At 26.0% G+C, this 72,089-nt stretch overlaps 1 protein-coding gene across 1 annotated transcript; it reads left to right on the top strand.

Annotated features, from left to right (window-relative positions):
• The first annotated feature begins 6,812 nt into the window (after nt 1–6,812).
• Nucleotides 6,813–12,098, top strand: LOC128993173 (uncharacterized). The gene has a single exon (XM_054416935.1). The coding sequence runs from the start codon at nt 6,813–6,815 to the stop codon at nt 12,096–12,098; it is 5,286 nt and encodes a 1,761-aa protein (XP_054272910.1).
• The last annotated feature ends 59,991 nt before the right edge of the window (nt 12,099–72,089 follow it).

Raw genomic sequence — 72,089 nt, forward strand, 5'->3', positions numbered from 1 at the left:
ATCAAAGTATATCAAAGTGTATCAAAGTATATCTAAGTGTATCAAAGTAAATCTAAGTGTATCAAAGTAAATCTAAGTGTATCAAAGTATATCAATGTATATCTAAGTGTATCAAAGTATATCAAAGTATATCTAAGTGTATCAAAGTATATCAAAGTATATCTAAGTGTATCAAAGTGTATCAAAGTATATCTAAGGGTATAAAAGTATATCGAAGTGTATCAAAGTATATCAAAGTATATCAAAGTATATCTAAGTGTATCAAAGTGTATCAAAGTATATCTAAGTGTATCAACGTATATCTAAGGGTGTCAAAGTATATCTAAGTGTATCAAAGTATATCTAAGGTGGCAAAGTATATCTAAGTGTATCAAAGTATATCTAAGGGTGTCAAAGTATATCAAAGTATATCTAAGTGTATCAAAGTATATCTAAGTGTATCAAAGTTTATCTTAGTGTATCAAAGTGTATCAAAGTATATCAAAGTATATCTAAGTGTATCAAAGTATATATAAGTGTATCAACGAATATCAAAGTGTATCAAAGTGTATCAAAGTATATCAAAGTGTATCAAAGTATATCTAAGTGTATCAAAGTAAATCTAAGTGTATCAAAGTGTATCAATGTATATCTAAGTGTATCAAAGTATATCAAAGTATATCAATGTGTATCAAAGTATATCAAAGTGTATCAAAGTGTATCAAAGTATATCTAAGTGTATTAAAGTATATCTAAGTGCATCAAAGTATGTCAAAGTATATATAAGTGTATCAAAGTATATCTAAGTGTATCAAAGTGTTTAAAAGTATATCTAAGTGTATAAAAGTATATCTAAGTGTATCAAAGTTTATCTAAGTGTATCAAAGTGTATCAAAGTATATCAAAGTATATCTAAGTGTATCAAAGTATATCTAAATGTATCAAAATGTATCAAAGTATATGTAAGTGTATCAAAGTATATCTAAATGTATCAAAGATTATCTAAGTGTATCAAAGTGTATCAATTTATATCAAAGTATATCTAAGTGTATCAAAGTGTATCTAAGTGTATCTAAGTGTATCAAATTATATCTAAGTGTATCAAAGTTTATCTAAGTGTATCAAAGTATATCAAAGTATATCTAAGTGTATCAAAGTATATCTAAGTGTATCAAAGTATATCTAAGTGTTCAAAGTATATATAAGTGTAACAAAATGTATCAAAGTATATTTAAGAGTATCAAAGTATATCTAAATATATCTAAGTGTATCAACTAATATCTAAGTGTATCAAAGTGTATTAAAGTATATCAAAGTGTATCAAAGTATATCTAAGTGTATCAAAGTATATCTAAGTGTACCAAAGTATATATAAGTGTATCAAAATGTATCAAAGTATATTTAAGAGTATCAAAGTATATCTAAATATATCTAAGTGTATCAAAGTATATATAAGTGTTTAAACATGTATCAAAGTATATTTAAGAGTATCAAAGTATATCAAAGTATATCTAAGTGTATTAAAGTGTATCTAAGTGTATCTAAGTGTATCAAATTATATCTAAGTGTATCAAAGTTTATCTAAGTGTATCAAAGTGTATCAAAGTATATCAAAGTATATCTAAGTGTATCAAAGTATATCTAAGTGTATCAAAGTATATATAAGTGTATCAAAATGTATCAAAGTATATTTAAGAGTATCAAAGTATATCTAAATATATCTAAGTGTATCAAAGTGTATCAATGTATATCTAAGTGTATCTAAGTATGTCAAAGTATATATCAGTGTATCAAAGAATATCAAAGTGTATCAAAGTATATCAAAGTGTATCAAAGTATATCTAAGTGTATCAAAGTAAATCTAAGTGTATCAAAGTAAATCTAAGTGTATCAAAGTATATCAATGTATATCTAAGTGTATCAAAGTATATCAAAGTATATCAATGTGTATCAAAGTATATCTAAGTGTATCAAAGTGTATCAAAGTATATCAAAGTGTATCAAAGTATATCTAAGTGTATCAAAGTAAATCTAAGTTTATTAAAGTAAATCTAAGTGTATCAAAGTGTATCAAAGTATATCTAAGTGTATCAAAGTGTTTAAAAGTATATCTAAGTGTATCAAAGTATATCAAAGTATATCTAAGTGTATCAAAATGTATCAAAGTATATCTAAGTGTATCAAAGTATATCTAAGTGTATCAAAGTATATCAAAGTATATCTAAGTGTATCAAAGTGTATCAAAGTATATCTAAGTGTATTAAAGTATATCTAAGTGTTCAAAGTATATATCAGTGTAACAAAATGTATCAAAGTATATTTAAGAGTATCAAAGTATATCTAAATATATCTAAGTGTATCAACTAATATCTAAGTGTATCAAAGTGTATTAAAGTATATCAAAGTGTATCAAAGTATATCTAAGTGTATCAAAGTATATCAAAGTGTATCAAAGTATATCTAAGTGTATCAAAGTAAATCTAAGTTTATCAAAGTAAATCTAAGTGTATCAAAGTATATCAATGTATATCTAAGTGTATCAAAGTATATCAAAGTATATCTAAGTGTATCAAAGTGTATCAAAGTATATCTAAGTGTATCAAAGTGTTTAAAAGTATATCTAAGTGTATAAAAGTATATCTAAGTGTATCAAAGTATATCAAAGTATATCTAAGTGTATCAAAGTGTATCAAAGTATATCTAAGTGTATCAAAGTATATCTAAGGGTGTCAAAGTATATCTAAGTGTATCAAATTATATCTAAATGTATCAAAATGTATCAAAGTATATCTAAGTGTATCAAAGTATATCTAAGTGTATCAAAGTATATCAAAGTATATCTAAGTGTATCAAAGTGTATCAAAGTATATCTAAGTGTATCAAAGTATATCTAAGTGTTCAAAGTATATATCAGTGTAACAAAATGTATCAAAGTATATTTAAGAGTATCAAAGTATATCTAAGTATATCTAAGTGTATCAAAGTATATCTAAGTGTATAAACGAATATCAAAGTGTATCAAAGTATATCAAAGTGTATCAAAGTATATCTAAGTGTATCAAAGTAAATCTAAGTGTATCAAAGTGTATCAATGTATATCTAAGTGTATCAAAGTATATCAAAGTATATCAATGTGTATCAAAGTATATCAAAGTATATCTAAGTGTATCAAAGTGTATCAAAGTATATCTAAGTGTATTAAAGTATATCTAAGTGCATCAAAGTATGTCAAAGTATATATAAGTGTATCAAAGTATATCTAAGTGTATCAAAGTGTTTAAAAGTATATCTAAGTGTATAAAAGTATATCTAAGTGTATCAAAGTATATCAAAGTATATCTAAGTGTATCAAAGTGTATCAAAGTATATCTAAGTGTATCAAAGTATATCTAAGGGTGTCAAAGTATATCTAAGTGTATCAAATTATATCTAAATGTATCAAAATGTATCAAAGTATATCTAAGTGTATCAAAGTATATCTAAGTGTATCAAAGTATATCTAAGTGTATCAACGAATATCAAAGTGTATCAAAGTGTATCAAAGTATATCAAAGTGTATCAAAGTATATCTAAGTGTATCAAAGTAAATCTAAGTGTATCAAAGTGTATCAATGTATATCTAAGTGTATCAAAGTATATCAAAGTATATCAATGTGTATCAAAGTATATCAAAGTATATCTAAGTGTATCAAAGTGTATCAAAGTATATCTAAGTGTATTAAAGTATATCTAAGTGCATCAAAGTATGTCAAAGTATATATAAGTGTATCAAAGTATATCTAAGTGTATCAAAGTATATCAATGTATATCTAAGTGTATCAAAGTATATCAAAGTATATCAATGTGTATCAAAGTATATCTAAGTGTATCAAAGTGTATCAAAGTATATCAAAGTATATCAAAGTGTATCAAAGTATATCTAAGTGTATCAAAGTAAATCTAAGTTTATTAAAGTAAATCTAAGTGTATCAAAGTGTATCAAAGTATATCTAAGTGTATCAAAGTGTTTAAAAGTATATCTAAGTGTATCAAAGTATATCAAAGTATATCTAAGTGTATCAAAATGTATCAAAGTATATCTAAGTGTATCAAAGTATATCTAAGTGTATCAAAGTATATCAAAGTATATCTAAGTGTATCAAAGTGTATCAAAGTATATCTAAGTGTATTAAAGTATATCTAAGTGTTCAAAATATATATCAGTGTAACAAAATGTATCAAAGTATATTTAAGAGTATCAAAGTATATCTAAATATATCTAAGTGTATCAACTAATATCTAAGTGTATCAAAGTGTATTAAAGTATATCAAAGTGTATCAAAGTATATCTAAGTGTATCAAAGTATATCAAAGTGTATCAAAGTATATCTAAGTGTATCAAAGTAAATCTAAGTTTATCAAAGTAAATCTAAGTGTATCAAAGTATATCAATGTATATCTAAGTGTATCAAAGTATATCAAAGTATATCTAAGTGTATCAAAGTGTATCAAAGTATATCTAAGTGTATCAAAGTGTTTAAAAGTATATCTAAGTGTATAAAAGTATATCTAAGTGTATCAAAGTATATCAAAGTATATCTAAGTGTATCAAAGTGTATCAAAGTATATCTAAGTGTATCAAAGTATATCTAAGGGTGTCAAAGTATATCTAAGTGTATCAAATTATATCTAAATGTATCAAAATGTATCAAAGTATATCTAAGTGTATCAAAGTATATCTAAGTGTATAAAAGTATATCAAAGTATATCTAAGTGTATCAAAGTGTATCAAAGTATATCTAAGTGTATCAAAGTATATCTAAGTGTTCAAAGTATATATCAGTGTAACAAAATGTATCAAAGTATATTTAAGAGTATCAAAGTATATCTAAGTATATCTAAGTGTATCAAAATATATCTAAGTGTATCAACGAATATCAAAGTGTATCAAAGTATATCAAAGTGTATCAAAGTATATCTAAGTGTATCAAAGTAAATCTAAGTGTATCAAAGTGTATCAATGTATATCTAAGTGTATCAAAGTATATCAAAGTATATCAATGTGTATCAAAGTATATCAAAGTATATCTAAGTGTATCAAAGTGTATCAAAGTATATCTAAGTGTATTAAAGTATATCTAAGTGCATCAAAGTATGTCAAAGTATATATAAGTGTATCAAAGTATATCTAAGTGTATCAAAGTGTTTAAAAGTATATCTAAGTGTATAAAAGTATATCTAAGTGTATCAAAGTATATCAAAGTATATCTAAGTGTATCAAAGTGTATCAAAGTATATCTAAGTGTATCAAAGTATATCTAAGGGTGTCAAAGTATATCTAAGTGTATCAAATTATATCTAAATGTATCTGATTAAGCATCTTTTTATTTAATTAAAAATAAGTAGATTTTATTTTATTGTATTTACAAAATATTCATTTTATCTTAATAACTCAATTTGTTGTTTCATAAATATTTAAAACTTTGTATTCCATTTGTTAGAATAATTCTCATGAAATGGTTTCATTCATTCATTGTAGTTAGTTAAGTAAATCACTCATAGATAGGGTAAGCTGCCAGGTTGGGTACAATGGTCATGCTGGACGGTCTCAACGGTTGCTTCAGTGGTCAGAGAGTGGATAGAGACAGAGACAGAATGTGACATGTGTTTTTGTGCTTGGACTGATGAGAAGATTTTTCACCATGTAGTCGTGAGTCAGACATTTATAGACATTAATTGCAAGGGTCGTCAGTATCCCTTTCTCATTATTAATTAATTTTCCAAGGGTCAGCAGTATCCCTTTAATTTTAACAAACTTTTATATTCAGTGTGCTGTACACAATTGTGCAATCCTGAACAAGCTCCAATACAGTACAGTAGTCACTGATTGAGGCTAATAGAGCCACTGCAGCTCAATTCTTCAATCATCTTTGGTCTAGTGGTCAGAGCATTGGACTTACAATCTCACAGTCCCGGGTTCCATCCTACCTGGCAGCAATATCTTTTTGCTCATTTAAAAATTGTTTAAATATTAATTGTAACATTTTATTTTCATTTAAGGGTTATTTCATTTTATTTGTAAGCATAATAGTTATTTTCTTTAATACATTTCATTTTGTCATAAATTGTGTTTTGTTATTTTTCACAGCAATCAAGTCTCAGGAATTAGCATAAAATTTCATAAGAGGTTAGAGTTAGGATTTTATTGTTTTAAAAGGCCTTAAATTTCCTCTTTGGCTTCAACATAGTGGTCCTTCGAGCCGGATTTTGATTAGTTGTGGAATATTATAATAACAACTTATTTGAAGTGAATAGGCCTAACTATTTAATTGTGTTTTAAATAAATATTATTTGTTCAGTTATTAATCAATTGAATTGTGTTAAGTTGTTTATGCTTGATTAGTGTTTATTACTGTATTCATTACTCATTATTTTATTGTACATTTTGCATTTCAAACTCAAATTGATAACAGCAATCAACAGAATAGTTGTTCAAATATTACATAGTATATAATTTATTGTTGAAATTTCACAGACGTTTCAGAACAATTGTTTGTCGTATAGAATAAGTTTTTTAACTATTTTCCTTGTCATGGTCCACTGTTTATTTGTCATTAGTATTTTCATAAGATGTATTTTGTTCATTTAATGTTTCATTGCAGGTCAGCACTTACAATCTGTTTTCAATCGTTTATAACTAATTGAATGGTTTCATACTAATGCACTTTTCAGTAGGTAGGTCTACTATTGTACAAGCTGTTTAATCATACTACAGCCGAACTAAATTCATATTTTTTTTTTTTCATTCATTTTCTATTTTCCTTTGAACCCAAAACCTATCCCAGTCCAAAAACATGGATGCCGAAGAGTTCAAACGCAAGGCTACCACTTTGAAGAGGAAATTAGTAGATAGTTTCAAGGAAGTTCAAGTAATAAATGAAAAGGGCAGAGCAGCACTCAACAATAAGGACCAACATAATTCCTTCAAGGGCATGTTTAAGGTTCTTGAGAAATATTATTCAAGATTTGAAAATATTTGGGATGAGCTCACAGACCTGTATGAAACTGAGAAGTCTACTGGGAAACAAACCTTTCCTCAAGAAGATGACCTAACAATGCAAACTAAAGCTAAACGTTACTACTATGAAGCACACACTTCACATGAAACTATTCTCTCAGAGGTTAGCACTACTTCATCAAGGCAGAGTATGGGACTTAATGAATCTTTGTCACCAGAAGCCAGAAGCAATAAACATTTGCCTCGCATCAATCTTCCACACTTCAATGGCCAGATTACGAATTGGCCCAAGTTTCGAGATGCCTTCACTTCCATTATCCATAATGATGCCTTGTTATCAAAAATGGAGAAATTTCACTATCTCGTCTCTTCTTTAGGGGGAACTGCCTCTGCAGTGATAAGACATCTTCCTTTGGTTGACGATAACTATGATATTGCCTGGAAGGCTTTAAATGAAACTTTCAATAACAAGCGAATGCTTGCTTCAAATTACCTCAATCAATTGATGGCATTCAAACCACAACAGGGGAAGACAACTGTAGATTCACTTCAGTCATTCCTTTCTCAAATTTCAGATAATATTGCTGCATTTAAACTTTTGAAAATACCTGACGAAGGTGACTTCATTCTGTTTCATATAGCAGTTAGGCTGTTGGATCATACAACTCGAGAGCAATTTGAGTTGCAGCATAAAGGAAAAGATTTTCCTGTTTTCAATGATTTGACTAAATTTCTCCGTGAACGCTCTCTAGCTCTTCAGTTGGCTGGAGGAAACACACAACAATTGGAGATAAGGCCATCCACTTCTGGGAAGAATAGTGGGAGCTTCAAACCATCAAATAGTCGTAACTTGAAGACTTCACTCATATCCAGCTCTTTGCCTAAATCCTCGGCTAACTCCGACAGCAATGATGTATGCTTCATATGCCAAAGGGGGTCTCATGCTCTATTCAAATGCAATAAATTTGCTGATGCATCAGTTGATGATAGACATAAAATGTTGAAGTCTTGGCGTGGATGTAGAAACTGCCTGTCATACTATCACTCAACCAATAGATGCAATTCTAAATGGTCTTGCAAGGTCTGCAAGAAGAGGCATAATTCACTTTTGCATCTACCCGTTCCTGATAGCAATACATCCTCTTTGGAACATGAAGATACAACCGCAATCAAGGCTCATGTTGTGAATCCACCAGATTCTTCATTAACAGCAACCCTGCCTGAACAAAGTCAAGTCTTGTTGGGTACAGTTGTTGCTGAAATTCAGGATGTTCATGGCAACTTCACTCAAGTGAGACTCGTAGTGGACTCAGGTAGTCAGCACTCATTCATCACAAAGAAATGTGCAAATAAACTTGGCTTGATAATTAAATCATTCCCTCACAAAATCAGTGCTATTGGCCAGACAGTTTTTAATGGCACTAAGGGCAAAGTACGCTGTCACCTTAAACCACGCAACTTGCAGTCACCTATTGTTGAAACTGAAGCAATAGTCGTAAATAACATTACATCTCACTTACCTAATTTTGTCATGCCCTCCAATATTTGGAAAAATTACGCTACCTTTGACTTAGCTGACCCTAAGTTTTGGCAACCAGGTCCTGTGGATTTTCTGCTGGGATCAGATTTGTTCTCAGATATTTGGGATGGATCCACCGTGACAGTACAAGACAACCAGCCAAGGCTCTTTTCTTCTATATTTGGTTATATAGTCATAGGACGAGTTTCTGGAACTTGTTTATTATCTATTGATGGTAACAACTCCTTCTTCACTGTTAACAACGAAGCTAAAGACTTGAGACAACAGATCCAACGCTTTTGGGAACTTGAAGAGCCCCATACTGACATTTGTTTCACAAACCCTGAAGACGAAGCATGTGAAGCTCATTTCAAGAACACCCACTTCAGGATGGACGATGGTCAATATGTTGTACGCCTACCTTTCAAGACGCCTAGTCCACAATTAGGAAATTTTGAAGGAACATCACTGAAGAGATTCTACAATCTTGAAGGAAAACTTATTAAAGACAAGAATTTGATGTCAGAGTACTATGATTTCATGAAAGACTATCAAGATCTGGGTCACATGAATGTCACAACTTCCCCTTCAAAGTATGTCATTCCTCACCACTGTGTGGTAAAAGAGGATAGAGGCAAAACAAAATTACGTGTTGTCTTTGACGCTTCTGCTCAGTCATCGCCCTTTCCTTCTTTGAACAGCCAACTCATGGTGGGTGCAAAGCTGCAACAAGACATTAGGGACATTCTTCTGAGATTTCGTTTGCACCCAGTTGTCTTCGTGGCTGATATTGTCAAAATGTATCGGCAAATTTTGGTTGACCCGCAGGACAGGTCCTACCAACACATTTATTGGAGATTTAATCCAGCAGACCCAATAAAAAAGTATGAATTGTGCACTGTCACATATGGATTGACTTCTGCACCCTTTCTAGCACTTAGAGTTATGAAGCAACTCGCTTTAGACGAAGGCGAGAACCATCCAAGAGCTGCTCAAGCTATATCGCAGGATATGTATGTGGATGATATAGTGACTGGCACATCTTCACTGAATGAAGCTTTGAAGCTTCAACAAGAAACTATCCAATTATTAGAAAAAGGACACTTTTCACTAAGTAAATGGGCAAGTAACCAAGAAGAACTTTTAAAAGTGGCCAATTCAGGACAACAAGCAGACTCAGTCAACTTCTCTTCAAACGAAGACTCTAGTGTGAAGATATTAGGTCTTCATTGGGATCCAACAAATGATGTCTTCATTTTTAAGCTTCAGGACTTCTCTCCAGCATCTACCAAGCGATCTATCCTATCTACTGTTGCTAAAATATATGACCCTTTAGGATTCCTGGCACCAGTCACATTTTTAGCCAAAGGGATCATGCAGGAGTTATGGAAGCTTGGCTTGAATTGGGATGAAGAAATACCCTTTCATCTTAAATCAGTTTGGGAAGAGTTCATCAAACAGCTTAGGAATTTGTCAGACCTCACCATACCAAGACTAGTTGTACCCAACAAACCCCTTTCTTATCAACTAGTGGGATTTTCAGACGCATCAGCACAAGGATACTGTGCTACACTGTATCTCAGAGTCGTCAGTGAGGACCAAATATCCACACACCTTCTCGTCGCTAAAACTAAATTAGCACCAATCAAAACTGTCTCTATACCCCGTCTTGAATTGTGTGGGGCACATCTTTTAGCTAGACTTCATTCTTCAGTATCCAAGATGTTTTCTCTAAATACTGCAATCAAGTTTGAAGATCCAGTCTTCTTTACCGATGCATCAATTGTATTGAGTTGGCTCCATATGCCACTATACAAGCTCAAGGTTTTCATCTCAAATAGAGTGTCACAAATTACAGAGCTCACATCGTTGTCATGTTGGCGACATGTACGTACAAGTGAAAATCCAAGTGATTGTGGATCAAGAGGATTGTCTGTCGAAAAGCTCAAGAACAACAGTTTATGGTGGCATGGTCCCCAATGGCTATGTCAACATGCAGAAGAATGGCCGAAATCAAATGTGGACCTGACATTACAAACTGAACTCCCAGACCTGAAGATTGAACACACTACATTGATGTCTACTGACTCAGAACCTCTCATCATAACCTTCATCTCATCACAATCATCATATTACAAGATCTTGACAGCAATTGCTTGGTGGAAAAGATTTATAACTAATGCAATGGCAAAAATAAATTCTGGTCAAATTCGCATCGGTCCACTACACCCTTCTGAAATGAGGGAAGCTTTAATTTATGTAGTGAATAAGCTTCAGTCACACTACATATTTCAAGACGACACTTGCAACAAGGAAGAAATAGCCAATTCCAAGTTTTCCAACCTCTCTCCATTCTTCGATGAAAATGGCACCCTTAGAGTTGGCGGAAGACTAAACAGAGCTTCACTCCCTTCCAATCAACGACATCCTATTCTGCTGCCAAAGTGTCACTTCACTACTTTGCTTGTGGACTATTATCATAAGCTGTATTTACACCCAGGACCTGGTCTCTTGCAAGCATTAATTCAGCTTCGATTCTGGATACCTGCATTACGAAGTCTCGTTCGTCATCGCACATTCAAGTGTTTGACTTGCTACAAAGACAAGGCAAAGAACCTCACACCCAGAATGGCTGATCTTCCTCCATCAAGAGTAAATCCGAGTAGAGCCTTTCTTCATGTAGGTATTGATTTTGCTGGTCCATTCCCCATGAGAGAATCTCAACGAAGGAAAGCGGCAGTCACTAAAGCCTACCTTTGTGTCTTTGTATGTATGGCTACCAAAGCCGTTCATTTGGAAATCGTCAGTGCGCTGAGTACAGATGCATTTCTGGCTGCTCTCAATAGATTTATTGGTCGCAGGGGACTCCCCGAACAGTGTTACTCAGACTGTGGCACAAATTTTCAGGGAGCTGCTAACAAGTTGAGAGAGTTTGGGTCTTGGTATCGCCAACAGTCAACTCAAGAGGACATACTTCATCAAGCAACCAAATTGGAAATAAAGTGGAACTTTAATCCTCCTTCAGCACCCCACTTCGGAGGTCTCTGGGAAGCTGCCGTGAAGTCAGCGAAGACACTTCTCCGAAGAGTGGCAGGTGACACACCACTCACATATGAGGAGCTCACAACTTGGTTTATCAGAATTGGAGCTGTTTTAAACTCCAGACCTTTATGTCCGTTGTCTTCATCTCCTGAAGAAACTGAGTTCCTATCACCTGGCCATTTTTTGATTGGGACATCACTCCTTGCCACCCCTGAACCGTCACTTTTAGATACTAAAGTATCATCTTTATCTCGTTGGCAATTGCTGCTAAGAATGACTCAACACTTCTGGCAAAGATGGAGGGTTGAATACCTTACGTTCCTACAAAAGAGGAACAAATGGACCAAGAACTATGAGAATGCAAAAGTAGGCGATCTTGTCTTGCTAAAAGAGCCAAATGCCCCTGTTCTTCAATGGCCTTTGGCGAGAATTACACACGTGCACCCAGGTGAAGACGGTATTGTCAGAGTTTTGACAGTAAAGTGTGGACGTTCTGAGTTGAGAAGACCTGCAGTCAAAGTTGTTCCTCTTCTTCCCCTCCATACCAGTCACTTTGATTAACTACCAAAATCAGTAGAAATTTCTTTGGAAATTTCGGTGGGGAGTATGATTAAGCATCTTTTTATTTAATTAAAAATAAGTAGATTTTATTTTATTGTATTTACAAAATATTCATTTTATCTTAATAACTCAATTTGTTGTTTCATAAATATTTAAAACTTTGTATTCCATTTGTTAGAATAATTCTCATGAAATGGTTTCATTCATTCATTGTAGTTAGTTAAGTAAATCACTCATAGATAGGGTAAGCTGCCAGGTTGGGTACAATGGTCATGCTGGACGGTCTCAACGGTTGCTTCAGTGGTCAGAGAGTGGATAGAGACAGAGACAGAATGTGACATGTGTTTTTGTGCTTGGACTGATGAGAAGATTTTTCACCATGTAGTCGTGAGTCAGACATTTATAGACATTAATTGCAAGGGTCGTCAGTATCCCTTTCTCATTATTAATTAATTTTCCAAGGGTCAGCAGTATCCCTTTAATTTTAACAAACTTTTATATTCAGTGTGCTGTACACAATTGTGCAATCCTGAACAAGCTCCAATACAGTACAGTAGTCACTGATTGAGGCTAATAGAGCCACTGCAGCTCAATTCTTCAATCATCTTTGGTCTAGTGGTCAGAGCATTGGACTTACAATCTCACAGTCCCGGGTTCCATCCTACCTGGCAGCAATATCTTTTTGCTCATTTAAAAATTGTTTAAATATTAATTGTAACATTTTATTTTCATTTAAGGGTTATTTCATTTTATTTGTAAGCATAATAGTTATTTTCTTTAATACATTTCATTTTGTCATAAATTGTGTTTTGTTATTTTTCACAGCAATCAAGTCTCAGGAATTAGCATAAAATTTCATAAGAGGTTAGAGTTAGGATTTTATTGTTTTAAAAGGCCTTAAATTTCCTCTTTGGCTTCAACAGTATCAAAATGTATCAAAGTATATCTAAGTGTATCAAAGTATATCTAAGTGTATCAAAGTAAATCTAAGTGTATCAAAGTGTATCAATGTATATCTAAGTGTATCAAAGTATATCAAAGTATATCAATGTGTATCAAAGTATATCAAAGTATATCTAAGTGTATCAAAGTGTATCAAAGTATATCTAAGTGTATTAAAGTATATCTAAGTGCATCAAAGTATGTCAAAGTATATATAAGTGTATCAAAGTATATCTAAGTGTATCAAAGTGTTTAAAAGTATATCTAAGTGTATAAAAGTATATCTAAGTGTATCAAAGTATATCAAAGTATATCTAAGTGTATCAAAGTGTATCAAAGTATATCTAAGTGTATAAAAGTATATCTAAGTGTATCAAAGTATATCAAAGTATATCAAAGTATATCTAAGTGTATCAAAGTGTATCAAAGTATATCTAAGTGTATCAACGTATATCTAAGGGTGTCAAAGTATATCTAAGTGTATCAAAGTATATCTAAGGTGGCAAAGTATATCTAAGTGTATCAAAGTATATCTAAGGGTGTCAAAGTATATCAAAGTATATCTAAGTGTATCAAAGTATATCTAAGTGTATCAAAGTTTATCTTAGTGTATCAAAGTGTATCAAAGTATATCAAAGTATATCTAAGTGTATCAAAGTATATATAAGTGTATCAACGAATATCAAAGTGTATCAAAGTGTATCAAAGTATATCAAAGTGTATCAAAGTATATCTAAGTGTATCAAAGTAAATCTAAGTGTATCAAAGTGTATCAATGTATATCTAAGTGTATCAAAGTATATCAAAGTATATCAATGTGTATCAAAGTATATCAAAGTGTATCAAAGTGTATCAAAGTATATCTAAGTGTATTAAAGTATATCTAAGTGTATCAAAGTGTATCAAAGTATATCTAAGTGTATAAAAGTATATCTAAGTGTATCAAAGTTTATCTAAGTGTATCAAAGTGTATCAAAGTATATCAAAGTATATCTAAGTGTATCAAAGTATATCTAAATGTATCAAAATGTATCAAAGTATATGTAAGTGTATCAAAGTATATCTAAATGTATCAAAGATAATCTAAGTGTATCAAAGTGTATCAATTTATATCAAAGTATATCTAAGTGTATCAAAGTGTATCTAAGTGTATCTAAGTGTATCAAATTATATCTAAGTGTATCAAAGTTTATCTAAGTGTATCAAAGTATATCAAAGTATATCTAAGTGTATCAAAGTATATCTAAGTGTATCAAAGTATATCTAAGTGTTCAAAGTATATATAAGTGTAACAAAATGTATCAAAGTATATTTAAGAGTATCAAAGTATATCTAAATATATCTAAGTGTATCAACTAATATCTAAGTGTATCAAAGTGTATTAAAGTATATCAAAGTGTATCAAAGTATATCTAAGTGTATCAAAGTATATCTAAGTGTACCAAAGTATATATAAGTGTATCAAAATGTATCAAAGTATATTTAAGAGTATCAAAGTATATCTAAATATATCTAAGTGTATCAAAGTATATATTAGTGTTTAAAAATGTATCAAAGTATATTTAAGAGTATCAAAGTATATCTAAATATATCTAAGTGTATCAAAATATATCTAAGTGTATCAAAGTATATCTAAGTGTATCAAAGTATATCTAAGTGTATTAAAGTATATCTAAGTGTATCAAAGTTTATCTAAGTGTATCAAAGTGTATCAACTTATATCAAAGTATATCTAAGTGTATTAAAGTGTATCTAAGTGTATCTAAGTGTATCAAATTATATCTAAGTGTATCAAAGTTTATCTAAGTGTATCAAAGTGTATCAAAGTATATCAAAGTATATCTAATTGTATCAAAGTATATCTAAGTGTATCAAAGTATATATAAGTGTATCAAAATGTATCAAAGTATATTTAAGAGTATCAAAGTATATCTAAATATATCTAAGTGTATCAAAGTGTATCAAAGTATATCTAAGTGTATCAAAGTAAATCTAAGTGTATCAAAGTAAATCTAAGTGTATCAAAGTATATCAATGTATATCTAAGTGTATCAAAGTATATCAAAGTATATCAATGTGTATCAAAGTATATCTAAGTGTATCAAAGTGTATCAAAGTATATCAAAGTGTATCAAAGTATATCTAAGTATATCAAAGTAAATCTAAGTTTATCAAAGTAAATCTAAGTGTATCAAAGTATATCAATGTATATCTAAGTGTATCAAAGTATATCAAAGTATATCAATGTGTATCAAAGTATATCAAAGTATATCTAAGTGTATCAAAGTGTATCAAAGTATATCTAAGTGTATCAAAGTGTTTAAAAGTATATCTAAGTGTATAAAAGTATATCTAAGTGTATCAAAGTATATCAAAGTATATCTAAGTGTATCAAAGTGTATCAAAGTATATCTAAGTGTATCAAAGTATATCTAAGGGTGTCAAAGTATATCTAAGTGTATCAAATTATATCTAAATGTATCAAAATGTATCAAAGTATATCTAAGTGTATCAAAGTATATCTAAGTGTATCAAAGTATATCAAAGTATATCTAAGTGTATCAAAGTGTATCAAAGTATATCTAAGTGTATCAAAGTATATCTAAGTGTTCAAAGTATATATCAGTGTAACAAAATGTATCAAAGTATATTTAAGAGTATCAAAGTATATCTAAATATATCTAAGTGTATCAACTAATATCTAAGTGTATCAAAGTGTATTAAAGTATATCAAAGTGTATCAAAGTATATCTAAGTGTATCAAAGTATATCTAAGTGTATCTAAGTGTATCAAAGTATATCTAAGTGTATCAAAGTGTATTTAAGTATATCAAAGTGTATCAAAGTATATCTAAGTGTATAAAAGTATATCTAAGTGTATCAAAGTATATCTAAGTTCATCAAAGTATGTCAAAGTATATATAAGTGTATCAAAGTATATCTAAGTGTATCAAAGTGTATCAAAGTATATCAAAGTGTATCAAAGTATATCTAAGTGTATCAAAGTAAATCTAAGGGTATCAAAGTATATCAAAGTATATCTAAGTGTATCAAAGTATATCAAAGTATATCAATGTGTATCAAAGTATATCAAAGTATATCTAAGTGTATCAAAGTGTATCAAAGTATATCTAAGTGTATTAAAGTATATCTAAGTGCATCAAAGTATGTCAAAGTATATATAAGTGTATCAAAGTATATCTAAGTGTATCAAAGTGTTTAAAAGTATATCTAAGTGTATAAAAGTATATCTAAGTGTATCAAAGTATATCAAAGTATATCTAAGTGTATCAAAGTGTATCAAAGTATATCTAAGTGTATCAAAGTATATCTAAGGGTGTCAAAGTATATCAAAGTATATCTAAGTGTATCAAAGTATATCTAAGGGTGTCAAAGTATATCAAAGTATATCTAAGTGTATCAAAGTATATCTAAGTGTATCAAAGTTTATCTAAGTGTATCAAAGTGTATCAAAGTATATCAAAGTATATCTAAGTGTATCAAAGTATATATAAGTGTATCAACGAATATCAAAGTGTATCAAAGTGTATTAAAGTATATCAAAGTGTATCAAAGTATATCTAAGTGTATCAAAGTAAATCTAAGTGTATCAAAGTGTATCAATGTATATCTAAGTGTATCAAAGTATATCAAAGTATATCAATGTGTATCAAATTATATCAAAGTATATCGAAGTGTATCAAAGTGTATCAAAGTATATCTAAGTGTATTAAAGTATATCTAAGTGCATCAAAGTATGTCAAAGTATATATAAGTGTATCAAAGTATATCTAAGGGTGTCAAAGTATATCTAAGTGTATCAAAGTATATCTAAGGGTGTCAAAGTATATCTAAGTATATCTAAGTGTATCAAAGTATATCTAAGTGTATCAAAGTTTATCTAAGTGTATCAAAGTGTATCAAAGTATATCAAAGTATATCTAAGTGTATCAAAGTATATATAAGTGTATCAACGAATATCAAAGTGTATCAAAGTGTATCAAAGTATATCAAAGTGTATCAAAGTATATCTAAGTGTATCAAAGTAAATCTAAGTGTATCAAAGTGTATCAATGTATATCTAAGTGTATCAAAGTATATCAAAGTATATCAATGTGTATCAAAGTGTATCAAAGTATATCTAAGTGTATCTAAGTATGTCAAAGTATATATCAGTGTATCAAAGAATATCAAAGTGTATCAAAGTATATCAAAGTGTATCAAAGTATATCTAAGTGTATCAAAGTAAATCTAAGTGTATCAAAGTAAATCTAAGTGTATCAAAGTATATCAATGTATATCTAAGTGTATCAAAGTATATCAAAGTATATCTAAGTGTATCAAAGTATATCAAAGTATATCTAAGTGTATCAAAGTGTATCAAAGTATATCTAAGGGTATAAAAGTATATCTAAGTGTATCAAAGTGTATCAAAGTGTATCAAAGTATATCTAAGTGTATCAAAGTGTATCAAAGTATATCTAAGTGTATCAACGTATATCTAAGGGTGTCAAAGTATATCTAAGTGTATCAAAGTATATCTAAGGTGGCAAAGTATATCTAAGTGTATCAAAGTATATCTAAGGGTGTCAAAGTATATCAAAGTATATCTAAGTGTATCAAAGTATATCTAAGTGTATCAAAGTTTATCTTAGTGTATCAAAGTGTATCAAAGTATATCAAAGTATATCTAAGTGTATCAAAGTATATATAAGTGTATCAACGAATATCAAAGTGTATCAAAGTGTATCAAAGTATATCAAAGTGTATCAAAGTATATCTAAGTGTATCAAAGTAAATCTAAGTGTATCAAAGTGTATCAATGTATATCTAAGTGTATCAAAGTATATCAAAGTATATCAATGTGTATCAAAGTATATCAAAGTGTATCAAAGTGTATCAAAGTATATCTAAGTGTATTAAAGTATATCTAAGTGCATCAAAGTATGTCAAAGTATATATAAGTGTATCAAAGTATATCTAAGTGTATCAAAGTGTTTAAAAGTATATCTAAGTGTATAAAAGTATATCTAAGTGTATCAAAGTTTATCTAAGTGTATCAAAGTGTATCAAAGTATATCAAAGTATATCTAAGTGTATCAAAGTATATCTAAATGTATCAAAATGTATCAAAGTATATGTAAGTGTATCAAAGTATATCTAAATGTATCAAAGATTATCTAAGTGTATCAAAGTGTATCAATTTATATCAAAGTATATCTAAGTGTATCAAAGTGTATCTAAGTGTATCTAAGTGTATCAAATTATATCTAAGTGTATCAAAGTTTATCTAAGTGTATCAAAGTATATCAAAGTATATCTAAGTGTATCAAAGTATATCTAAGTGTATCAAAGTATATCTAAGTGTTCAAAGTATATATAAGTGTAACAAAATGTATCAAAGTATATTTAAGAGTATCAAAGTATATCTAAATATATCTAAGTGTATCAACTAATATCTAAGTGTATCAAAGTGTATTAAAGTATATCAAAGTGTATCAAAGTATATCTAAGTGTATCAAAGTATATCTAAGTGTACCAAAGTATATATAAGTGTATCAAAATGTATCAAAGTATATTTAAGAGTATCAAAGTATATCTAAATATATCTAAGTGTATCAAAGTATATATAAGTGTTTAAAAATGTATCAAAGTATATTTAAGAGTATCAAAGTATATCTAAATATATCTAAGTGTATCAAAATATATCTAAGTGTATCAAAGTATATCTAAGTGTATCAAAGTATATCTAAGTGTATTAAAGTATATCTAAGTGTATCAAAGTTTATCTAAGTGTATCAAAGTGTATCAACTTATATCAAAGTATATCTAAGTGTATTAAAGTGTATCTAAGTGTATCTAAGTGTATCAAATTATATCTAAGTGTATCAAAGTTTATCTAAGTGTATCAAAGTGTATCAAAGTATATCAAAGTATATCTAATTGTATCAAAGTATATCTAAGTGTATCAAAGTATATATAAGTGTATCAAAATGTATCAAAGTATATTTAAGAGTATCAAAGTATATCTAAATATATCTAAGTGTATCAAAGTGTATCAAAGTATATCTAAGTGTATCAAAGTAAATCTAAGTGTATCAAAGTAAATCTAAGTGTATCAAAGTATATCAATGTATATCTAAGTGTATCAAAGTATATCAAAGTATATCAATGTGTATCAAAGTATATCTAAGTGTATCAAAGTGTATCAAAGTATATCAAAGTGTATCAAAGTATATCTAAGTATATCAAAGTAAATCTAAGTTTATCAAAGTAAATCTAAGTGTATCAAAGTATATCAATGTATATCTAAGTGTATCAAAGTATATCAAAGTATATCAATGTGTATCAAAGTATATCAAAGTATATCTAAGTGTATCAAAGTGTATCAAAGTATATCTAAGTGTATCAAAGTGTTTAAAAGTATATCTAAGTGTATAAAAGTATATCTAAGTGTATCAAAGTATATCAAAGTATATCTAAGTGTATCAAAGTGTATCAAAGTATATCTAAGTGTATCAAAGTATATCTAAGGGTGTCAAAGTATATCTAAGTGTATCAAATTATATCTAAATGTATCAAAATGTCTCAAAGTATATCTAAGTGTATCAAAGTATATCTAAGTGTATCAAAGTATATCAAAGTATATCTAAGTGTATCAAAGTGTATCAAAGTATATCTAAGTGTATCAAAGTATATCTAAGTGTTCAAAGTATATATCAGTGTAACAAAATGTATCAAAGTATATTTAAGAGTATCAAAGTATATCTAAATATATCTAAGTGTATCAACTAATATCTAAGTGTATCAAAGTGTATTAAAGTATATCTAAGTGTATCAAAGTATATCTAAGTGTATCAAAGTATATCTAAGTGTATCTAAGTGTATCAAAGTATATCTAAGTGTATCAAAGTGTATTTAAGTATATCAAAGTGTATCAAAGTATATCTAAGTGTATAAAAGTATATCTAAGTGTATCAAAGTATATCTAAGTTCATCAAAGTATGTCAAAGTATATATAAGTGTATCAAAGTATATCTAAGTGTATCAAAGTGTATCAAAGTATATCAAAGTGTATCAAAGTATATCTAAATGTATCAAAGTAAATCTAAGTGTATCAAAGTATATCAAAGTATATCTAAGTGTATCAAAGTATATCAAAGTATATCAATGTGTATCAAAGTATATCAAAGTATATCTAAGTGTATCAAAGTGTATCAAAGTATATCTAAGTGTATTAAAGTATATCTAAGTGCATCAAAGTATGTCAAAGTATATATAAGTGTATCAAAGTATATCTAAGTGTATCAAAGTGTTTAAAAGTATATCTAAGTGTATAAAAGTATATCTAAGTGTATCAAAGTATATCAAAGTATATCTAAGTGTATCAAAGTGTATCAAAGTATATCTAAGTGTATCAAAGTATATCTAAGGGTGTCAAAGTATATCAAAGTATATCTAAGTGTATCAAAGTATATCTAAGGGTGTCAAAGTATATCAAAGTATATCTAAGTGTATCAAAGTATATCTAAGTGTATCAAAGTTTATCTAAGTGTATCAAAGTGTATCAAAGTATATCAAAGTATATCTAAGTGTATCAAAGTATATATAAGTGTATCAACGAATATCAAAGTGTATCAAAGTGTATCAAAGTATATCAAAGTGTATCAAAGTATATCTAAGTGTATCAAAGTAAATCTAAGTGTATCAAAGTGTATCAATGTATATCTAAGTGTATCAAAGTATATCAAAGTATATCAATGTGTATCAAATTATATCAAAGTATATCTAAGTGTATCAAAGTGTATCAAAGTATATCTAAGTGTATTAAAGTATATCTAAGTGCATCAAAGTATGTCAAAGTATATATAAGTGTATCAAAGTATATCTAAGGGTGTCAAAGTATATCTAAGTGTATCAAAGTATATCTAAGGGTGTCAAAGTATATCTAAGTATATCTAAGTGTATCAAAGTATATCTAAGTGTATCAAAGTTTATCTAAGTGTATCAAAGTGTATCAAAGTATATCAAAGTATATCTAAGTGTATCAAAGTATATATAAGTGTATCAACGAATATCAAAGTGTATCAAAGTGTATCAAAGTATATCAAAGTGTATCAAAGTATATCTAAGTGTATCAAAGTAAATCTAAGTGTATCAAAGTGTATCAATGTATATCTAAGTGTATCAAAGTATATCAAAGTATATCAATGTGTATCAAAGTGTATCAAAGTATATCTAAGTGTATCTAAGTATGTCAAAGTATATATCAGTGTATCAAAGAATATCAAAGTGTATCAAAGTATATCAAAGTGTATCAAAGTATATCTAAGTGTATCAAAGTAAATCTAAGTGTATCAAAGTAAATCTAAGTGTATCAAAGTATATCAATGTATATCTAAGTGTATCAAAGTATATCAAAGTATATCAATGTGTATCAAAGTATATCTAAGTGTATCAAAGTGTATCAAAGTATATCAAAGTGTATCAAAGTATATCTAAGTGTATCAAAGTAAATCTAAGTTTATCAAAGTAAATCTAAGTGTATCAAAGTATATCAATGTATATCTAAGTGTATCAAAGTATATCAAAGTATATCAATGTGTATCAAAGTATATCAAAGTATATCTAAGTGTATCAAAGTGTATCAAAGTATATCTAAGTGTATTAAAGTATATCTAAGTGCATCGAAGTATGTCAAAGTATATATAAGTGTATCAAAGTATATCTAAGTGTATCAAAGTGTTTAAAAGTATATCTAAGTGTATAAAAGTATATCTAAGTGTATCAAAGTATATCAAAGTATATCTAAGTGTATCAAAGTGTATCAAAGTATATCTAAGTGTATCAAAGTATATCTAAGGGTGTCAAAGTATATCTAAGTGTATCAAATTATATCTAAATGTATCAAAATGTATCAAAGTATATCTAAGTGTATCAAAGTATATCTAAGTGTATCAAAGTATATCTAAGTGTATCAAAGTATATCAAAGTATATCTAAGTGTATCAAAGTGTATCAAAGTATATCTAAGTGTATCAAAGTATATCTAAGTGTTCAAAGTATATATCAGTGTAACAAAATGTATCAAAGTATATTTAAGAGTATCAAAGTATATCTAAATATATCTAAGTGTATCAACTAATATCTAAGTGTATCAAAGTGTATTAAAGTATATCAAAGTGTATCAAAGTATATCTAAGTGTATCAAAGTATATCAAAGTGTATCAAAGTATATCTAAGTGTATCAAAGTAAATCTAAGTTTATCAAAGTAAATCTAAGTGTATCAAAGTATATCAATGTATATCTAAGTGTATCAAAGTATATCAAAGTATATCTAAGTGTATCAAAGTGTATCAAAGTATATCTAAGTGTATCAAAGTGTTTAAAAGTATATCTAAGTGTATAAAAGTATATCTAAGTGTATCAAAGTATATCAAAGTATATCTAAGTGTATCAAAGTGTATCAAAGTGTATCAAAGTATATCTAAGTGTATCAAAGTATATCTAAGGGTGTCAAAGTATATCTAAGTGTATCAAATTATATCTAAATGTATCAAAATGTATCAAAGTATATCTAAGTGTATCAAAGTATATCTAAGTGTATCAAAGTATATCTAAGGGTGTCAAAGTATATCTAAGTGTATCAAATTATATCTAAATGTATCAAAATGTATCAAAGTATATCTAAGTGTATCAAAGTATATCTAAGTGTATCAAAGTATATCAAAGTATATCTAAGTGTATCAAAGTGTATCAAAGTATATCTAAGTGTATCAAAGTATATCTAAGTGTTCAAAGTATATATCAGTGTAACAAAATGTATCAAAGTATATTTAAGAGTATCAAAGTATATCTAAATATATCTAAGTGTATCAACTAATATCTAAGTGTATCAAAGTGTATTAAAGTATATCAAAGTGTATCAAAGTATATCTAAGTGTATCAAAGTATATCTAAGTGTATCTAAGTGTATCAAAGTATATCTAAGTGTATAAAAGTATATCTAAGTGTATCAAAGTATATCTAAGTTCATCAAAGTATGTCAAAGTATATATAAGTGTATCAAAGTATATCTAAGTGTATCAAAGTGTATCAAAGTATATCAAAGTGTATCAAAGTATATCTAAGTGTATCAAAGTAAATCTAAGTGTATCAAAGTATATCAAAGTATATCTAAGTGTATCAAAGTATATCAAAGTATATCAATGTGTATCAAAGTATATCAAAGTATATCTAAGTGTATCAAAGTGTATCAAAGTATATCTAAGTGTATTAAAGTATATCTAAGTGCATCAAAGTATGTCAAAGTATATATAAGTGTATCAAAGTATATCTAAGTGTATCAAAGTGTTTAAAAGTATATCTAAGTGTATAAAAGTATATCTAAGTGTATCAAAGTATATCAAAGTATATCTAAGTGTATCAAAGTGTATCAAAGTATATCTAAGTGTATCAAAGTATATCTAAGGGTGTCAAAGTATATCAAAGTATATCTAAGTGTATCAAAGTATATCTAAGGGTGTCAAAGTATATCAAAGTATATCTAAGTGTATCAAAGTATATCTAAGTGTATCAAAGTTTATCTAAGTGTATCAAAGTGTATCAAAGTATATCAAAGTATATCTAAGTGTATCAAAGTATATATAAGTGTATCAACGAATATCAAAGTGTATCAAAGTGTATTAAAGTATATCAAAGTGTATCAAAGTATATCTAAGTGTATCAAAGTAAATCTAAGTGTATCAAAGTGTATCAATGTATATCTAAGTGTATCAAAGTATATCAAAGTATATCAATGTGTATCAAATTATATCAAAGTATATCTAAGTGTATCAAAGTGTATCAAAGTATATCTAAGTGTATTAAAGTATATCTAAGTGCATCAAAGTATGTCAAAGTATATATAAGTGTATCAAAGTATATCTAAGGGTGTCAAAGTATATCTAAGTGTATCAAAGTATATCTAAGGGTGTCAAAGTATATCTAAGTATATCTAAGTGTATCAAAGTTTATCTAAGTGTATCAAAGTGTATCAAAGTATATCAAAGTATATCTAAGTGTATCAAAGTATATATAAGTGTATCAACGAATATCAAAGTGTATCAAAGTGTATCAAAGTATATCAAAGTGTATCAAAGTATATCTAAGTGTATCAAAGTAAATCTAAGTGTATCAAAGTGTATCAATGTATATCTAAGTGTATCAAAGTATATCAAAGTATATCAATGTGTATCAAAGTGTATCAAAGTATATCTAAGTGTATCTAAGTATGTCAAAGTATATATCAGTGTATCAAAGAATATCAAAGTGTATCAAAGTATATCAAAGTGTATCAAAGTATATCTAAGTGTATCAAAGTAAATCTAAGTGTATCAAAGTAAATCTAAGTGTATCAAAGTATATCAATGTATATCTAAGTGTATCAAAGTATATCAAAGTATATCTAAGTGTATCAAAGTATATCAAAGTATATCTAAGTGTATCAAAGTGTATCAAAGTATATCTAAGGGTATAAAAGTATATCTAAGTGTATCAAAGTATATCAAAGTATATCAAAGTATATCTAAGTGTATCAAAGTGTATCAAAGTATATCTAAGTGTATCAACGTATATCTAAGGGTGTCAAAGTATATCTAAGTGTATCAAAGTATATCTAAGGTGGCAAAGTATATCTAAGTGTATCAAAGTATATCTAAGGGTGTCAAAGTATATCAAAGTATATCTAAGTGTATCAAAGTATATCTAAGTGTATCAAAGTTTATCTTAGTGTATCAAAGTGTATCAAAGTATATCAAAGTATATCTAAGTGTATCAAAGTATATATAAGTGTATCAACGAATATCAAAGTGTATCAAAGTGTATCAAAGTATATCAAAGTGTATCAAAGTATATCTAAGTGTATCAAAGTAAATCTAAGTGTATCAAAGTGTATCAATGTATATCTAAGTGTATCAAAGTATATCAAAGTATATCAATGTGTATCAAAGTATATCAAAGTGTATCAAAGTGTATCAAAGTATATCTAAGTGTATTAAAGTATATCTAAGTGCATCAAAGTATGTCAAAGTATATATAAGTGTATCAAAGTATATCTAAGTGTATCAAAGTGTTTAAAAGTATATCTAAGTGTATAAAAGTATATCTAAGTGTATCAAAGTTTATCTAAGTGTATCAAAGTGTATCAAAGTATATCAAAGTATATCTAAGTGTATCAAAGTATATCTAAATGTATCAAAATGTATCAAAGTATATGTAAGTGTATCAAAGTATATCTAAATGTATCAAAGATTATCTAAGTGTATCAAAGTGTATCAATTTATATCAAAGTATATCTAAGTGTATCAAAGTGTATCTAAGTGTATCTAAGTGTATCAAATTATATCTAAGTGTATCAAAGTTTATCTAAGTGTATCAAAGTATATCAAAGTATATCTAAGTGTATCAAAGTATATCTAAGTGTATCAAAGTATATCTAAGTGTTCAAAGTATATATAAGTGTAACAAAATGTATCAAAGTATATTTAAGAGTATCAAAGTATATCTAAATATATCTAAGTGTATCAACTAATCAAAGTATATCTAAGTGTATCAAAGTGTATCAAAGTATATCTAAGTGTATTAAAGTATATCTAAGTGCATCAAAGTATGTCAAAGTATATATAAGTGTATCAAAGTATATCTAAGGGTGTCAAAGTATATCTAAGTGTATCAAAGTATATCTAAGGGTGTCAAAGTATATCTAAGTATATCTAAGTGTATCAAAGTATATCTAAGTGTATCAAAGTTTATCTAAGTGTATCAAAGTGTATCAACTTATATCAAAGTATATCTAAGTGTATTAAAGTGTATCTAAGTGTATCTAAGTGTATCAAATTATATCTAAGTGTATCAAAGTTTATCTAAGTGTATCAAAGTGTATCAAAGTATATCAAAGTATATCTAATTGTATCAAAGTATATCTAAGTGTATCAAAGTATATATAAGTGTATCAAAATGTATCAAAGTATATTTAAGAGTATCAAAGTATATCTAAATATATCTAAGTGTATCAAAGTGTATCAAAGTATATCTAAGTGTATCAAAGTAAATCTAAGTGTATCAAAGTAAATCTAAGTGTATCAAAGTATATCAATGTATATCTAAGTGTATCAAAGTATATCAAAGTATATCAATGTGTATCAAAGTATATCTAAGTGTATCAAAGTGTATCAAAGTATATCAAAGTGTATCAAAGTATATCTAAGTATATCAAAGTAAATCTAAGTTTATCAAAGTAAATCTAAGTGTATCAAAGTATATCAATGTATATCTAAGTGTATCAAAGTATATCAAAGTATATCAATGTGTATCAAAGTATATCAAAGTATATCTAAGTGTATCAAAGTGTATCAAAGTATATCTAAGTGTATCAAAGTGTTTAAAAGTATATCTAAGTGTATAAAAGTATATCTAAGTGTATCAAAGTATATCAAAGTATATCTAAGTGTATCAAAGTGTATCAAAGTATATCTAAGTGTATCAAAGTATATCTAAGGGTGTCAAAGTATATCTAAGTGTATCAAATTATATCTAAATGTATCAAAATGTCTCAAAGTATATCTAAGTGTATCAAAGTATATCTAAGTGTATCAAAGTATATCAAAGTATATCTAAGTGTATCAAAGTGTATCAAAGTATATCTAAGTGTATCAAAGTATATCTAAGTGTTCAAAGTATATATCAGTGTAACAAAATGTATCAAAGTATATTTAAGAGTATCAAAGTATATCTAAATATATCTAAGTGTATCAACTAATATCTAAGTGTATCAAAGTGTATTAAAGTATATCTAAGTGTATCAAAGTATATCTAAGTGTATCAAAGTATATCTAAGTGTATCTAAGTGTATCAAAGTATATCTAAGTGTATCAAAGTGTATTTAAGTATATCAAAGTGTATCAAAGTATATCTAAGTGTATAAAAGTATATCTAAGTGTATCAAAGTATATCTAAGTTCATCAAAGTATGTCAAAGTATATATAAGTGTATCAAAGTATATCTAAGTGTATCAAAGTGTATCAAAGTATATCAAAGTGTATCAAAGTATATCTAAGTGTATCAAAGTAAATCTAAGTGTATCAAAGTATATCAAAGTATATCTAAGTGTATCAAAGTATATCAAAGTATATCAATGTGTATCAAAGTATATCAAAGTATATCTAAGTGTATCAAAGTGTATCAAAGTATATCTAAGTGTATTAAAGTATATCTAAGTGCATCAAAGTATGTCAAAGTATATATAAGTGTATCAAAGTATATCTAAGTGTATCAAAGTGTTTAAAAGTATATCTAAGTGTATAAAAGTATATCTAAGTGTATCAAAGTATATCAAAGTATATCTAAGTGTATCAAAGTGTATCAAAGTATATCTAAGTGTATCAAAGTATATCTAAGGGTGTCAAAGTATATCAAAGTATATCTAAGTGTATCAAAGTATATCTAAGGGTGTCAAAGTATATCAAAGTATATCTAAGTGTATCAAAGTATATCTAAGTGTATCAAAGTTTATCTAAGTGTATCAAAGTGTATCAAAGTATATCTAAGTGTATCAAAGTATATATAAGTGTATCAACGAATATCAAAGTGTATCAAAGTGTATCAAAGTATATCAAAGTGTATCAAAGTATATCTAAGTGTATCAAAGTAAATCTAAGTGTATCAAAGTGTATCAATGTATATCTAAGTGTATCAAAGTATATCAAAGTATATCAATGTGTATCAAATTATATCAAAGTATATCTAAGTGTATCAAAGTGTATCAAAGTATATCTAAGTGTATTAAAGTATATCTAAGTGCATCAAAGTATGTCAAAGTATATATAAGTGTATCAAAGTATATCTAAGGGTGTCAAAGTATATCTAAGTGTATCAAAGTATATCTAAGGGTGTCAAAGTATATCTAAGTATATCTAAGTGTATCAAAGTATATCTAAGTGTATCAAAGTTTATCTAAGTGTATCAAAGTGTATCAAAGTATATCAAAGTATATCTAAGTGTATCAAAGTATATATAAGTGTATCAACGAATATCAAAGTGTATCAAAGTGTATCAAAGTATATCAAAGTGTATCAAAGTATATCTAAGTGTATCAAAGTAAATCTAAGTGTATCAAAGTGTATCAATGTATATCTAAGTGTATCAAAGTATATCAAAGTATATCAATGTGTATCAAAGTGTATCAAAGTATATCTAAGTGTATCTAAGTATGTCAAAGTATATATCAGTGTATCAAAGAATATCAAAGTGTATCAAAGTATATCAAAGTGTATCAAAGTATATCTAAGTGTATCAAAGTAAATCTAAGTGTATCAAAGTAAATCTAAGTGTATCAAAGTATATCAATGTATATCTAAGTGTATCAAAGTATATCAAAGTATATCAATGTGTATCAAAGTATATCTAAGTGTATCAAAGTGTATCAAAGTATATCAAAGTGTATCAAAGTATATCTAAGTGTATCAAAGTAAATCTAAGTTTATCAAAGTAAATCTAAGTGTATCAAAGTATATCAATGTATATCTAAGTGTATCAAAGTATATCAAAGTATATCAATGTGTATCAAAGTATATCAAAGTATATCTAAGTGTATCAAAGTGTATCAAAGTATATCTAAGTGTATTAAAGTATATCTAAGTGCATCGAAGTATGTCAAAGTATATATAAGTGTATCAAAGTATATCTAAGTGTATCAAAGTGTTTAAAAGTATATCTAAGTGTATAAAAGTATATCTAAGTGTATCAAAGTATATCAAAGTATATCTAAGTGTATCAAAGTGTATCAAAGTATATCTAAGTGTATCAAAGTATATCTAAGGGTGTCAAAGTATATCTAAGTGTATCAAATTATATCTAAATGTATCAAAATGTATCAAAGTATATCTAAGTGTATCAAAGTATATCTAAGTGTATCAAAGTATATCTAAGTGTATCAAAGTATATCAAAGTATATCTAAGTGTATCAAAGTGTATCAAAGTATATCTAAGTGTATCAAAGTATATCTAAGTGTTCAAAGTATATATCAGTGTAACAAAATGTATCAAAGTATATTTAAGAGTATCAAAGTATATCTAAATATATCTAAGTGTATCAACTAATATCTAAGTGTATCAAAGTGTATTAAAGTATATCAAAGTGTATCAAAGTATATCTAAGTGTATCAAAGTATATCAAAGTGTATCAAAGTATATCTAAGTGTATCAAAGTAAATCTAAGTTTATCAAAGTAAATCTAAGTGTATCAAAGTATATCAATGTATATCTAAGTGTATCAAAGTATATCAAAGTATATCTAAGTGTATCAAAGTGTATCAAAGTATATCTAAGTGTATCAAAGTGTTTAAAAGTATATCTAAGTGTATAAAAGTATATCTAAGTGTATCAAAGTATATCAAAGTATATCTAAGTGTATCAAAGTGTATCAAAGTGTATCAAAGTATATCTAAGTGTATCAAAGTATATCTAAGGGTGTCAAAGTATATCTAAGTGTATCAAATTATATCTAAATGTATCAAAATGTATCAAAGTATATCTAAGTGTATCAAAGTATATCTAAGTGTATCAAAGTATATCAAAGTATATCTAAGTGTATCAAAGTGTATCAAAGTATATCTAAGTGTATCAAAGTATATCTAAGTGTTCAAAGTATATATCAGTGTAACAAAATGTATCAAAGTATATTTAAGAGTATCAAAGTATATCTAAGTATATCTAAGTGTATCAAAGTATATCTAAGTGTATCAACGAATATCAAAGTGTATCAAAGTGTATCAAAGTATATCAAAGTGTATCAAAGTATATCTAAGTGTATCAAAGTAAATCTAAGTTTATCAAAGTAAATCTAAGTGTATCAAAGTATATCAATGTATATCTAAGTGTATCAAAGTATATCAAAGTATATCTAAGTGTATCAAAGTGTATCAAAGTATATCTAAGTGTATCAAAGTGTTTAAAAGTATATCAAGTGTATAAAAGTATATCTAAGTGTATCAAAGTATATCAAAGTATATCTAAGTGTATCAAAGTGTATCAAAGTATATCTAAGTGTATCAAATTATATCTAAATGTATCAAAATGTATCAAAGTATATCTAAGTGTATCAAAGTATATCTAAGTGTATCAAAGTATATCAAAGTATATCTAAGTGTATCAAAGTGTATCAAAGTATATCTAAGTGTATCAAAGTATATCTAAGTGTTCAAAGTATATATCAGTGTAACAAAATGTATCAAAGTATATTTAAGAGTATCAAAGTATATCTAAGTATATCTAAGTGTATCAAAGTATATCTAAGTGTATCAACGAATATCAAAGTGTATCAAAGTGTATCAAAGTATATCAAAGTGTATCAAAGTATATCTAAGTGTATCAAAGTAAATCTAAGTGTATCAAAGTGTATCAATGTATATCTAAGTGTATCAAAGTATATCAAAGTATATCAATGTGTATCAAAGTATATCAAAGTATATCTAAGTGTATCAAAGTGTATCAAAGTATATCTAAGTGTATTAAAGTATATCTAAGTGCATCAAAGTATGTCAAAGTATATATAAGTGTATCAAAGTATATCTAAGTGTATCAAAGTGTTTAAAAGTATATCTAAGTGTATAAAAGTATATCTAAGTGTATCAAAGTATATCAAAGTATATCTAAGTGTATCAAAGTGTATCAAAGTATATCTAAGTGTATAAAAGTATATCTAAGTGTATCAAAGTATATCAAAGTATATCAAAGTATATCTAAGTGTATCAAAGTGTATCAAAGTATATCTAAGTGTATCAAAGTATATCTAAGGGTGTCAAAGTATATCTAAGTGTATCAAAGTATATCTAAGGTGGCAAAGTATATCTAAGTGTATCAAAGTATATCTAAGGGTGTCAAAGTATATCAAAGTATATCTAAGTGTATCAAAGTATATCTAAGTGTATCAAAGTTTATCTTAGTGTATCAAAGTGTATCAAAGTATATCAAAGTATATCTAAGTGTATCAAAGTATATATAAGTGTATCAACGAATATCAAAGTGTATCAAAGTGTATCAAAGTATATCAAAGTGTATCAAAGTATATCTAAGTGTATCAAAGTAAATCTAAGTGTATCAAAGTGTATCAATGTATATCTAAGTGTATCAAAGTATATCAAAGTATATCAATGTGTATCAAAGTATATCAAAGTGTATCAAAGTGTATCAAAGTGTATCAAAGTATATCTAAGTGTATTAAAGTATATCTAAGTGCATCAAAGTATGTCAAAGTATATATAAGTGTATCAAAGTATATCTAAGTGTATCAAAGTGTTTAAAAGTATATCTAAGTGTATAAAAGTATATCTAAGTGTATCAAAGTTTATCTAAGTGTATCAATGTGTATCAAAGTATATCAAAGTATATCTAAGTGTATCAAAGTATATCTAAATGTATCAAAATGTATCAAAGTATATGTAAGTGTATCAAAGTATATCTAAGTGTATCAAAGTTTATCTAAGTGTATCAAAGTGTATCAATTTATATCAAAGTATATCTAAGTGTATCAAAGTGTATCTAAGTGTATCTAAGTGTATCAAATTATATCTAAGTGTATCAAAGTTTATCTAAGTGTATCAAAGTATATCAAAGTATATCTAAGTGTATCAAAGTATATCTAAGTGTATCAAAGTATATCTAAGTGTTCAAAGTATATATAAGTGTAACAAAATGTATCAAAGTGTATTAAAGTATATCAAAGTGTATCAAAGTATATCTAAGTGTATCAAAGTATATCTAAGTGTACCAAAGTATATATAAGTGTATCAAAATGTATCAAAGTATATTTAAGAGTATCAAAGTATATCTAAATATATCTAAGTGTATCAAAGTATATATAAGTGTTTAAAAATGTATCAAAGTATATTTAAGAGTATCAAAGTATATCTAAATATATCTAAGTGTATCAAAATATATCTAAGTGTATCAAAGTATATCTAAGTGTATCAAAGTATATCTAAGTGTATTAAAGTATATCTAAGTGTATCAAAGTTTATCTAAGTGTATCAAAGTGTATCAACTTATATCAAAGTATATCTAAGTGTATTAAAGTGTATCTAAGTGTATCTAAGTGTATCAAATTATATCTAAGTGTATCAAAGTTTATCTAAGTGTATCAAAGTGTATCAAAGTATATCTAAGTGTATCAAAGTATATCTAAGTGTATCAAAGTATATATAAGTGTATCAAAATGTATCAAAGTATATTTAAGAGTATCAAAGTATATCTAAATATATCTAAGTGTATCAAAGTGTATCAAAGTATATCTAAGTGTATCAAAGTAAATCTAAGTGTATCAAAGTAAATCTAAGTGTATCAAAGTATATCAATGTATATCTAAGTGTATCAAAGTATATCAAAGTATATCAATGTGTATCAAAGTATATCTAAGTGTATCAAAGTGTATCAAAGTATATCAAAGTGTATCAAAGTATATCTAAGTATATCAAAGTAAATCTAAGTTTATCAAAGTAAATCTAAGTGTATCAAAGAATATCAATGTATATCTAAGTGTATCAAAGTATATCAAAGTATATCAATGTGTATCAAAGTATATCAAAGTATATCTAAGTGTATCAAAGTGTATCAAAGTATATCTAAGTGTATCAAAGTGTTTAAAAGTATATCTAAGTGTATAAAAGTATATCTAAGTGTATCAAAGTATATCAAAGTATATCTAAGTGTATCAAAGTGTATCAAAGTATATCTAAGTGTATCAAAGTATATCTAAGGGTGTCAAAGTATATCTAAGTGTATCAAATTATATCTAAATGTATCAAAATGTATCAAAGTATATCTAAGTGTATCAAAGTATATCTAAGTGTATCAAAGTATATCAGAGTATATCTAAGTGTATCAAAGTGTATCAAAGTATATCTAAGTGTTCAAAGTATATATCAGTGTAACAAAATGTATCAAAGTATATTTAAGAGTATCAAAGTATATCTAAATATATCTAAGTGTATCAACTAATATCTAAGTGTATCAAAGTGTATTAAAGTATATCAAAGTGTATCAAAGTATATCTAAGTGTATCAAAGTATATCTAAGTGTATCTAAGTGTATCAAAGTATATCTAAGTGTATCAAAGTGTATTTAAGTATATCAAAGTGTATCAAAGTATATCTAAGTGTATAAAAGTATATCTAAGTGTATCAAAGTATATCTAAGTTCATCAAAGTATGTCAAAGTATATATAAGTGTATCAAAGTATATCTAAGTGTATCAAAGTGTATCAAAGTATATCAAAGTGTATCAAAGTATATCTAAGTGTATCAAAGTAAATCTAAGTGTATCAAAGTATATCAAAGTATATCTAAGTGTATCAAAGTATATCAAAGTATATCAATGTGTATCAAAGTATATCAAAGTATATCTAAGTGTATCAAAGTGTATCAAAGTATATCTAAGTGTATTAAAGTATATCTAAGTGCATCAAAGTATGTCAAAGTATATATAAGTGTATCAAAGTATATCTAAGTGTATCAAAGTGTTTAAAAGTATATCTAAGTGTATAAAAGTATATCTAAGTGTATCAAAGTATATCAAAGTATATCTAAGTGTATCAAAGTGTATCAAAGTATATCTAAGTGTATCAAAGTATATCTAAGGGTGTCAAAGTATATCTAAGTGTATCAAAGTATATCTAAGGGTGTCAAAGTATATCAAAGTATATCTAAGTGTATCAAAGTATATCTAAGTGTATCAAAGTTTATCTAAGTGTATCAAAGTGTATCAAAGTATATCAAAGTATATCTAAGTGTATCAGAGTATATATAAGTGTATCAACGAATATCAAAGTGTATCAAAGTGTATCAAAGTATATCAAAGTGTATCAAAGTATATCTAAGTGTATCAAAGTAAATCTAAGTGTATCAAAGTGTATCAATGTATATCTAAGTGTATCAAAGTATATCAAAGTATATCAATGTGTATCAAAGTATATCAAAATATATCTAAGTGTATCAAAGTGTATCAAAGTATATCTAAGTGTATTAAAGTATATCTAAGTGCATCAAAGTATGTCAAAGTATATATAAGTGTATCAAAGTATATCTAAGTGTATCAAAGTGTTTAAAAGTATATCTAAGTGTATAAAAGTATATCTAAGTGTATCAAAGTATATCAAAGTATATCTAAGTGTATCAAAGTGTATCAAAGTATATCTAAGTGTATAAAAGTATATCTAAGTGTATCAAAGTATATCAAAGTATATCAAAGTATATCTAAGTGTATCAAAGTGTATCAAAGTATATCTAAGTGTATCAAAGTATATCTAAGGGTGTCAAAGTATATCTAAGTGTATCAAAGTATATCTAAGGTGGCAAAGTATATCTAAGTGTATCAAAGTATATCTAAGGGTGTCAAAGTATATCAAAGTATATCTAAGTGTATCAAAGTATATCTAAGTGTATCAAAGTTTATCTTAGTGTATCAAAGTGTATCAAAGTATATCAAAGTATATCTAAGTGTATCAAAGTATATCTAAATGTATCAAAATGTATCAAAATATATCTAAGTGTATCAAAGTATATCTAAGCGTATCAAAGTTTATCTAAGTGTATCAAAGTGTATCAAAGTATATCAAAGTATATCTAAGTGTATTAAAGTGTTTAAAAGTATATCTAAGTGTATAAAAGTATATCTAAATGTATCAAAGTATATCAAAGTATATCTAAGTGTATCAAAGTGTATCAAAGTATATCTAAGGGTGTCAAAGTATATCTAAGTGTATCAAAGTATATCTAAGGGTGTCAAAGTATATCAAAGTATATATAAGTGTATCAAAGTGTATCAAAGTATATCTAAGTGTATCAAAGTATATCTAAGGGTGTCAAAGTATATCTAAGTGTATCAAAGTATATCTAAGGGTGTCAAAGTATATCAAAGTATATCTAAGTGTATCAAAGTATATCTAAGTGTATCAAAGTTTATCTAAGTGTATCAAAGTGTATCAAAGTATATCAAAGTATATCTAAGTGTATCAAAGTATATATAAGTGTATCAACGAATATCAAAGTGGATCAAAGTGTATCAAAGTATATCAAAGTGTATCAAAGTATATCTAAGTGTATCAAAGTAAATCTAAGTGTATCAAAGTGTATCAATGTATATCTAAGTGTATCAAAGTATATCAAAGTATATCAATGTGTATCAAAGTATATCAAAGTATATCTAAGTGTATCAAAGTGTATCAAAGTATATCTAAGTGTATCAAAGTGTATCAAAGTATATCTAAGTGTATCAAAGTATATCTAAGGGTGTCAAAGTATATCTAAGTGTATCAAAGTATATCTAAGGTGGCAAAGTATATCTAAGTGTATCAAAGTATATCTAAGGGTGTCAAAGTATATCAAAGTATATCTAAGTGTATCAAAGTATATCTAAGTGTATCAAAGTTTATCTTAGTGTATCAAAGTATATCAAAGTATATCTAAGTGTATCAAAGTGTATCAAAGTATATCAAAGTGTATCAAAGTATATCTAAGTGTATCAAAGTAAATCTAAGTGTATCAAAGTATATCAAAGTTTATCTAAGTGTATCAAAGTATATTAAAGTATATCAATGTGTATCAAAGTATATCAAAGTATATCTAAGTGTATCAAAGTGTATCAAAGTATATCTAAGTGTATTAAAGTATATCTAAGTGCAACAAAGTATGTCAAAGTATATATAAGTGTATCAAAGTATATCTAAGTGTATCAAAGTGTTTAAAAGTATATCTAAGTGTATAAAAGTATATCTAAGTGTATCAAAGTATATCTAAGGGTGTCAAAGTATATCTAAGTATATCTAAGTGTATCAAAGTATATCTAAGTGTATCAAAGTTTATCTAAGTGTATCAAAGTGTATCAAAGTATATCAAAGTATATCAAAGTGTATCAAAGTATATATAAGTGTATCAACGAATATCAAAGTGTATCAAAGTGTATCAAAGTATATCAAAGTGTATCAAAGTATATCTAAGTGTATCAAAGTAAATCTAAGTGTATCAAAGTGTATCTAAGTGTATCAAAGTGTATCAAAGTATATCTAAGTGTATCAAAGTATATCTAAGTGTTCAAAGTATATCTAAGTGTATCAAATTATATCTAAATGTATCAAAATGTATCAAAGTATATTTAAGTGTATCAAAGTATATCTAAGTGTATCAAAGTATATCAAAGTATATCTAAGTGTATCAAAGTGTATCAAAGTATATCTAAGTGTATCAAAGTATATCTAAGTGTTCAAAGTATATATCAGTGTAACAAAATGTATCAAAGTATATTTAAGAGTATCAAAGTATATCTAAGTATATCTAAGTGTATCAAAGTATATCTAAGTGTATCAACGAATATCAAAGTGTATCAAAGTGTATCAAAGTATATCAAAGTGTATCAAAGTATATCTAAGTGTATCAAAGTAAATCTAAGTTTATCAAAGTAAATCTAAGTGTATCAAAGTATATCAATGTATATCTAAGTGTATCAAAGTATATCAAAGTATATCTAAGTGTATCAAAGTGTATCAAAGTATATCTAAGTGTATCAAAGTGTTTAAAAGTATATCAAGTGTATAAAAGTATATCTAAGTGTATCAAAGTATATCAAAGTATATCTAAGTGTATCAAAGTGTATCAAAGTATATCTAAGTGTATCAAATTATATCTAAATGTATCAAAATGTATCAAAGTATATCTAAGTGTATCAAAGTATATCTAAGTGTATCAAAGTATATCAAAGTATATCTAAGTGTATCAAAGTGTATCAAAGTATATCTAAGTGTATCAAAGTATATCTAAGTGTTCAAAGTATATATCAGTGTAACAAAATGTATCAAAGTATATTTAAGAGTATCAAAGTATATCTAAGTATATCTAAGTGTATCAAAGTATATCTAAGTGTATCAACGAATATCAAAGTGTATCAAAGTGTATCAAAGTATATCAAAGTGTATCAAAGTATATCTAAGTGTATCAAAGTAAATCTAAGTGTATCAAAGTGTATCAATGTATATCTAAGTGTATCAAAGTATATCAAAGTATATCAATGTGTATCAAAGTATATCAAAGTATATCTAAGTGTATCAAAGTGTATCAAAGTATATCTAAGTGTATTAAAGTATATCTAAGTGCATCAAAGTATGTCAAAGTATATATAAGTGTATCAAAGTATATCTAAGTGTATCAAAGTGTTTAAAAGTATATCTAAGTGTATAAAAGTATATCTAAGTGTATCAAAGTATATCAAAGTATATCTAAGTGTATCAAAGTGTATCAAAGTATATCTAAGTGTATAAAAGTATATCTAAGTGTATCAAAGTATATCAAAGTATATCAAAGTATATCTAAGTGTATCAAAGTGTATCAAAGTATATCTAAGTGTATCAAAGTATATCTAAGGGTGTCAAAGTATATCTAAGTGTATCAAAGTATATCTAAGGTGGCAAAGTATATCTAAGTGTATCAAAGTATATCTAAGGGTGTCAAAGTATATCAAAGTATATCTAAGTGTATCAAAGTATATCTAAGTGTATCAAAGTTTATCTTAGTGTATCAAAGTGTATCAAAGTATATCAAAGTATATCTAAGTGTATCAAAGTATATATAAGTGTATCAAACGAATATCAAAGTGTATCAAAGTGTATCAAAGTATATCAAAGTGTATCAAAGTATATCTAAGTGTATCAAAGTAAATCTAAGTGTATCAAAGTGTATCAATGTATATCTAAGTGTATCAAAGTATATCAAAGTATATCAATGTGTATCAAAGTATATCAAAGTGTATCAAAGTGTATCAAAGTGTATCAAAGTATATCTAAGTGTATTAAAGTATATCTAAGTGCATCAAAGTATGTCAAAGTATATATAAGTGTATCAAAGTATATCTAAGTGTATCAAAGTGTTTAAAAGTATATCTAAGTGTATAAAAGTATATCTAAGTGTATCAAAGTTTATCTAAGTGTATCAATGTGTATCAAAGTATATCAAAGTATATCTAAGTGTATCAAAGTATATCTAAATGTATCAAAATGTATCAAAGTATATGTAAGTGTATCAAAGTATATCTAAGTGTATCAAAGTTTATCTAAGTGTATCAAAGTGTATCAATTTATATCAAAGTATATCTAAGTGTATCAAAGTGTATCTAAGTGTATCTAAGTGTATCAAATTATATCTAAGTGTATCAAAGTTTATCTAAGTGTATCAAAGTATATCAAAGTATATCTAAGTGTATCAAAGTATATCTAAGTGTATCAAAGTATATCTAAGTGTTCAAAGTATATATAAGTGTAACAAAATGTATCAAAGTGTATTAAAGTATATCAAAGTGTATCAAAGTATATCTAAGTGTATCAAAGTATATCTAAGTGTACCAAAGTATATATAAGTGTATCAAAATGTATCAAAGTATATTTAAGAGTATCAAAGTATATCTAAATATATCTAAGTGTATCAAAGTATATATAAGTGTTTAAAAATGTATCAAAGTATATTTAAGAGTATCAAAGTATATCTAAATATATCTAAGTGTATCAAAATATATCTAAGTGTATCAAAGTATATCTAAGTGTATCAAAGTATATCTAAGTGTATTAAAGTATATCTAAGTGTATCAAAGTTTATCTAAGTGTATCAAAGTGTATCAACTTATATCAAAGTATATCTAAGTGTATTAAAGTGTATCTAAGTGTATCTAAGTGTATCAAATTATATCTAAGTGTATCAAAGTTTATCTAAGTGTATCAAAGTGTATCAAAGTATATCTAAGTGTATCAAAGTATATCTAAGTGTATCAAAGTATATATAAGTGTATCAAAATGTATCAAAGTATATTTAAGAGTATCAAAGTATATCTAAATATATCTAAGTGTATCAAAGTGTATCAAAGTATATCTAAGTGTATCAAAGTAAATCTAAGTGTATCAAAGTAAATCTAAGTGTATCAAAGTATATCAATGTATATCTAAGTGTATCAAAGTATATCAAAGTATATCAATGTGTATCAAAGTATATCTAAGTGTATCAAAGTGTATCAAAGTATATCAAAGTGTATCAAAGTATATCTAAGTATATCAAAGTAAATCTAAGTTTATCAAAGTAAATCTAAGTGTATCAAAGTATATCAATGTATATCTAAGTGTATCAAAGTATATCAAAGTATATCAATGTGTATCAAAGTATATCAAAGTATATCTAAGTGTATCAAAGTGTATCAAAGTATATCTAAGTGTATCAAAGTGTTTAAAAGTATATCTAAGTGTATAAAAGTATATCTAAGTGTATCAAAGTATATCAAAGTATATCTAAGTGTAACAAAGTGTATCAAAGTATATCTAAGTGTATCAAAGTATATCTAAGGGTGTCAAAGTATATCTAAGTGTATCAAATTATATCTAAATGTATCAAAATGTATCAAAGTATATCTAAGTGTATCAAAGTATATCTAAGTGTATCAAAGTATATCAGAGTATATCTAAGTGTATCAAAGTGTATCAAAGTATATCTAAGTGTTCAAAGTATATATCAGTGTAACAAAATGTATCAAAGTATATTTAAGAGTATCAAAGTATATCTAAATATATCTAAGTGTATCAACTAATATCTAAGTGTATCAAAGTGTATTAAAGTATATCAAAGTGTATCAAAGTATATCTAAGTGTATCAAAGTATATCTAAGTGTATCTAAGTGTATCAAAGTATATCTAAGTGTATCAAAGTGTATTTAAGTATATCAAAGTGTATCAAAGTATATCTAAGTGTATAAAAGTATATCTAAGTGTATCAAAGTATATCTAAGTTCATCAAAGTATGTCAAAGTATATATAAGTGTATCAAAGTATATCTAAGTGTATCAAAGTGTATCAAAGTATATCAAAGTGTATCAAAGTATATCTAAGTGTATCAAAGTAAATCTAAGTGTATCAAAGTATATCAAAGTATATCTAAGTGTATCAAAGTATATCAAAGTATATCAATGTGTATCAAAGTATATCAAAGTATATCTAAGTGTATCAAAGTGTATCAAAGTATATCTAAGTGTATTAAAGTATATCTAAGTGCATCAAAGTATGTCAAAGTATATATAAGTGTATCAAAGTATATCTAAGTGTATCAAAGTGTTTAAAAGTATATCTAAGTGTATAAAAGTATATCTAAGTGTATTAAAGTATATCAAAGTATATCTAAGTGTATCAAAGTGTATCAAAGTATATCTAAGTGTATCAAAGTATATCTAAGGGTGTCAAAGTATATCTAAGTGTATCAAAGTATATCTAAGGGTGTCAAAGTATATCAAAGTATATCTAAGTGTATCAAAGTATATCTAAGTGTATCAAAGTTTATCTAAGTGTATCAAAGTGTATCAAAGTATATCAAAGTATATCTAAGTGTATCAAAGTATATATAAGTGTATCAACGAATATCAAAGTGTATCAAAGTGTATCAAAGTATATCAAAGTATATCAAAGTGTATCAAAGTATATCTAAGTGTATCAAAGTAAATCTAAGTGTATCAAAGTGTATCAATGTATATCTAAGTGTATCAAAGTATATCAAAGTATATCAATGTGTATCAAAGTATATCAAAATATATCTAAGTGTATCAAAGTGTATCAAAGTATATCTAAGTGTATTAAAGTATATCTAAGTGCATCAAAGTATGTCAAAGTATATATAAGTGTATCAAAGTATATCTAAGTGTATCAAAGTGTTTAAAAGTATATCTAAGTGTATAAAAGTATATCTAAGTGTATCAAAGTATATCAAAGTATATCTAAGTGTATCAAAGTGTATCAAAGTATATCTAAGTGTATAAAAGTATATCTAAGTGTATCAAAGTATATCAAAGTATATCAAAGTATATCTAAGTGTATCAAAGTGTATCAAAGTATATCTAAGTGTATCAAAGTATATCTAAGGGTGTCAAAGTATATCTAAGTGTATCAAAGTATATCTAAGGTGGCAAAGTATATCTAAGTGTATCAAAGTATATCTAAGGGTGTCAAAGTATATCAAAGTATATCTAAGTGTATCAAAGTATATCTAAGTGTATCAAAGTTTATCTTAGTGTATCAAAGTGTATCAAAGTATATCAAAGTATATCTAAGTGTATCAAAGTATATCTAAATGTATCAAAATGTATCAAAATATATCTAAGTGTATCAAAGTATATCTAAGCGTATCAAAGTTTATCTAAGTGTATCAAAGTGTATCAAAGTATATCAAAGTATATCTAAGTGTATTAAAGTGTTTAAAAGTATATCTAAGTGTATAAAAGTATATCTAAATGTATCAAAGTATATCAAAGTATATCTAAGTGTATCAAAGTGTATCAAAGTATATCTAAGGGTGTCAAAGTATATCTAAGTGTATCAAAGTATATCTAAGGGTGTCAAAGTATATCAAAGTATATATAAGTGTATCAAAGTGTATCAAAGTATATCTAAGTGTATCAAAGTATATCTAAGGGTGTCAAAGTATATCTAAGTGTATCAAAGTATATCTAAGGGTGTCAAAGTATATCAAAGTATATCTAAGTGTATCAAAGTATATCTAAGTGTATCAAAGTTTATCTAAGTGTATCAAAGTGTATCAAAGTATATCAAAGTATATCTAAGTGTATCAAAGTATATATAAGTGTATCAACGAATATCAAAGTGGATCAAAGTGTATCAAAGTATATCAAAGTGTATCAAAGTATATCTAAGTGTATCAAAGTAAATCTAAGTGTATCAAAGTGTATCAATGTATATCTAAGTGTATCAAAGTATATCAAAGTATATCAATGTGTATCAAAGTATATCAAAGTATATCTAAGTGTATCAAAGTGTATCAAAGTATATCTAAGTGTATCAAAGTGTATCAAAGTATATCTAAGTGTATCAAAGTATATCTAAGGGTGTCAAAGTATATCTAAGTGTATCAAAGTATATCTAAGGTGGCAAAGTATATCTAAGTGTATCAAAGTATATCTAAGGGTGTCAAAGTATATCAAAGTATATCTAAGTGTATCAAAGTATATCTAAGTGTATCAAAGTTTATCTTAGTGTATCAAAGTATATCAAAGTATATCTAAGTGTATCAAAGTGTATCAAAGTATATCAAAGTGTATCAAAGTATATCTAAGTGTATCAAAGTAAATCTAAGTGTATCAAAGTATATCAAAGTTTATCTAAGTGTATCAAAGTATATTAAAGTATATCAATGTGTATCAAAGTATATCAAAGTATATCTAAGTGTATCAAAGTGTATCAAAGTATATCTAAGTGTATTAAAGTATATCTAAGTGCAACAAAGTATGTCAAAGTATATATAAGTGTATCAAAGTATATCTAAGTGTATCAAAGTGTTTAAAAGTATATCTAAGTGTATAAAAGTATATCTAAGTGTATCAAAGTATATCTAAGGGTGTCAAAGTATATCTAAGTATATCTAAGTGTATCAAAGTATATCTAAGTGTATCAAAGTTTATCTAAGTGTATCAAAGTGTATCAAAGTATATCAAAGTATATCAAAGTGTATCAAAGTATATATAAGTGTATCAACGAATATCAAAGTGTATCAAAGTGTATCAAAGTATATCAAAGTGTATCAAAGTATATCTAAGTGTATCAAAGTAAATCTAAGTGTATCAAAGTGTATCAAAGTATATCAAAGTGTATCAAAGTATATCTAAGTGTATCAAAGTAAATCTAAGTGTATCAAAGTGTATCAATGTATATCTAAGTGTATCAAAGTATATCAAAGTATATCAATGTGTATCAAAGTATATCAAAGTATATCTAAGTGTATCAAAGTGTATCAAAGTATATCTAAGTGTATCAAAGTGTATCAAAGTATATCTAAGTGTATCAAAGTATATCTAAGGTGGCAAAGTATATCTAAGTGTATCAAAGTATATCTAAGGGTGTCAAAGTATATCAAAGTATATCTAAGTGTATTAAAGTATATCTAAGTGTATCAAAGTTTATCTTAGTGTATCAAAGTATATCAAAGTATATCTAAGTGTATCAAAGTGTATCAAAGTATATCAAAGTGTATCAAAGTATATCTAAGTGTATCAAAGTAAATCTAAGTGTATCAAAGTATATCAAAGTTTATCTAAGTGTATCAAAGTATATTAAAGTATATCAATGTGTATCAAAGTATATCAAAGTATATCTAAGTGTATCAAAGTGTATCAAAGTATATCTAAGTGTATTAAAGTATATCTAAGTGCAACAAAGTATGTCAAAGTATATATAAGTGTATCAAAGTATATCTAAGTGTATCAAAGTGTTTAAAAGTATATCTAAGTGTATAAAAGTATATCTAAGTGTATCAAAGTATATCTAAGGGTGTCAAAGTATATCTAAGTATATCTAAGTGTATCAAAGTATATCTAAGTGTATCAAAGTTTATCTAAGTGTATCAAAGTGTATCAAAGTATATCAAAGTATATCTAAGTGTATCAAAGTATATATAAGTGTATCAACGAATATCAAAGTGTATCAAAGTGTATCAAAGTATATCAAAGTGTATCAAAGTATATCTAAGTGTATCAAAGTAAATCTAAGTGTATCAAAGTGTATCAAAGTATATCAAAGTGTATCAAAGTATATCTAAGTGTATCAAAGTAAATCTAAGTGTATCAAAGTGTATCAATGTATATCTAAGTGTATCAAAGTATATCAAAGTATATCAATGTGTATCAAAGTATATCAAAGTATATCTAAGTGTATCAAAGTGTATCAAAGTATATCTAAGTGTATCAAAGTGTATCAAAGTATATCTAAGTGTATCAAAGTATATCTAAGGGTGTCAAAGTATATCTAAGTGTATCAAAGTATATCTAAGGTGGCAAAGTATATCTAAGTGTATCAAAGTATATCTAAGGGTGTCAAAGTATATCAAAGTATATCTAAGTGTATCAAAGTATATCTAAGTGTATCAAAGTTTATCTTAGTGTATCAAAGTGTATCAAAGTATATCAAAGTATATCTAAGTGTATCAAAGTGTATCAAAGTATATCAAAGTGTATCAAAGTATATCTAAGTGTATCAAAGTAAATCTAAGTGTATCAAAGTATATCAAAGTTTATCTAAGTGTATCAAAGTATATTAAAGTATATCAATGTGTATCAAAGTATATCAAAGTATATCTAAGTGTATCAAAGTGTATCAAAGTATATCTAAGTGTATTATAGTATATCTAAGTGCAACAAAGTATGTCAAAGTATATATAAGTGTATCAAAGTATATCTAAGTGTATCAAAGTGTTTAAAAGTATATCTAAGTGTATAAAAGTATATCTAAGTGTATCAAAGTATATCAAAGTATATCTAAGTGTATCAAAGTGTATCAAAGTATATCTAAGTGTATCAAAGTATATCTAAGGGTGTCAAAGTATATCTAAGTGTATCAAAGTATATCTAAGGGTGTCAAAGTATATCTAAGTATATCTAAGTGTATCAAAGTATATCTAAGTGTATCAAAGTTTATCTAAGTGTATCAAAGTGTATCAAAGTATATCAAAGTATATCTAAGTGTATCAAAGTATATATAAGTGTATCAACGAATATCAAAGTGTATCAAAGTGTATCAAAGTATATCAAAGTGTATCAAAGTATATCTAAGTGTATCAAAGTAAATCTAAGTGTATCAAAGTGTATCAATGTATATCTAAGTGTATCAAAGTATATCAAAGTATATCAATGTGTATCAAAGTATATCAAAGTATATCTAAGTGTATCAAAGTGTATCAAAGTATATCTAAGTGTATCAAAGTGTATCAAAGTATATCTAAGTGTATCAAAGTATATCTAAGGGTGTCAAAGTATATCTAAGTGTATCAAAGTATATCTAAGGTGGCAAAGTATATCTAAGTGTATCAAAGTATATCTAAGGGTGTCAAAGTATATCAAAGTATATCTAAGTGTATCAAAGTATATCTAAGTGTATCAAAGTTTATCTTAGTGTATCAAAGTATATCAAAGTATATCTAAGTGTATCAAAGTGTATCAAAGTATATCAAAGTGTATCAAAGTATATCTAAGTGTATCAAAGTAAATCTAAGTGTATCAAAGTATATCAAAGTTTATCTAAGTGTATCAAAGTATATTAAAGTATATCAATGTGTATCAAAGTATATCAAAGTATATCTAAGTGTATCAAAGTGTATCAAAGTATATCTAAGTGTATTAAAGTATATCTAAGTGCAACAAAGTATGTCAAAGTATATATAAGTGTATCAAAGTATATCTAAGTGTATCAAAGTGTTTAAAAGTATATCTAAGTGTATAAAAGTATATCTAAGTGTATCAAAGTATATCTAAGGGTGTCAAAGTATATCTAAGTATATCTAAGTGTATCAAAGTATATCTAAGTGTATCAAAGTTTATCTAAGTGTATCAAAGTGTATCAAAGTATATCAAAGTATATCAAAGTGTATCAAAGTATATATAAGTGTATCAACGAATATCAAAGTGTATCAAAGTGTATCAAAGTATATCAAAGTGTATCAAAGTATATCTAAGTGTATCAAAGTAAATCTAAGTGTATCAAAGTGTATCAAAGTATATCAAAGTGTATCAAAGTATATCTAAGTGTATCAAAGTAAATCTAAGTGTATCAAAGTGTATCAATGTATATCTAAGTGTATCAAAGTATATCAAAGTATATCAATGTGTATCAAAGTATATCAAAGTATATCTAAGTGTATCAAAGTGTATCAAAGTATATCTAAGTGTATCAAAGTGTATCAAAGTATATCTAAGTGTATCAAAGTATATCTAAGGTGGCAAAGTATATCTAAGTGTATCAAAGTATATCTAAGGGTGTCAAAGTATATCAAAGTATATCTAAGTGTATCAAAGTATATCTAAGTGTATCAAAGTTTATCTTAGTGTATCAAAGTATATCAAAGTATATCTAAGTGTATCAAAGTGTATCAAAGTATATCAAAGTGTATCAAAGTATATCTAAGTGTATCAAAGTAAATCTAAGTGTATCAAAGTATATCAAAGTTTATCTAAGTGTATCAAAGTATATTAAAGTATATCAATGTGTATCAAAGTATATCAAAGTATATCTAAGTGTATCAAAGTGTATCAAAGTATATCTAAGTGTATTAAAGTATATCTAAGTGCAACAAAGTATGTCAAAGTATATATAAGTGTATCAAAGTATATCTAAGGGTGTCAAAGTATATCTAAGTATATCTAAGTGTATCAAAGTATATCTAAGTGTATCAAAGTTTATCTAAGTGTATCAAAGTGTATCAAAGTATATCAAAGTATATCTAAGTGTATCAAAGTATATATAAGTGTATCAACGAATATCAAAGTGTATCAAAGTGTATCAAAGTATATCAAAGTGTATCAAAGTATATCTAAGTGTATCAAAGTAAATCTAAGTGTATCAAAGTGTATCAAAGTATATCAAAGTGTATCAAAGTATATCTAAGTGTATCAAAGTAAATCTAAGTGTATCAAAGTGTATCAATGTATATCTAAGTGTATCAAAGTATATCAAAGTATATCAATGTGTATCAAAGTATATCAAAGTATATCTAAGTGTATCAAAGTGTATCAAAGTATATCTAAGTGTATCAAAGTGTATCAAAGTATATCTAAGTGTATCAAAGTATATCTAAGGGTGTCAAAGTATATCTAAGTGTATCAAAGTATATCTAAGGTGGCAAAGTATATCTAAGTGTATCAAAGTATATCTAAGGGTGTCAAAGTATATCAAAGTATATCTAAGTGTATCAAAGTATATCTAAGTGTATCAAAGTTTATCTTAGTGTATCAAAGTGTATCAAAGTATATCAAAGTATATCTAAGTGTATCAAAGTGTATCAAAGTATATCAAAGTGTATCAAAGTATATCTAAGTGTATCAAAGTAAATCTAAGTGTATCAAAGTATATCAAAGTTTATCTAAGTGTATCAAAGTATATTAAAGTATATCAATGTGTATCAAAGTATATCAAAGTATATCTAAGTGTATCAAAGTGTATCAAAGTATATCTAAGTGTATTAAAGTATATCTAAGTGCAACAAAGTATGTCAAAGTATATATAAGTGTATCAAAGTATATCTAAGTGTATCAAAGTGTTTAAAAGTATATCTAAGTGTATAAAAGTATATCTAAGTGTATCAAAGTATATCAAAGTATATCTAAGTGTATCAAAGTGTATCAAAGTATATCTAAGTGTATCAAAGTATATCTAAGGGTGTCAAAGTATATCTAAGTGTATCAAAGTATATCTAAGGGTGTCAAAGTATATCTAAGTATATCTAAGTGTATCAAAGTATATCTAAGTGTATCAAAGTTTATCTAAGTGTATCAAAGTGTATCAAAGTATATCAAAGTATATCTAAGTGTATCAAAGTATATATAAGTGTATCAACGAATATCAAAGTGTATCAAAGTGTATCAAAGTATATCAAAGTGTATCAAAGTATATCTAAGTGTATCAAAGTAAATCTAAGTGTATCAAAGTGTATCAATGTATATCTAAGTGTTTCAAAGTATATCAAAGTATATCAAAGTAAATCTAAGTGTATCAAAGTGTATCAATGTATATCTAAGTGTATCAAAGTATATCAAAGTATATCAATGTGTATCAAAGTATATCAAAGTATATCTAAGTGTATCAAAGTGTATCAAAGTATATCTAAGTGTATCAAAGTGTATCAAAGTATATTTATTTATTTATTTATTTATTTTATTTGATTTTCCAATGCTACAAAACAGCACATGCCAATTATTTTGTAGCATTAATCATGTAAAAATAATGACAAAAAGAGTATTACAATATATAAATAAATATAACAAGGGAAAAATGTCCGTCTTCTATGGTGGCAATCATATAACAGTTTCACTCAAAATATAAGTATAAAATATAAATACAAGAATACAAAATATAAATGAAATACCAAATAGATAAGAATGCAATATAATAAATATCCAGTAACAAGAGAATTTAACTAACTAAAATAATAATACTGATGGTCATGAATCAAATATAATAAATACGCAATAAATATAATATAAAAAATAAATAGGTACTATTTTGAAAAACTATTAATTAATGCTGGTAAGAAAGTCTGAAATAATTTGACAAATAGACATTTAACATTTTGTGTGATAAGTAAAATATATCTAACTGATAGGCATTACAAGTGCGAGACATTAGATTTAGTGGGGAATTGAATCCAAGATTGGTACGAGAGTAACTAGGGGTAAAGACAAGAGTGCTGCGTGAATTGTGTCGTGGAACGTGAAAATTGATTTGTCCCAGCAAGTCACTATCGTCCAGAACACCGCTCACCAGTTTATGGAGATAAGATAAGGCGGCCAACTTCCTTCTGTCACTGAGACTAGTCATTTTAAACATGGTCAAGAGCTGGTGGTATGAAATGTTAAATGTATAGTGACCAAATGTTTTAAAATACATAAATCTTAAAAACCTTTTTTGAATTGCCTCAATCATGTCTACAAGATAAAGCTGATGCGGATACCATACAACGGATGCATATTCTAATCGTGAGCGCACTAATGAACAAAATAATAATTTTATTGAATTTAAATTTTTCAAAAAGCTGCAAGATCTATGAATGAAACCTATTACTGAATAAGCTGCCTTACAAGTGCTCATTACGTGTTCTGCAAATAAAAATTTACCATCGAAAACAACACCAAGATCTTTAAATGTTGACTTTCTACATAAGACAACACCATCCATTGTGTAAGGAAAGTTTACAATAGTTTGGCTAGTTTTCCTTGTATAAGTCATAACAGCATAACAGCAGCTAATATCTAATATCTAAGCTATATCTAAGTGTATCAAAGTATATCTAAGGGTGTCAAAGTATATCTAAGTGTATCAAAGTATATCTAAGGTGGCAAAGTATATCTAAGTGTATCAAAGTATATCTAAGGGTGTCAAAGTATATCAAAGTATATCTAAGTGTATCAAAGTATATCTAAGTGTATCAAAGTTTATCTTAGTGTATCAAAGTGTATCAAAGTATATCAAAGTATATCTAAGTGTATCAAAGTGTATCAAAGTATATCAAAGTGTATCAAAGTATATCTAAGTGTATCAAAGTAAATCTAAGTGTATCAAAGTATATCAAAGTTTATCTAAGTGTATCAAAGTATATTAAAGTATATCAATGTGTATCAAAGTATATCAAAGTATATCTAAGTGTATCAAAGTGTATCAAAGTATATCTAAGTGTATCAAAGTATATCTAAGGGTGTCAAAGTATATCTAAGTGTATCAAAGTATATCTAAGGGTGTCAAAGTATATCTAAGTATATCTAAGTGTATCAAAGTATATCTAAGTGTATCAAAGTTTATCTAAGTGTATCAAAGTGTATCAAAGTATATCAAAGTATATCTAAGTGTATCAAAGTATATATAAGTGTATCAACGAATATCAAAGTGTATCAAAGTGTATCAAAGTATATCAAAGTGTATCAAAGTATATCTAAGTGTATCAAAGTAAATCTAAGTGTATCAAAGTGTATCAATGTATATCTAAGTGTTTCAAAGTATATCAAAGTATATCAATGTGTATCAAAGTATATCAAAGTATATCTAAGTGTATCAAAGTGTATCAAAGTATATCTAAGTGTATCTAAGTATGTCAAAGTATATATCAGTGTATCAAAGAATATCAAAGTGTATCAAAGTATATCAAAGTGTATCAAAGTATATCTAAGTGTATCAAAGTAAATCTAAGTGTATCAAAGTAAATCTAAGTGTATCAAAGTATATCAATGTATATCTAAGTGTATCAAAGTATATCAAAGTATATCAATGTGTATCAAAGTATATCTAAGTGTATCAAAGTGTATCAATTATATAAAAGTGTATCAAAGTATATCTAAGTGTATCAAAGTAAATCTAAGTTTATCAAAGTAAATCTAAGTGTATCAAAGTATATCAATGTATATCTAAGTGTATAAAAGTATATCAAAGTATATCAATGTGTATCAAAGTATATCAAAGTATATCTAAGTGTATCAAAGTGTATCAAAGTATATATAAGTGTATTAAAGTATATCTAAGTGCATCGAAGTATGTCAAAGTATATATAAGTGTATCAAAGTATATCTAAGTGTATCAAAGTGTTTAAAAGTATATCTAAGTGTATAAAAGTATATCTAAGTGTATCAAAGTATATCAAAGTATATCTAAGTGTATCAAAGTGTATCAAAGTATATCTAAGTGTATCAAAGTATATCTAAGGGTGTCAAAGTATATCTAAGTGTATCAAATTATATCTAAATGTATCAAAATGTATCAAAGTATATCTAAGTGTATCAAAGTATATCTAAGTGTATCAAAGTATATCAAAGTATATCTAAGTGTATCAAAGTGTATCAAAGTATATCTAAGTGTATCAAAGTATATCTAAGTGTTCAAAGTATATATCAGTGTAACAAAATGTATCAAAGTATATTTAAGAGTATCAAAGTATATCTAAATATATCTAAGTGTATCAACTAATATCTAAGTGTATCAAAGTGTATTAAAGTATATCAAAGTGTATTAAAGTATATCTAAGTGTATCAAAGTATATCTAAGTGTATCTAAGTGTATCAAAGTATATCTAAGTGTATCAATGTGTATTTAAGTATATCAAAGTGTATCAAAGTATATCAAAGTGTATCAAAGTATATCTAAGTGTATAAAAGTATATCTAAGTGTATCAAAGTATATCTAAGTGTATCAAAGTAAATCTAAGTGTATCAAAGTATATCAAAGTATATCTAAGTGTATCAAAGTATATCAAAGTATATCAATGTGTATCAAAGTATATCAAAGTATATCTAAGTGTATCAAAGTGTATCAAAGTATATCTAAGTGTATTAAAGTATATCTAAGTGCATCAAAGTATGTCAAAGTATATATAAGTGTATCAAAGTATATCTAAGTGTATCAAAGTGTATCAAAGTATATCTAAGTGTATCAAAGTATATCTAAGGGTGTCAAAGTATATCTAAGTGTATCAAAGTATATCTAAGGGTGTCAAAGTATATCAAAGTATATCTAAGTGTATCAAAGTATATCTAAGTGTATCAAAGTTTATCTAAGTGTATCAAAGTGTATCAAAGTATATCAAAGTATATCTAAGTGTATCAAAGTATATATAAGTGTATCAACGAATATCAAAGTGTATCAAAGTATATCAAAGTGTATCAAAGTATATCTAAGTGTATCAAAGTAAATCTAAGTGTATCAAAGTGTATCAATGTATATCTAAGTGTATCAAAGTATATCAAAGTATATCAATGTGTATCAAAGTATATCAAAGTATATCTAAGTGTATCAAAGTGTATCAAAGTATATCTAAGTGTATTAAAGTATATCTAAGTGCATCAAAGTATGTCAAAGTATATATAAGTGTATCAAAGTATATCTAAGTGTATCAAAGTGTTTAAAAGTATATCTAAGTGTATCAAAGTATATCAAAGTATATCTAAGTGTATCAAAGTGTATCAAAGTATATCTAAGTGTATAAAAGTATATCTAAGTGTATCAAAGTATATCAAAGTATATCAAAGTATATCAAAGTATATCTAAGTGTATCAAAGTGTATCAAAGTATATCTAAGTGTATCAAAGTATATCTAAGTGTATCAAAGTGTTTAAAAGTATATCTAAGTGTATAAAAGTATATCTAAGTGTATCAAAGTATATCTAAGTGTATCAAAGTGTATCAAAGTATATCTAAGTGTATCAAAGTATATCTAAGGGTGTCAAAGTATATCTAAGTATATCTAAGTGTATCAAAGTTTATCTAAGTGTATCAAAGTGTATCAAAGTATATCAAAGTATATCTAAGTGTATCAAAGTATATATAAGTGTATCAACGAATATCAAAGTGTATCAAAGTATATCAAAGTGTATCAAAGTATATCTAAGTGTATCAAAGTAAATCTAAGTGTATCAAAGTGTATCAATGTATATCTAAGTGTATTAAAGTATATCTAAGTGCATCAAAGTATGTCAAAGTATATATAAGTGTATCAAAAAATATCTAAGTGTATCAAAGTGTTTAAAAGTATATCTAAGTGTATAAAAGTATATCTAAGTGTTTTAAAGTTTATCTAAGTGTATCAAAGTGTATCAAAGTATATCAAAGTATATCTAAGTGTATCAAAGTATATCTAAATGTATCAAAATGTATCAAAGTATATGTAAGTGTATCAAAGTATATCTAAGTGTATCAAAGTTTATCTAAGTGTATCAAAGTGTATCAATTTATATCAAAGTATATCTAAGTGTATCAAAGTGTATCTAAGTGTATCTAAGTGTATCAAATTATATCTAAGTGTATCAAAGTTTATCTAAGTGTATCAAAGTATATCAAAGTATATCTAAGTGTATCAAAGTATATCTAAGTGTATCAAAGTATATCTAAGTGTTCAAAGTATATATAAGTGTAACAAAATGTATCAAAGTATATTTAAGAGTATCAAAGTATATCTAAATATATCTAAGTGTATCAACTAACATCTAAGTGTATCAAAGTGTATTAAAGTATATCAAAGTGTATCAAAGTATATCTAAGTGTACCAAAGTATATATAAGTGTATCAAAATGTATCAAAGTATATTTAAGAGTATCACAGTATATCTAAATATATCTAAGTGTATCAAAGTATATATAAGTGTTTAAAAATGTATCAAAGTATATTTAAGAGTATCAAAGTATATCTAAATATATCTAAGTGTATCAAAGTATATCTAAGTGTATCAAAGTATATCTAAGTGTATCAAAGTATATCTAAGTGTATTAAAGTATATCTAAGTGTATCAAAGTTTATCTAAGTGTATCAAAGTGTATCAAAGTATATCAAAGTATATCTAAGTGTATTAAAGTGTATCTAAGTGTATCTAAGTGTATCAAATTATATCTAAGTGTATCAAAGTTTATCTAAGTGTATCAAAGTGTATCAAAGCATATCAAAGTATATCTAAGTGTATCAAAGTATATCTAAGTGTATCAAAGTATATATAAGTGTATCAAAATGTATCAAAGTATATTTAAGAGTATCAAAGTATATCTAAATATATCTAAGTGTATCAAAGTGTATCAAAGTATATCTAAGTGTATCTAAGTATGTCAAAGTATATATCAGTGTATCAAAGAATATCAAAGTGTATCAAAGTATATCAAAGTGTATCAAAGTATATCTAAGTGTATCAAAGTAAATCTAAGTGTATCAAAGTAAATCTAAGTGTATCAAAGTATATCAATGTATATCTAAGTGTATCAAAGTATATCAAAGTATATCAATGTGTATCAAAGTATATCTAAGTGTATCAAAGTGTATCAAAGTATATCAAAGTGTATCAAAGTATATCTAAGTGTATCAAAGTAAATCTAAGTTTATCAAAGTAAATCTAAGTGTATCAAAGTGTATCAAAGTATATCTAAGTGTATCAAAGTGTTTAAAAGTATATCTAAGTGTATCAAAGTATATCAAAGTATATCTAAGTGTATCAAAGTGTATCAAAGTATATCTAAGTGTATAAAAGTATATCTAAGTGTATCAAAGTATATCAAAGTATATCAAAGTATATCTAAGTGTATCAAAGTGTATCAAAGTATATCTAAGTGTATCAAAGTATATCTAAGTGTATCAAAGTGTTTAAAAGTATATCTAAGTGTATAAAAGTATATCTAAGTGTATCAAAGTATATCTAAGTGTATCAAAGTGTATCAAAGTATATCTAAGTGTATAAAAGTATATCTAAGGGTGTCAAAGTATATCTAAGTGTATCAAAGTATATCTAAGGGTGTCAAAGTATATCTAAGTATATCTAAGTGTATCAAAGTTTATCTAAGTGTATCAAAGTGTATCAAAGTATATCAAAGTATATCTAAGTGTATCAAAGTATATATAAGTGTATCAACGAATATCAAAGTGTATCAAAGTGTATCAAAGTATATCAAAGTGTATCAAAGTATATCTAAGTGTATCAAAGTAAATCTAAGTGTATCAAAGTGTATCAATTTATATCTAAGTGTATCAAAGTATATCAAAGTATATCAATGTGTATCAAAGTATATCAAAGTGTATCAAAGTGTATCAAAGTATATCTAAGTGTATTAAAGTATATCTAAGTGCATCAAAGTATGTCAAAGTATATATAAGTGTATCAAAGTATATCTAAGTGTATCAAAGTGTTTAAAAGTATATCTAAGTGTATAAAAGTATATCTAAGTGTTTTAAAGTTTATCTAAGTGTATCAAAGTGTATCAAAGTATATCAAAGTATATCTAAGTGTATCAAAGTATATCTAAATGTATCAAAATGTATCAAAGTATATGTAAGTGTATCAAAGTATATCTAAGTGTATCAAAGTTTATCTAAGTGTATCAAAGTGTATCAATTTATATCAAAGTATATCTAAGTGTATCAAAGTGTATCTAAGTGTATCTAAGTGTATCAAATTATATCTAAGTGTATCAAAGTTTATCTAAGTGTATCAAAGTATATCAAAGTATATCTAAGTGTATCAAAGTATATCTAAGTGTATCAAAGTATATCTAAGTGTTCAAAGTATATATAAGTGTAACAAAATGTATCAAAGTATATTTAAGAGTATCAAAGTATATCTAAATATATCTAAGTGTATCAACTAATATCTAAGTGTATCAAAATGTATTAAAGTATATCAAAGTGTATCAAATTATATCTAAGTGTATCAAAATTTATCTAAGTGTATCAAAGTGTATCAAAGTATATCAAAGTATATCTAAGTGTATCAAAGTATATCTAAGTGTATCAAAGTATATATAAGTGTATCAAAATGTATCAAAGTATATTTAAGAGTATCAAAGTATATCTAAATATATCTAAGTGTATCAAAGTGTATCAAAGTATATCTAAGTGTATCTAAGTATGTCAAAGTATATATCAGTGTATCAAAGAATATCAAAGTGTATCAAAGTATATCTAAGTGTATCAAAGTAAATCTAAGTGTATCAAAGTAAATCTAAGTGTATCAAAGTATATCAATGTATATCTAAGTGTATCAAAGTATATCAAAGTATATCAATGTGTATCAAAGTATATCTAAGTGTATCAAAGTGTATCAAAGTATATCAAAGTGTATCAAAGTATATCTAAGTGTATCAAAGTAAATCTAAGTTTATCAAAGTAAATCTAAGTGTATCAAAGTGTATCAAAGTATATCTAAGTGTATCAAAGTGTTTAAAAGTATATCTAAGTGTATCAAAGTATATCAAAGTATATCTAAGTGTATCAAAGTGTATCAAAGTATATCTAAGTGTATAAAAGTATATCTAAGTGTATTAAAGTATATCAAAGTATATCTAAGTGTATCAAAGTGTATCAAAGTATATCTAAGTGTATCAAAGTATATCTAAGTGTATCAAAGTGTTTAAAAGTATATCTAAGTGTATCTAAGTATGTCAAAGTATATATCAGTGTATCAAAGAATATCAAAGTGTATCAAAGTATATCTAAGTGTATCAAAGTAAATCTAAGTGTATCAAAGTAAATCTAAGTGTATCAAAGTATATCAATGTATATCTAAGTGTATCAAAGTATATCAAAGTATATCAATGTGTATCAAAGTATATCTAAGTGTATCAAAGTGTATCAAAGTATATCAAAGTGTATCAAAGTATATCTAAGTGTATCAAAGTAAATCTAAGTTTATCAAAGTAAATCTAAGTGTATCAAAGTGTATCAAAGTATATCTAAGTGTATCAAAGTGTTTAAAAGTATATCTAAGTGTATCAAAGTATATCAAAGTATATCTAAGTGTATCAAAGTGTATCAAAGTATATCTAAGTGTATAAAAGTATATCTAAGTGTATCAAAGTATATCAAAGTATATCAAAGTATATCTAAGTGTATCAAAGTGTATCAAAGTATATCTAAGTGTATCAAAGTATATCTAAGTGTATCAAAGTGTTTAAAAGTATATCTAAGTGTATAAAAGTATATCTAAGTGTATCAAAGTATATCTAAGTGTATCAAAGTGTATCAAAGTATATCTAAGTGTATAAAAGTATATCTAAGGGTGTCAAAGTATATCTAAGTGTATCAAAGTATATCTAAGGGTGTCAAAGTATATCTAAGTATATCTAAGTGTATCAAAGTTTATCTAAGTGTATCAAAGTGTATCAAAGTATATCAAAGTATATCTAAGTGTATCAAAGTATATATAAGTGTATCAACGAATATCAAAGTGTATCAAAGTGTATCAAAGTATATCAAAGTGTATCAAAGTATATCTAAGTGTATCAAAGTAAATCTAAGTGTATCAAAGTGTATCAATTTATATCTAAGTGTATCAAAGTATATCAAAGTATATCAATGTGTATCAAAGTATATCAAAGTGTATCAAAGTGTATCAAAGTATATCTAAGTGTATTAAAGTATATCTAAGTGCATCAAAGTATGTCAAAGTATATATAAGTGTATCAAAGTATATCTAAGTGTATCAAAGTGTTTAAAAGTATATCTAAGTGTATAAAAGTATATCTAAGTGTTTTAAAGTTTATCTAAGTGTATCAAAGTGTATCAAAGTATATCAAAGTATATCTAAGTGTATCAAAGTATATCTAAATGTATCAAAATGTATCAAAGTATATGTAAGTGTATCAAAGTATATCTAAGTGTATCAAAGTTTATCTAAGTGTATCAAAGTGTATCAATTTATATCAAAGTATATCTAAGTGTATCAAAGTGTATCTAAGTGTATCTAAGTGTATCAAATTATATCTAAGTGTATCAAAGTTTATCTAAGTGTATCAAAGTATATCAAAGTATATCTAAGTGTATCAAAGTATATCTAAGTGTATCAAAGTATATCTAAGTGTTCAAAGTATATATAAGTGTAACAAAATGTATCAAAGTATATTTAAGAGTATCAAAGTATATCTAAATATATCTAAGTGTATCAACTAATATCTAAGTGTATCAAAATGTATTAAAGTATATCAAAGTGTATCAAATTATATCTAAGTGTATCAAAGTTTATCTAAGTGTATCAAAGTGTATCAAAGTATATCAAAGTATATCTAAGTGTATCAAAGTATATCTAAGTGTATCAAAGTATATATAAGTGTATCAAAATGTATCAAAGTATATTTAAGAGTATCAAAGTATATCTAAATATATCTAAGTGTATCAAAGTGTATCAAAGTATATCTAAGTGTATCTAAGTATGTCAAAGTATATATCAGTGTATCAAAGAATATCAAAGTGTATCAAAGTATATCTAAGTGTATCAAAGTAAATCTAAGTGTATCAAAGTAAATCTAAGTGTATCAAAGTATATCAATGTATATCTAAGTGTATCAAAGTATATCAAAGTATATCAATGTGTATCAAAGTATATCTAAGTGTATCAAAGTGTATCAAAGTATATCAAAGTGTATCAAAGTATATCTAAGTGTATCAAAGTAAATCTAAGTTTATCAAAGTAAATCTAAGTGTATCAAAGTGTATCAAAGTATATCTAAGTGTATCAAAGTGTTTAAAAGTATATCTAAGTGTATCAAAGTATATCAAAGTATATCTAAGTGTATCAAAGTGTATCAAAGTATATCTAAGTGTATAAAAGTATATCTAAGTGTATCAAAGTATATCAAAGTATATCAAAGTATATCTAAGTGTATCAAAGTGTATCAAAGTATATCTAAGTGTATCAAAGTATATCTAAGTGTATCAAAGTGTTTAAAAGTATATCTAAGTGTATAAAAGTATATCTAAGTGTATCAAAGTATATCTAAGTGTATCAAAGTGTATCAAAGTATATCTAAGTGTATAAAAGTATATCTAAGGGTGTCAAAGTATATCTAAGTGTATCAAAGTATATCTAAGGGTGTCAAAGTATATCTAAGTATATCTAAGTGTATCAAAGTTTATCTAAGTGTATCAAAGTGTATCAAAGTATATCAAAGTATATCTAAGTGTATCAAAGTATATATAAGTGTATCAACGAATATCAAAGTGTATCAACGAATATCAAAGTGTATCAAAGTGTATCAAAGTATATCAAAGTGTATCAAAGTAAATCTAAGTGTATCAAAGTGTATCAATTTATATCTAAGTGTATCAAAGTATATCAAAGTATATCAATGTGTATCAAAGTATATCAAAGTGTATCAAAGTGTATCAAAGTATATCTAAGTGTATTAAAGTATATCTAAGTGCATCAAAGTATGTCAAAGTATATATAAGTGTATCAAAGTATATCTAAGTGTATCAAAGTGTTTAAAAGTATATCTAAGTGTATACAAGTATATCTAAGTGTTTTAAAGTTTATCTAATAGTATATCAATATAATAGTATATCAATGTGTATCAAAGTATATCAAAGTATATCAAAGTATATCAATGTATATCTAAGTGTATAAAAGTATATCAAAGTATATCAATGTGTATCAAAGTATATCAAAGTATATCTAAGTGTATCAAAGTGTATCAAAGTATATATAAGTGTATTAAAGTATATCTAAGTGCATCGAAGTATGTCAAAGTATATATAAGTGTATCAAAGTATATCTAAGTGTATCAAAGTGTTTAAAAGTATATCTAAGTGTATAAAAGTATATCTAAGTGTATCAAAGTATATCAAAGTATATCTAAGTGTATCAAAGTGTATCAAAGTATATCTAAGTGTATCAAAGTATATCTAAGGGTGTCAAAGTATATCTAAGTGTATCAAATTATATCTAAATGTATCAAAATGTATCAAAGTATATCTAAGTGTATCAAAGTATATCTAAGTGTATCAAAGTATATCAAAGTATATCTAAGTGTATCAAAGTGTATCAAAGTATATCTAAGTGTATCAAAGTATATCTAAGTGTTCAAAGTATATATCAGTGTAACAAAATGTATCAAAGTATATTTAAGAGTATCAAAGTATATCTAAATATATCTAAGTGTATCAACTAATATCTAAGTGTATCAAAGTGTATTAAAGTATATCAAAGTGTATTAAAGTATATCTAAGTGTATCAAAGTATATCTAAGTGTATCTAAGTGTATCAAAGTATATCTAAGTGTATCAATGTGTATTTAAGTATATCAAAGTGTATCAAAGTATATCAAAGTGTATCAAAGTATATCTAAGTGTATAAAAGTATATCTAAGTGTATCAAAGTATATCTAAGTGTATCAAAGTAAATCTAAGTGTATCAAAGTATATCAAAGTATATCTAAGTGTATCAAAGTATATCAAAGTATATCAATGTGTATCAAAGTATATCAAAGTATATCTAAGTGTATCAAAGTGTATCAAAGTATATCTAAGTGTATTAAAGTATATCTAAGTGCATCAAAGTATGTCAAAGTATATATAAGTGTATCAAAGTATATCTAAGTGTATCAAAGTGTATCAAAGTATATCTAAGTGTATCAAAGTATATCTAAGGGTGTCAAAGTATATCTAAGTGTATCAAAGTATATCTAAGGGTGTCAAAGTATATCAAAGTATATCTAAGTGTATCAAAGTATATCTAAGTGTATCAAAGTTTATCTAAGTGTATCAAAGTGTATCAAAGTATATCAAAGTATATCTAAGTGTATCAAAGTATATATAAGTGTATCAACGAATATCAAAGTGTATCAAAGTATATCAAAGTGTATCAAAGTATATCTAAGTGTATCAAAGTAAATCTAAGTGTATCAAAGTGTATCAATGTATATCTAAGTGTATCAAAGTATATCAAAGTATATCAATGTGTATCAAAGTATATCAAAGTATATCTAAGTGTATCAAAGTGTATCAAAGTATATCTAAGTGTATTAAAGTATATCTAAGTGCATCAAAGTATGTCAAAGTATATATAAGTGTATCAAAGTATATCTAAGTGTATCAAAGTGTTTAAAAGTATATCTAAGTGTATCAAAGTATATCAAAGTATATCTAAGTGTATCAAAGTGTATCAAAGTATATCTAAGTGTATAAAAGTATATCTAAGTGTATCAAAGTATATCAAAGTATATCAAAGTATATCAAAGTATATCTAAGTGTATCAAAGTGTATCAAAGTATATCTAAGTGTATCAAAGTATATCTAAGTGTATCAAAGTGTTTAAAAGTATATCTAAGTGTATAAAAGTATATCTAAGTGTATCAAAGTATATCTAAGTGTATCAAAGTGTATCAAAGTATATCTAAGTGTATCAAAGTATATCTAAGGGTGTCAAAGTATATCTAAGTATATCTAAGTGTATCAAAGTTTATCTAAGTGTATCAAAGTGTATCAAAGTATATCAAAGTATATCTAAGTGTATCAAAGTATATATAAGTGTATCAACGAATATCAAAGTGTATCAAAGTATATCAAAGTGTATCAAAGTATATCTAAGTGTATCAAAGTAAATCTAAGTGTATCAAAGTGTATCAATGTATATCTAAGTGTATTAAAGTATATCTAAGTGCATCAAAGTATGTCAAAGTATATATAAGTGTATCAAAAAATATCTAAGTGTATCAAAGTGTTTAAAAGTATATCTAAGTGTATAAAAGTATATCTAAGTGTTTTAAAGTTTATCTAAGTGTATCAAAGTGTATCAAAGTATATCAAAGTATATCTAAGTGTATCAAAGTATATCTAAATGTATCAAAATGTATCAAAGTATATGTAAGTGTATCAAAGTATATCTAAGTGTATCAAAGTTTATCTAAGTGTATCAAAGTGTATCAATTTATATCAAAGTATATCTAAGTGTATCAAAGTGTATCTAAGTGTATCTAAGTGTATCAAATTATATCTAAGTGTATCAAAGTTTATCTAAGTGTATCAAAGTATATCAAAGTATATCTAAGTGTATCAAAGTATATCTAAGTGTATCAAAGTATATCTAAGTGTTCAAAGTATATATAAGTGTAACAAAATGTATCAAAGTATATTTAAGAGTATCAAAGTATATCTAAATATATCTAAGTGTATCAACTAACATCTAAGTGTATCAAAGTGTATTAAAGTATATCAAAGTGTATCAAAGTATATCTAAGTGTACCAAAGTATATATAAGTGTATCAAAATGTATCAAAGTATATTTAAGAGTATCACAGTATATCTAAATATATCTAAGTGTATCAAAGTATATATAAGTGTTTAAAAATGTATCAAAGTATATTTAAGAGTATCAAAGTATATCTAAATATATCTAAGTGTATCAAAGTATATCTAAGTGTATCAAAGTATATCTAAGTGTATCAAAGTATATCTAAGTGTATTAAAGTATATCTAAGTGTATCAAAGTTTATCTAAGTGTATCAAAGTGTATCAAAGTATATCAAAGTATATCTAAGTGTATTAAAGTGTATCTAAGTGTATCTAAGTGTATCAAATTATATCTAAGTGTATCAAAGTTTATCTAAGTGTATCAAAGTGTATCAAAGCATATCAAAGTATATCTAAGTGTATCAAAGTATATCTAAGTGTATCAAAGTATATATAAGTGTATCAAAATGTATCAAAGTATATTTAAGAGTATCAAAGTATATCTAAATATATCTAAGTGTATCAAAGTGTATCAAAGTATATCTAAGTGTATCTAAGTATGTCAAAGTATATATCAGTGTATCAAAGAATATCAAAGTGTATCAAAGTATATCAAAGTGTATCAAAGTATATCTAAGTGTATCAAAGTAAATCTAAGTGTATCAAAGTAAATCTAAGTGTATCAAAGTATATCAATGTATATCTAAGTGTATCAAAGTATATCAAAGTATATCAATGTGTATCAAAGTATATCTAAGTGTATCAAAGTGTATCAAAGTATATCAAAGTGTATCAAAGTATATCTAAGTGTATCAAAGTAAATCTAAGTTTATCAAAGTAAATCTAAGTGTATCAAAGTGTATCAAAGTATATCTAAGTGTATCAAAGTGTTTAAAAGTATATCTAAGTGTATCAAAGTATATCAAAGTATATCTAAGTGTATCAAAGTGTATCAAAGTATATCTAAGTGTATAAAAGTATATCTAAGTGTATCAAAGTATATCAAAGTATATCAAAGTATATCTAAGTGTATCAAAGTGTATCAAAGTATATCTAAGTGTATCAAAGTATATCTAAGTGTATCAAAGTGTTTAAAAGTATATCTAAGTGTATAAAAGTATATCTAAGTGTATCAAAGTATATCTAAGTGTATCAAAGTGTATCAAAGTATATCTAAGTGTATAAAAGTATATCTAAGGGTGTCAAAGTATATCTAAGTGTATCAAAGTATATCTAAGGGTGTCAAAGTATATCTAAGTATATCTAAGTGTATCAAAGTTTATCTAAGTGTATCAAAGTGTATCAAAGTATATCAAAGTATATCTAAGTGTATCAAAGTATATATAAGTGTATCAACGAATATCAAAGTGTATCAAAGTGTATCAAAGTATATCAAAGTGTATCAAAGTATATCTAAGTGTATCAAAGTAAATCTAAGTGTATCAAAGTGTATCAATTTATATCTAAGTGTATCAAAGTATATCAAAGTATATCAATGTGTATCAAAGTATATCAAAGTGTATCAAAGTGTATCAAAGTATATCTAAGTGTATTAAAGTATATCTAAGTGCATCAAAGTATGTCAAAGTATATATAAGTGTATCAAAGTATATCTAAGTGTATCAAAGTGTTAAAAAGTATATCTAAGTGTATAAAAGTATATCTAAGTGTTTTAAAGTTTATCTAAGTGTATCAAAGTGTATCAAAGTATATCAAAGTATATCTAAGTGTATCAAAGTATATCTAAATGTATCAAAATGTATCAAAGTATATGTAAGTGTATCAAAGTATATCTAAGTGTATCAAAGTTTATCTAAGTGTATCAAAGTGTATCAATTTATATCAAAGTATATCTAAGTGTATCAAAGTGTATCTAAGTGTATCTAAGTGTATCAAATTATATCTAAGTGTATCAAAGTTTATCTAAGTGTATCAAAGTATATCAAAGTATATCTAAGTGTATCAAAGTATATCTAAGTGTATCAAAGTATATCTAAGTGTTCAAAGTATATATAAGTGTAACAAAATGTATCAAAGTATATTTAAGAGTATCAAAGTATATCTAAATATATCTAAGTGTATCAACTAATATCTAAGTGTATCAAAATGTATTAAAGTATATCAAAGTGTATCAAATTATATCTAAGTGTATCAAAGTTTATCTAAGTGTATCAAAGTGTATCAAAGTATATCAAAGTATATCTAAGTGTATCAAAGTATATCTAAGTGTATCAAAGTATATATAAGTGTATCAAAATGTATCAAAGTATATTTAAGAGTATCAAAGTATATCTAAATATATCTAAGTGTATCAAAGTGTATCAAAGTATATCTAAGTGTATCTAAGTATGTCAAAGTATATATCAGTGTATCAAAGAATATCAAAGTGTATCAAAGTATATCTAAGTGTATCAAAGTAAATCTAAGTGTATCAAAGTAAATCTAAGTGTATCAAAGTATATCAATGTATATCTAAGTGTATCAAAGTATATCAAAGTATATCAATGTGTATCAAAGTATATCTAAGTGTATCAAAGTGTATCAAAGTATATCAAAGTGTATCAAAGTATATCTAAGTGTATCAAAGTAAATCTAAGTTTATCAAAGTAAATCTAAGTGTATCAAAGTGTATCAAAGTATATCTAAGTGTATCAAAGTGTTTAAAAGTATATCTAAGTGTATCAAAGTATATCAAAGTATATCTAAGTGTATCAAAGTGTATCAAAGTATATCTAAGTGTATAAAAGTATATCTAAGTGTATCAAAGTATATCAAAGTATATCTAAGTGTATCAAAGTGTATCAAAGTATATCTAAGTGTATCAAAGTATATCTAAGTGTATCAAAGTGTTTAAAAGTATATCTAAGTGTATCTAAGTATGTCAAAGTATATATCAGTGTATCAAAGAATATCAAAGTGTATCAAAGTATATCTAAGTGTATCAAAGTAAATCTAAGTGTATCAAAGTAAATCTAAGTGTATCAAAGTATATCAATGTATATCTAAGTGTATCAAAGTATATCAAAGTATATCAATGTGTATCAAAGTATATCTAAGTGTATCAAAGTGTATCAAAGTATATCAAAGTGTATCAAAGTATATCTAAGTGTATCAAAGTAAATCTAAGTTTATCAAAGTAAATCTAAGTGTATCAAAGTGTATCAAAGTATATCTAAGTGTATCAAAGTGTTTAAAAGTATATCTAAGTGTATCAAAGTATATCAAAGTATATCTAAGTGTATCAAAGTGTATCAAAGTATATCTAAGTGTATAAAAGTATATCTAAGTGTATCAAAGTATATCAAAGTATATCTAAGTGTATCAAAGTGTATCAAAGTATATCTAAGTGTATCAAAGTATATCTAAGTGTATCAAAGTGTTTAAAAGTATATCTAAGTGTATAAAAGTATATCTAAGTGTATCAAAGTATATCTAAGTGTATCAAAGTGTATCAAAGTATATCTAAGTGTATAAAAGTATATCTAAGGGTGTCAAAGTATATCTAAGTGTATCAAAGTATATCTAAGGGTGTCAAAGTATATCTAAGTATATCTAAGTGTATCAAAGTTTATCTAAGTGTATCAAAGTGTATCAAAGTATATCAAAGTATATCTAAGTGTATCAAAGTATATATAAGTGTATCAACGAATATCAAAGTGTATCAAAGTGTATCAAAGTATATCAAAGTGTATCAAAGTATATCTAAGTGTATCAAAGTAAATCTAAGTGTATCAAAGTGTATCAATTTATATCTAAGTGTATCAAAGTATATCAAAGTATATCAATGTGTATCAAAGTATATCAAAGTGTATCAAAGTGTATCAAAGTATATCTAAGTGTATTAAAGTATATCTAAGTGCATCAAAGTATGTCAAAGTATATATAAGTGTATCAAAGTATATCTAAGTGTATCAAAGTGTTTAAAAGTATATCTAAGTGTATAAAAGTATATCTAAGTGTTTTAAAGTTTATCTAAGTGTATCAAAGTGTATCAAAGTATATCAAAGTATATCTAAGTGTATCAAAGTATATCTAAATGTATCAAAATGTATCAAAGTATATGTAAGTGTATCAAAGTATATCTAAGTGTATCAAAGTTTATCTAAGTGTATCAAAGTGTATCAATTTATATCAAAGTATATCTAAGTGTATCAAAGTGTATCTAAGTGTATCTAAGTGTATCAAATTATATCTAAGTGTATCAAAGTTTATCTAAGTGTATCAAAGTATATCAAAGTATATCTAAGTGTATCAAAGTATATCTAAGTGTATCAAAGTATATCTAAGTGTTCAAAGTATATATAAGTGTAACAAAATGTATCAAAGTATATTTAAGAGTATCAAAGTATATCTAAATATATCTAAGTGTATCAACTAATATCTAAGTGTATCAAAATGTATTAAAGTATATCAAAGTGTATCAAATTATATCTAAGTGTATCAAAGTTTATCTAAGTGTATCAAAGTGTATCAAAGTATATCAAAGTATATCTAAGTGTATCAAAGTATATCTAAGTGTATCAAAGTATATATAAGTGTATCAAAATGTATCAAAGTATATTTAAGAGTATCAAAGTATATCTAAATATATCTAAGTGTATCAAAGTGTATCAAAGTATATCTAAGTGTATCTAAGTATGTCAAAGTATATATCAGTGTATCAAAGAATATCAAAGTGTATCAAAGTATATCTAAGTGTATCAAAGTAAATCTAAGTGTATCAAAGTAAATCTAAGTGTATCAAAGTATATCAATGTATATCTAAGTGTATCAAAGTATATCAAAGTATATCAATGTGTATCAAAGTATATCTAAGTGTATCAAAGTGTATCAAAGTATATCAAAGTGTATCAAAGTATATCTAAGTGTATCAAAGTAAATCTAAGTTTATCAAAGTAAATCTAAGTGTATCAAAGTGTATCAAAGTATATCTAAGTGTATCAAAGTGTTTAAAAGTATATCTAAGTGTATCAAAGTATATCAAAGTATATCTAAGTGTATCAAAGTGTATCAAAGTATATCTAAGTGTATAAAAGTATATCTAAGTGTATCAAAGTATATCAAAGTATATCAAAGTATATCTAAGTGTATCAAAGTGTATCAAAGTATATCTAAGTGTATCAAAGTATATCTAAGTGTATCAAAGTGTTTAAAAGTATATCTAAGTGTATAAAAGTATATCTAAGTGTATCAAAGTATATCTAAGTGTATCAAAGTGTATCAAAGTATATCTAAGTGTATAAAAGTATATCTAAGGGTGTCAAAGTATATCTAAGTGTATCAAAGTATATCTAAGGGTGTCAAAGTATATCTAAGTATATCTAAGTGTATCAAAGTTTATCTAAGTGTATCAAAGTGTATCAAAGTATATCAAAGTATATCTAAGTGTATCAAAGTATATATAAGTGTATCAACGAATATCAAAGTGTATCAAAGTGTATCAAAGTATATCAAAGTGTATCAAAGTATATCTAAGTGTATCAAAGTAAATCTAAGTGTATCAAAGTGTATCAATTTATATCTAAGTGTATCAAAGTATATCAAAGTATATCAATGTGTATCAAAGTATATCAAAGTGTATCAAAGTGTATCAAAGTATATCTAAGTGTATTAAAGTATATCTAAGTGCATCAAAGTATGTCAAAGTATATATAAGTGTATCAAAGTATATCTAAGTGTATCAAAGTGTTTAAAAGTATATCTAAGTGTATACAAGTATATCTAAGTGTTTTAAAGTTTATCTAAGTGTATCAAAGTGTATCAAAGTATATCAAAGTATATCTAAGTGTATCAAAGTATATCTAAATGTATCAAAATGTATCAAAGTATATGTAAGTGTATCAAAGTATATCTAAGTGTATCAAAGTTTATCTAAGTGTATCAAAGTGTATCAATTTATATCAAAGTATATCTAAGTGTATCAAAGTGTATCTAAGTGTATCTAAGTGTATCAAATTATATCTAAGTGTATCAAAGTTTATCTAAGTGTATCAAAGTATATCAAAGTATATCTAAGTGTATCAAAGTATATCTAAGTGTATCAAAGTATATCTAAGTGTTCAAAGTATATATAAGTGTAACAAAATGTATCAAAGTATATTTAAGAGTATCAAAGTATATCTAAATATATCTAAGTGTATCAACTAATATCTAAGTGTATCAAAATGTATTAAAGTATATCAAAGTGTATCAAAGTATATCTAAGTGTATCAAAGTATATCTAAGTGTACCAAAGTATATATAAGTGTATCAAAATGTATCAAAGTATATTTAAGAGTATCAAAGTATATCTAAATATATCTAAGTGTATCAAAGTATATATAAGTGTTTAAAAATGTATCAAAGTATATTTAAGAGTATCAAAGTATATCTAAATATATCTAAGTGTATCAAAGTATATCTAAGTGTATCAAAGTATATCTAAGTGTATCAAAGTATATCTAAGTGTATTAAAGTATATCTAAGTGTATCAAAGTTTATATCAGTGTAACAAAATGTATCAAAGTATATTTAAGAGTATCAAAGTATATCTAAATATATCTAAGTGTATCAACTAATATCTAAGTGTATCAAAGTATATCTAAGTGTATGAAAGTATATCAAAGTATATCTAAGTGTATCAAAGTATATCTAAGTGTATCAAAGTATATCTAAGTGTTCAAAGTATATATCAGTGTAACAAAATGTATCAAAGTATATTTAAGAGTATCAAAGTATATCTAAATATATCTAAGTGTATCAACTAATATCTAAGTGTATCAAAGTATATCAAAGTATATCAATGTGTATCAAAGTATATCTAAGTGTATCAAAGTGTATCAAAGTATATCAAAGTGTATCAAAGTATATCTAAGTGTATCAAAGTAAATCTAAGTTTATCAAAGTAAATCTAAGTGTATCAAAGTGTATCAAAGTATATCTAAGTGTATCAAAGTGTTTAAAAGTATATCTAAGTGTATCAAAGTATATCAAAGTATATCTAAGTGTATCAAAGTGTATCAAAGTATATCTAAATGTATAAAAGTATATCTAAGTGTATCAAAGTATATCAAAGTATATCAAAGTATATCTAAGTGTATCAAAGTGTATCAAAGTATATCTAAGTGTATCAAAGTATATCTAAGTGTATCAAAGTGTTTAAAAGTATATCTAAGTGTATAAAAGTATATCTAAGTGTATCAAAGTATATCTAAGTGTATCAAAGTGTATCAAAGTATATCTAAGTGTATAAAAGTATATCTAAGGGTGTCAAAGTATATCTAAGTGTATCAAAGTATATCTAAGGGTGTCAAAGTATATCTAAGTATATCTAAGTGTATCAAAGTTTATCTAAGTGTATCAAAGTGTATCAAAGTATATCAAAGTATATCTAAGTGTATCAAAGTATATATAAGTGTATCAACGAATATCAAAGTGTATCAAAGTGTATCAAAGTATATCAAAGTGTATCAAAGTATATCTAAGTGTATCAAAGTAAATCTAAGTGTATCAAAGTGTATCAATTTATATCTAAGTGTATCAAAGTATATCAAAGTATATCAATGTGTATCAAAGTATATCAAAGTGTATCAAAGTGTATCAAAGTATATCTAAGTGTATTAAAGTATATCTAAGTGCATCAAAGTATGTCAAAGTATATATAAGTGTATCAAAGTATATCTAAGTGTATCAAAGTGTTTAAAAGTATATCTAAGTGTATAAAAGTATATCTAAGTGTTTTAAAGTTTATCTAAGTGTATCAAAGTGTATCAAAGTATATCAAAGTATATCTAAGTGTATCAAAGTATATCTAAATGTATCAAAATGTATCAAAGTATATGTAAGTGTATCAAAGTATATCTAAGTGTATCAAAGTTTATCTAAGTGTATCAAAGTGTATCAATTTATATCAAAGTATATCTAAGTGTATCAAAGTGTATCTAAGTGTATCTAAGTGTATCAAATTATATCTAAGTGTATCAAAGTTTATCTAAGTGTATCAAAGTATATCAAAGTATATCTAAGTGTATCAAAGTATATCTAAGTGTATCAAAGTATATCTAAGTGTTCAAAGTATATATAAGTGTAACAAAATGTATCAAAGTATATTTAAGAGTATCAAAGTATATCTAAATATATCTAAGTGTATCAACTAATATCTAAGTGTATCAAAATGTATTAAAGTATATCAAAGTGTATCAAATTATATCTAAGTGTATCAAAGTTTATCTAAGTGTATCAAAGTGTATCAAAGTATATCAAAGTATATCTAAGTGTATCAAAGTATATCTAAGTGTATCAAAGTATATATAAGTGTATCAAAATGTATCAAAGTATATTTAAGAGTATCAAAGTATATCTAAATATATCTAAGTGTATCAAAGTGTATCAAAGTATATCTAAGTGTATCTAAGTATGTCAAAGTATATATCAGTGTATCAAAGAATATCAAAGTGTATCAAAGTATATCTAAGTGTATCAAAGTAAATCTAAGTGTATCAAAGTAAATCTAAGTGTATCAAAGTATATCAATGTATATCTAAGTGTATCAAAGTATATCAAAGTATATCAATGTGTATCAAAGTATATCTAAGTGTATCAAAGTGTATCAAAGTATATCAAAGTGTATCAAAGTATATCTAAGTGTATCAAAGTAAATCTAAGTTTATCAAAGTAAATCTAAGTGTATCAAAGTGTATCAAAGTATATCTAAGTGTATCAAAGTGTTTAAAAGTATATCTAAGTGTATCAAAGTATATCAAAGTATATCTAAGTGTATCAAAGTGTATCAAAGTATATCTAAGTGTATAAAAGTATATCTAAGTGTATCAAAGTATATCAAAGTATATCAAAGTATATCTAAGTGTATCAAAGTGTATCAAAGTATATCTAAGTGTATCAAAGTATATCTAAGTGTATCAAAGTGTTTAAAAGTATATCTAAGTGTATAAAAGTATATCTAAGTGTATCAAAGTATATCTAAGTGTATCAAAGTATATCTAAGTGTTCAAAGTATATATAAGTGTAACAAAATGTATCAAAGTATATTTAAGAGTATCAAAGTATATCTAAATATATCTAAGTGTATCAACTAATATCTAAGTGTATCAAAATGTATTAAAGTATATCAAAGTGTATCAAATTATATCTAAGTGTATCAAAGTTTATCTAAGTGTATCAAAGTGTATCAAAGTATATCAAAGTATATCTAAGTGTATCAAAGTATATCTAAGTGTATCAAAGTATATATAAGTGTATCAAAATGTATCAAAGTATATTTAAGAGTATCAAAGTATATCTAAATATATCTAAGTGTATCAAAGTGTATCAAAGTATATCTAAGTGTATCTAAGTATGTCAAAGTATATATCAGTGTATCAAAGAATATCAAAGTGTATCAAAGTATATCTAAGTGTATCAAAGTAAATCTAAGTGTATCAAAGTAAATCTAAGTGTATCAAAGTATATCAATGTATATCTAAGTGTATCAAAGTATATCAAAGTATATCAATGTGTATCAAAGTATATCTAAGTGTATCAAAGTGTATCAAAGTATATCAAAGTGTATCAAAGTATATCTAAGTGTATCAAAGTAAATCTAAGTTTATCAAAGTAAATCTAAGTGTATCAAAGTGTATCAAAGTATATCTAAGTGTATCAAAGTGTTTAAAAGTATATCTAAGTGTATCAAAGTATATCAAAGTATATCTAAGTGTATCAAAGTGTATCAAAGTATATCTAAGTGTATAAAAGTATATCTAAGTGTATCAAAGTATATCAAAGTATATCAAAGTATATCTAAGTGTATCAAAGTGTATCAAAGTATATCTAAGTGTATCAAAGTATATCTAAGTGTATCAAAGTGTTTAAAAGTATATCTAAGTGTATAAAAGTATATCTAAGTGTATCAAAGTATATCTAAGTGTATCAAAGTGTATCAAAGTATATCTAAGTGTATAAAAGTATATCTAAGGGTGTCAAAGTATATCTAAGTGTATCAAAGTATATCTAAGGGTGTCAAAGTATATCTAAGTATATCTAAGTGTATCAAAGTTTATCTAAGTGTATCAAAGTGTATCAAAGTATATCAAAGAATATCTAAGTGTATCAAAGTATATATAAGTGTATCAACGAATATCAAAGTGTATCAAAGTGTATCAAAGTATATCAAAGTGTATCAAAGTATATCTAAGTGTATCAAAGTAAATCTAAGTGTATCAAAGTGTATCAATTTATATCTAAGTGTATCAAAGTATATCAAAGTATATCAATGTGTATCAAAGTATATCAAAGTGTATCAAAGTGTATCAAAGTATATCTAAGTGTATTAAAGTATATCTAAGTGCATCAAAGTATGTCAAAGTATATATAAGTGTATCAAAGTATATCTAAGTGTATCAAAGTGTTTAAAAGTATATCTAAGTGTATACAAGTATATCTAAGTGTTTTAAAGTTTATCTAAGTGTATCAAAGTGTATCAAAGTATATCAAAGTATATCTAAGTGTATCAAAGTATATCTAAATGTATCAAAATGTATCAAAGTATATGTAAGTGTATCAAAGTATATCTAAGTGTATCAAAGTTTATCTAAGTGTATCAAAGTGTATCAATTTATATCAAAGTATATCTAAGTGTATCAAAGTGTATCTAAGTGTATCTAAGTGTATCAAATTATATCTAAGTGTATCAAAGTTTATCTAAGTGTATCAAAGTATATCAAAGTATATCTAAGTGTATCAAAGTATATCTAAGTGTATCAAAGTATATCTAAGTGTTCAAAGTATATATAAGTGTAACAAAATGTATCAAAGTATATTTAAGAGTATCAAAGTATATCTAAATATATCTAAGTGTATCAACTAATATCTAAGTGTATCAAAATGTATTAAAGTATATCAAAGTGTATCAAAGTATATCTAAGTGTATCAAAGTATATCTAAGTGTACCAAAGTATATATAAGTGTATCAAAATGTATCAAAGTATATTTAAGAGTATCAAAGTATATCTAAATATATCTAA

Source organism: Macrosteles quadrilineatus, unplaced genomic scaffold, assembly GCF_028750875.1.
Source record: "Macrosteles quadrilineatus isolate MER2022 unplaced genomic scaffold, UCM_ALF_1.0 Scaffold_4__1_contigs__length_99947679, whole genome shotgun sequence".
Lineage (NCBI taxonomy): Eukaryota > Metazoa > Arthropoda > Insecta > Hemiptera > Cicadellidae > Macrosteles > Macrosteles quadrilineatus.

Bases quoted from the DNA above. Each gene is read 5' to 3' on its own strand.
- LOC128993173 (XM_054416935.1), top strand. From the start codon at position 6,813: ATGGATGCCGAAGAGTTCAAACGCAAGGCTACCACTTTGAAGAGGAAA.